The sequence below is a fragment of the Mesoplodon mirus genome (genome assembly GCF_964341445.2).
Source record: "Mesoplodon mirus genome assembly, chromosome: 11".
Classification (NCBI taxonomy): domain Eukaryota; kingdom Metazoa; phylum Chordata; class Mammalia; order Artiodactyla; family Ziphiidae; genus Mesoplodon; species Mesoplodon mirus.
The window spans coordinates 55,029,325-55,090,272 of record NC_138987.1 but is presented as its reverse complement, the minus strand read 5'-3'; the positions used below and the strand labels follow the sequence as shown (position 1 = coordinate 55,090,272).

The 60,948-nt window shown below is 41.0% G+C and overlaps 3 protein-coding genes and 1 pseudogene across 4 annotated transcripts; 2 read left to right on the top strand and 2 right to left on the bottom strand.

Moving 5' to 3' along the window:
* Positions 1–8,936: 8,936 nt before the first annotated feature.
* LOC309811939 (olfactory receptor 5V1-like) lies at positions 8,937–9,740 on the bottom strand (annotated as a pseudogene). Its single transcript has one exon. The product of its transcript is annotated as an olfactory receptor 5V1-like (transcript).
* Positions 9,741–14,420: 4,680 nt separating this feature from the next.
* On the top strand, positions 14,421–16,142 carry LALBA (lactalbumin alpha; the record flags this gene model as incomplete). Its single annotated transcript, XM_082635308.1, has 4 exons — positions 14,421–14,553; positions 14,889–15,047; positions 15,525–15,600; positions 16,082–16,142. The coding sequence occupies 4 exons, from the start codon at positions 14,421–14,423 to the stop codon at positions 16,140–16,142; spliced, it is 429 nt and encodes a 142-aa protein (XP_082491434.1).
* A 4,459-nt stretch (positions 16,143–20,601) lies between these two features.
* Positions 20,602–23,511, bottom strand: OR5BS1 (olfactory receptor family 5 subfamily BS member 1; the record flags this gene model as incomplete). The annotated part of the gene is given in 4 exon segments (XM_082635307.1): positions 20,602–20,670; positions 20,672–20,751; positions 22,720–23,403; positions 23,406–23,511. Coding segments are annotated over 4 exon segments (939 nt in total).
* Positions 23,512–58,998: 35,487 nt separating this feature from the next.
* Positions 58,999–59,916, top strand: LOC309811659 (olfactory receptor 8S1-like; the record flags this gene model as incomplete). The annotated part of the gene is made up of 1 exon (XM_082634647.1): positions 58,999–59,916. The coding sequence occupies one exon, from the start codon at positions 58,999–59,001 to the stop codon at positions 59,914–59,916; it is 918 nt and encodes a 305-aa protein (XP_082490773.1).
* Positions 59,917–60,948: the final 1,032 nt, after the last annotated feature.

The window sequence follows — 60,948 nt, the reverse complement described above, 5'->3', positions numbered from 1 at the left end:
TCTTTATCCATTCCTCTGCTGATGGACATTTAGGTTGCTTCCATGTCTTGGCTATTGTAACTCGTGTTGCTAGGAACATTGGGGTACATGTGTCTGTTCCATCCAGCAGGGGTGTGGGGACAGAAGGGAGAGGCTCAGCTGGAAAGGGAAGAAGGAAGTTTGGGGAGAACTCTCCAGAAAGAGGGCACAGGGAAGAATACAGCCTGCCCACCAAAATACCACCACTTTTACATGTTCCAAGTTCACGTCCACCATCCCTGTTTTCCACATGCCACCACTCACGCAGCCCTGCAGCTTGAAAACTGCAAGCACAAGACTCAAGCCAGGTTTTTCTGGGTCCAGAGTACTGCCTCTGGAGAAACAAAAGGCAGTCAGACCGCAGACAGCCTGTGAGGCTGTCTGGTCACTGGGCCACTCCAACAGGCTGGAAGTGCCCCCATCAGATGATGAAGGCAGACTTCTGTCTCCTCTGTGAGGCGAGACAATGTGGGTCGGAGAGTTAGAGGTGTCCGGTAATCAACCCCTCTCCTCTGGGCACCTCTTTGGGGTCTAGGCTGGAAATCGGGCCCCAGAGCCTCAGGTGGGCTCCGCCGGTGCTCTGGTGTCCTCTAGTGGCCATCCTCTAGAACGCCAACTCTCAGGCCTTCTGCCACCCTCTCCAGCACATCTCCCTCTCCCTTTCCTGCCACATCCCAGACCAGAAGAGCTCCTGCCAAGGTGTGTTGCTCCCTAGAGGTGCTGATGGGTTGGACCAGGTTCCTGAGGCCATGCCCTGGGGTGATCCCAGGCTGCTGGGCACTTTTCTTTTTTTTTAATATTTTTTTTATTTTTTGCTTTATAACAAATTTAATCAGTTATACATACGAATATGTTCCCATATCCCCTCCCTTTTGCGTCTCCCTCCCACCCTCCCTATCCCACCCCTCCAGGCGGTCACAAAGCACCGAGCTGATCTCCCTGTGCTATGCGGCTGCTTCCCACTAGCTATCTACCTTACGTTTGGTAGTGTATATATGTCCATGCCGCTCTTTCACTTTGTCACAGCTTACCCTTCCCCCTCCCCATATCCTCAAGTCCATTCTCTAGTAGGTCTGTGTCTTTATTCATGTCTTACCCCTATGTTCTTCATGACATTTTTTTTCTTAAATTCCATATATATGTGTCAGCATACAGTATTTGTCTTTCTCTTTCTGACTTACTTCACTCTGTATGACAGACTCTAGGTCCATCCACCTCATTACAAATAGCTCAATTTCATTTCTTTTTATGGCTGAGTAATATTCCATTGTATATATGTGCCACATCTTCTTTACCCATTCATCTGATGATGGACACTTAGGTTGTTTCCATCTCCGGGCTATTGTAAATAGGGCTGCTATGAACATTTTGGTACATGTCTCTTTTTGAATTATGGTTTTCTCAGGGTATATGCCCAGTAGTGGGATTGCTGGGTCATATGGTAGCTCTATTTGTAGTTTTTTAAGGAACCTCCATACCGTTCTCCATAGTGGCTGTACCAATTCACATTCCCACCAGCAGTGCAAGAGTGTTCCTTTTTTTCCACACCCTCTCCAGCATTTATTGTTTCTAGATTTTTTGATGATGGCCATTCTGACTGGTGTGAGATGATATCTCATGGTAGTTTTGATTTGCATTTCTCTAATGAGCAAAGATGTTGAGCATCCTTTCATGTGTTTGTTGGCAGTCTGTATATCTTCAGTGGAGAAATGTCTATTTAGGTCTTCTGCCCATTTTTGGATTGGGTTGTTTGTTTTTTTGTTATTGAGCTGCATGAGCTGCTTATAAATTTTGGAGATTAATCCTTTGTCAGTTGCTTCATTTACAAATATTTTCTCCCATTCTGAGGGTTGTCTTTTGGTCTTGTTTATGGTTTCCTTTGCTGTGCAAAAGCTTTGAAGTTTCATTAGGTCCCATGTGTTTATTTTTGTCTTTATTTCCATTTCTCTAGGAGGTGGGTCAAAAAGGATCTTGCTGTGATTTATGTCATAGAGTGTTCTGCCTATGTTTTCCTCTAAGAGTTTGATAGTTTCTGGCCTTACATTTAGGTCTTTAATCCATTTTGAGCCTATTTTTGTGTATGGTGTTAGGGAGTGATCTAATCTCATACCTTTACATGTCCCTATCCAGTTTTCCCAGCACCACTTATTGAAGAGACTGTCCTTTCTCCACTGTACATTCCTGCCTCCTTTATCAAAGATAAGGTGACCATATGTCCGTGGGTTTATCTCTGGGTTTTCTATCCTGTTCCATTGATCTATCTTTCTGTTTTTGTGCCAGTACCATACTGTCTTGATTACTGTAGCTTTGTAGTATAGTCTGAAGTCAGGGAGCCTGATTCCTCCAGCTCCATTTTTCGTTCTCAAGATTGCTTTGGCTATTCGGGGTCTTTTGTGTTTCCATACAAATTGTGAAATTTTTTGCTCTAGTTCGGTGAAAAATGCCAGTGGTAGTTTGATAGGGATTGCATTGAATCTGTAGATTGCTTTGGGTAGTAGAGTCATTTTCACAATGTTGATTCTTCCAATCCAAGAACATGGTACATCTCTCCATCTATTTGTATCATCTTTAATTTCTTTCATCAGTGTCTTATAATTTTCTGCATACAGGTCTTTTGTCTCCTTAGGTAGGTTTATTCCTAGATATTTTATTCTTTTTGTTGCAGTGGTAAATGGGAGTGTTTTCTTGATTTCACTTTCAGATTTTTCATCATTAGTATATAGGAATGCCAGAGATTTCTGTGCATTAATTTTGTATCCTGCAACTTTACCAAATTCATTGATTAGCTCTATTAGTTTTCTGGTAGCATCTTTAGGATTCTCTATGTATAGTATCATGTCATCTGCAAACAGTGACAGCTTTACTTCTTCTTTTCCCATTTGGATTCCTTTTATTTCCTTTTCTTCTCTGATTGCTGTGGCTAAAACTTCCAAAACTAGGTTGAATAAGAGTGGTGAGAGTGGGCAACCTTGTCTTGTTCCTGATCTTAGTGGAAATGGTTTCAGTTTTTCACCATTGAGGACGATGTTGGCTGTGGGTTTGTCATATATGGCCTTTATTATGTTGAGGAAAGTTCCCTCTATGCCTACTTTCTGCAGGGTTTTTATCATAAATGGGTGTTGAATTTTGTCGAAAGCTTTCTCTGCATCTATTGAGATGATCATATGGTTTTTCTCCTTCAATTTGTTAATGTGGTGTATCACGTTGATTGATTTGCGTATATTGAAGAACCCTTGCATTCCTGGAATAAACCCCACTTGATCATGGTGTATGATCCTTTTAATATGCTGTTAGATTCTGTTTGCTAGTATTTTGTTGAGGATTTTTGCATCTATGTTCATCAGTGATATTGGCCTGTAGTTTTCTTTCTTTGTGACATCCTTGTCTGGTTTTGGTATCAAGGTGATGGTGGCCTCGTAGAATGAGTTTGGGAGTGTTCCTCCCTCTGCTATATTTTGGAAGAGTTTGAGAAGGATAGGTGTTAGCTCTTCTCTAAATGCTTGATAGAATTCACCTGTGAAGCCATCTGGTCCTGGGCTTTTGTTTGTTGGAAGATTTTTTATCACAGTTTCAATTTCAGTGCTTGTGATTGGTCTGTTCATATTTTCTATTTCTTCCTGATTCAGTCTTGGCAGGTTGTGCATTTCTAAGAATCTGTCCATTTCTTCCAGGTTGTCCATTTTATTGGCATAGAGTTGCTTATAGTAATCTCTCATGATCTTTTGTATTTCTGCAGTGTCAGTTGTTACTTCTCCTTTTTCATTTCTAATTCTATTGATTTGAGTCTTCTCCCTTTTTTTCTTGATGAGTCTGGCTAATGGTTTATCAATTTTGTTTATCTTCTCAAAGAACCAGCTTTTAGTTTTATTGATCTTTGCTATCGTTTCCTTCATTTCTTTTTCATTTATTTCTGATCTGATTTTTATGATTTCTTTCCTTCTGCTAACTTTGGGATGTTTTTGTTCTTCTTTCTCTAATTGCTTTAGGTACAAGGTTAGGTTGTTTATTCGAGATGTTTCCTGTTTCTTAAGGTGGGATTGTATTGCTATAAACTTCCCTCTTAGAACTGCTTTTGCTGCATCCCATAGGTTTTGGGTCGTCGTGTCTCCATTGTCATTTGTTTCTAGGTATTTTTTAATTTCCCCTTTGATTTCTTCAGTGATCACTTTGTTATTAAGTAGTGTATTGTTTAGCCTCCATGTGTTTGTATTTTTTACAGTTCTTTTCCTGTAATTGATATCTAGTCTCATAGCATTGTGGTCGGAAAAGATACTTGATACAATTTCAATTTTCTTAAATTTACCAAGGCTTGATTTGTGACCCAAGATATGATCTATCCTGGAGAATGTTCCATGAGCACTTGAGAAAAATGTGTATTCTGTTGTTTTTGGATGGAATGTCCTATAAATATCAATTAAGTCCATCTTGTTTAATGTATCATTTAAAGCTTGTGTTTCCTTATTTATTTTCATTTTGGATGATCTGTCCATTGGTGAAAGTGGGGTGTTAAAGTCCCCTACTATGATTGTGTTACTGTCGATTACTCCTTTTATGGCTGTTAGTATTTGCCTTATGTATTGAGGTGCTCCTATGTTTGGTGCATAAATATTTACAATTGTTATATCTTCTTCTTGGATTGATCCCTTGATCATTATGTAGTGTCCTTCTTTGTCTCTTCTAGTAGTCTTTATTTTAAAGTCTATTTTGTCTGATATGAGAATTGCTACTCCAGCTTTCTTTTGGTTTCCATTTGCATGGAATATCTTTTTCCATCCCCTTACTTTCAGTCTGTATGTGTCTCTAGGTCTGAAGTGGGTCTCTTGTAGACAGCATATATATGGGTCTTGTTTTTGTATCCATTCAGCCAATCTGTGTCTTTTGGTGGGAGCATTTAGTCCATTTACATTTAAGGTAATTATCGATATGTATGTTCCTATTCCCATTTTCTTAATTGTTTTGGGTTCGTTATTGTAGGTCTTTTCCTTGTGTTGTGTTTCTTGCCTAGAGAAGTTCCTTTAGCATTTGTTGTAAAGCTGGTTTGGTGGTGCTGAACTCTCTCAGCTTTTGCTTGTCTGTAAAGGTTTTAATTTCTCCATCAAATCTGAATGAGATCCTTGCTGGGTAGAGTAATCTTGGTTGCAGGTTTTTCTCCTTCATCACTTTAATTATGTCCTGCCACTCCCTTCTGGCGTGTAGAGTTTCTGCTGAGAGATCAGCTGTTATCCTGATGGGGATTCCCTTGTGTGTTATTTGTTGTTTTTGCCTTGCTGCTTTTAATATGATTTCTTTGTGTTTAATTTTTGACAGTTTGATTAATATGTGTCTTGGCGTATTTCTCCTTGGATTTATTCTGTATGGGACTCTCTGTGCCTCCTGGACTTGATTAACTATTTCCTTTCCCATATTAGGGAAGTTTTCAACTATAATCTCTTCAAATATTTTCTCAGTCCCTTTCTTTTTCTCTTCTTCTTCTGGAACCCCTATAATTCGAATGTTGGTGCGTTTAATGTTGTCCCAGAGGTCTCTGAGACTGTCCTCTGTTTTTTTCATTCTTTTTCTTTATTTTGCTCTGCAGCAGTTATTTCCACTATTTTATCTTCCACCTCACTTATCCGTTCTTCTGCCTCAGTTATTCTGCTATTGATCCCATCTAGAGTATTTTTTTTTTTTTTTTCCGTACGCGGGCCTCTCACTGTTGTGGCCTCTCCCGTTGCGGAGCACAGGCTCCGGACGCGCAGGCTCAGCGGCCATGGCTCACGGGCCCAGCCGCTCCGCGGCATATGGGATCCTCCCAGACCGGGGCACGAACCCGTATCCCCTGCATCGGCAGGCGGACTCTCAACCACTGCGCCACCAGGGAGGCCTTAGAGTATTTTTTATTTCATTTATTGTGTTTTTAATCGATGCTTGATTCATCTTTAGTTCTTCTAGGTCCTTGTTAACTGTTTCTTGCATTTTGTCTATTCTATTTCCAAGATTTTGGATCTGAGAAATAGAATCTTGGATCATCTTTACCATCATTATTCTGAATTCTTTTTCAGGTAGACTGCCTATTACCTCTTCAGTTGTTATGTCTGGTGGGTTTTTATCTTGCTCCTTCTCCTGCTGTGTGTTTTTCTGTCTTCTCATTTTGCTTATGTTACTGTGTTTGGGGTCTCCTTTTTGCAGGCTGCAGGTTCGTAGTTCCCGTTGTTTTTGGTGTCTGTCCCCAGTGGGTGAGGTTGGTTCACTGGGTTGTGTAGGCTTCCTGGTGGAGGGGACTAGTGCCTGTGTTCTGGTGGATGAGGCTGGATCTTGTCTTTCTGGTGGGCTGGTCCACGTCTGGTGGTGTGTTTTGGGGTGTCTGTGGACTTTTTGTGATTTTAGGCAGCCTCTCTGCTAATGGGTGGCGTTGTGTTCCTGTCTTGCTAGTTGTTTGGCATAGGGTGTCCAGCACTGTAGCTTGCTGGTCGTTGAGTGAAGCTGGGTCTTGGTGTTGAGATGGACATCTCTGGGAGATTTTCGCCGTTTGATATTACGTGGAGCTGGGAGGTCTCTTGTGGACCAGTGTCCTGAAGTTGGCTCTCCCACCTCAGAGGCACAGCACTGACTCCTGGCTCCTCAGTTTGGGATGATTTGTTGTCCATTCATGTATTCCATAGATGCAGGGTACATCAAGTTGATTGTGGAGCTTTAATCCGCTGCTTCTGAGGCTGCTGGGAGAGGTTTCCCTTTCTCTTCTTTGTTCTCACAGCTCCTGGGTCTCAGCTTTGGATTTGGCCCCGCCTCTGCGTGTAGGTCGCCGGAGGGCGTCTGTTCTTCGCTCAGACAGGACAGGGTTAAAGGAGCAGCCTCTTCGGGGACTCTGGCTCACTCAGGCCGGGCGGGAGGGAGGGGCACGGAGTGCGGGGCGAGCCTGCAGCGGCAGAGGTCGGCGTGACGTTGCACCAGCCCGAGGCGCGCCGTGCGTTCTCCCAGGGAAGCCGCCCCTGGATCCTGGGACCCCGGCAGTGGCGGGATGCACAGGCTCCCGGAAGGGCGGTGTGGACAGTGCCCTGCGCTCGCACACAGGCTTCTTGGCGGCGGCAGCAGCAGCCCCAGCGTCCCACGCCCGTCACTGGGCTCCGCGCTTTCAGTCGTGACTCGCGCCCGTCTGTGGAGCCCCTTTAAGCAGCGCTCTTAATCCCCTCTCCTCGCGCACCAGGAAACCAAGAGGGAAGAAAAAGTCTCTTGCCTCTTCGGCAGCTCCAGAGTTTTCCCGGACTCCCTGCCGGCTAGCTGTGGCTCATTAGCCCCCTTCCGGCTGAGTTCCCGCCGCCAGCCCCAGTCCTCTCCCTGCGCTCTGACCGAAGCCCGAGCCTCAGCTTCCAGCGCCGCCGGGGCGAGCAGACAAGCCTCTCGGGCTGGTGAGTGCCGCTCGGCACCGATCCTCTGTGCGGGAATCTCTCCGCTTTGCCCTACCCAGGTATGTGGGGAGTTTCTTGCCTTTTGGGAGGTCTGGGGTCTTCTGCCAGCGTTCAGTAGGTGTTCTGTAGGAGTTGTTCCACGTGTAGCTGTATTTCTGGTGTATCCGTGGGGAGGACGGTGATCTCCGCGTCTTACTCTTCCGCCATCTTGGGGGCACTTTTCTTTTGTCCACATCTCTAGCCAGCTGCCTGCCACTGGCCGAATGAGAAATTTGCAATGAGGTGGGCCCATGTCTGGGATGCTCCTGAGGAGGCCCACCCATGGGAGGAGGGTCCTGTCTGTCCCGCCCTCCGATGGGTCCCAGGCTCCAGGCGGGAAGCTCTCAGCCAGTGTCTGAACACAGGACGCTGCGTCCTCATTCTTTGTAAACGCTTGGAGTTACCTCGATACCATTTTTAAAATGGATCTCCCAGTCGGTATATTTATGAGATAAAGAATTTCCCTCATTAAAATTTAGGAACAACATATTATTAGAACGAGCAGGAAGACACAGGATGCTCCCAAATGATCTATTACTTGGAGGATTTAAAAATTCTAATGAGAAAACACTCACTCTCTTCACCCTCTTGGGCATCAGCACAAGGCAAGAATTGGCTGCACTCTTTATCCCTCTGATTTCTCCAGAACCTTTCCTTCGAGGAGAAATCTCTGGACTCTGCGGGGACTGTGAGTGGTGACAGTCAGCTAACTCTGAAACTGAAAAGCTGGAGGAAACAAGACAGGCGAAGGAGATGAGAAGTGGTGACAGGGAACAGCAGGGGCGTCATGTTCAGTCTAAGGCTGGGAGTCTGGGTTAATCTCCAGTGAAGGTAAGGGCGGCCAGGAGCTGACCCCACTGGCCTTGTCACATGGGGTGGGGATGGGTGATAGCCAAACTGCCATGGCCACTTTCAGAGAAATAAAGAAGAGTGAGAGGGCACCCCCGGGAGCCAGTTTGAAAACGGTCACTGTTGTGAAATAATAAGATGCACTTTTCAGAAAAGTGAAGACTATTCTCTTGGTTCTCAAAGACTTGCAAATACTGTGTGTTCTACCGGAGGCATGCTGAAGCCCCCAGCCTTTGAGGGCAGAAATGGGAAGTAATCTGGGTTCAAAACAATCCAGCACTCACTCCTTGAGGGTGTTGAGGACGACCAGTGTCCACCCCTCGGGTGCTATGGGGCCTGAAATCCCCTTATCACCTGGGATGGGAGGAGCCACGCAGGTACCCCAATGGGCAGCAGGGGGCTTGGCTGGTGGGCTACAGACCATTATCAGATACATGATTTGCAAACATCCTGTGGCCTTTTAGATGGTGGATTATCCTTTTCTTTTCTCCAAGAGATCCTAAACCTCTGTAGGGCACTTCATTGCACTTAGAGGGAGAGGAGGAATGAAATCAGGCTGGCAGGTGTCCAAGGCCAGTGCAGCCCCTAGGGCTGGGGAGGGAGGCAGGAGGAAGGGCTGAGAGTTGGCATTAGAGCAGAGGGCCACTAGAGGGTGCCAGGGCACCAATGGAGTCCACCTGTGGCACTGAGGCTGGATCTCCAGGCTCGGAGGTGAGAGGAACAGGTGGAGAAGGCTTTCTGCTTTCCATAGCTTGAAGGTATTCACAGCACAGCGCTTAGAATGAAGGCATAGGATGCCACAATCCACAGGAAGGGGGCCAGTGTCAGGAAACCTGAGATGCTCGCTCCAGCTCCCTACATGACCCCCACATAACCATAGAATAGCCCTACAAGTGGAGTAAACTCACAGAAGTAATTGTCGATCTCCCTGCTGCCAGGGCAGAGAGGCAGAGGGGCTGCGAGGGCCAGAGTGAAGGCAGAGAACGAGAAGCCACTGAACTAGGCTCCAGGCAGTCATACAACCAGCTGCTCATCAGGGCAGGGTAGCGAAGGACGTGGCAGATGGCCAAATAGTATCATGGGACGTGGCAGACAGTAGCAGGCACTCAACTGCAGTCAGTGAGACAAAAGAGTAGAACTGGACCAGACGGTGCCCAGCGAGATGGTTTCCCACCCATCCAGGAAGCTCTGCAACAGCTGAGGCACGATGTTTGAGGTATAGCCAATCTCCAGCAGGGAGAAGTGGCAGAGGAAAAAGTACATGGGTGTGTGAAGAGTCCGACTGGAGGCCACAACCAGCACGATGAGGTTGTTGCCCCCGACTGTTACCACATAGACGACCAGAAAGAGGGTGAACGGGAGAAAGTCCAGGTGTTGCAGCTCCTCAAAGTCCTCTAGGATTAACCAGGTGGTCTGGTTCTTGCTGTCGCTACTGGGCTGCTTTCTCATCTAGATTTGTCCTCAAGAGAACAGAGGAAGGTAATATTAACGAAGACTGTATTATGACCACACATCATGTTTGGCTTATTAATTTATTCATCAAGCAAGAACTGGGTACAGGTTTTATTGTCTCCTGTTTATAGAAGTGAAACTGAGACGCAGTAAGTTTAAGTCGATTTTCAAGGTCATTATGGTGGAGTCATGATTTCAACCCAAGTTTGCTTGACTCCAAAGCTCCTCACTACTATCCTACAGTGCTTTTTTTTTTTTTTTTTTTTTTTTTTGCGGTATGTGGGCCTCTCACTGTTGTGGCCTCTCCCGTTGTGGAGCACAGGCTCCGGACGCGCAGGCTCAGCGGCCATGGCTCACGGGCCCAGCTGCTCCTCGGCATGTGGGATCTTCCCGGACCGGGGCACGAACCCGTGTCCCCTGCATCGGCAGGTGGACTCTCAACCACTGTGCCACCAGGGAAGCCCCTACAGTGCTTTTTGAAATCCTTTCTGAGTGATAGAAATGTCCATATCAGAGAGCAGTATAGGGCTCTTCCAACCAGCTATTTACCTGACAATCTTCGCTGAGCATCAGCAGGAGAACCATCCCTGGTAAACTCTTCTGGAAGGGTAGGAAGAGGGCCCAGGACTCCTTGGGAGGTGGTCCTGCTCTAGGTCTTGCACATTCCTGAAGCAGTCACTCATCTCAGACTATTTTCCCTTTCCAAGAAAATGAGACTTGGAAATCCTGACAAAAAATGTATGTCATCTACTCCATGAGAGATGCCATATAGAAAGATCTGAATTAACCTAGATCCCACTCTCCTGGGAAGCCATTCTTTTTCCTTGGACAAGTGCCCTGGTGACTGTTGGTAAAGCCATTTTCAAACTTTGCCCAGTCTCTAATCAGTCTGCTGGAAGCTGGGGATACTTTCTTTTTCTTGATTCTCCTGCCTTATGTTCCCTATACAGGCCAAAATGTTCAGCTTATCTCACCTAACTGTAGATTCTTTAGAAATTTCTACCCTGGTTTGTTTTCTCTCAGTTATTGCAGGAAGATAATACCAACACACAGGAAGATCTTGATAAGTACTTGTGGAATATATGAAAAAATAAATGAATTAGTTATAATAAATTTCCAATAGCAAATTGCCATGGAAAATTTCAGCATCTGAAATTAATGCTTGGGCTAGAGAAAGAGACATTTAAATGATTACCAAGGGAGAAGGAATCTCTGGTCCCTCCCCTAACTGAGGGAATATTGGAATATTGTTACTCAGAGCTTGAGATGGAACCATGATTAAAATTGTAGGTGGAAGTCAAAGAGATGAGTGTGTGTGTGTGTGTGTGTATGTGTTAAGCTGAAGAAACCAGAAAGCCCAACACAATATAGAGTTTTCTCATTTTTAAAGTTAAGAAAGATGACTTTCCACATTGGCAGATGGCAGCAAGAACACAGGGTTTTTGTGTTCTTTTCCTGGTCCTACCTGTTCTTCTGGACTTGAGCTTACACCATGCAGACACACATTGGTCACATGGGCGGTACAGACATAGAGCAAATAGAGTACTTTCATATGTTTTTGAACATATTTTGTCTTCTATGTACTAGTGACTTCTTAAAGAACTAGGGAGAGACTTGAAATGGGAGTGGAATAGGACTCCGGATTTAGCAGAGAGATGGAGCAAGGGAAGAAGCTAGTAAAACTAACCAAACCAACAAACCAGTCAACTGACCCAAAACGTTTCAAATCTGAGACTGGTTCTCCTGTCACTTAGCTGCCTTGTGAATAAGCCCTCTGTGTGCTGCAAACCTCAGTGTCTCAGCGTTTTGGTTGCTGCCCATCAGGCAAAACCAAGCTGGTTCAGTAACACTAGGACATCAGGAGTTCACAAGTGAATTCATCTAGAGAACTGACAAATTTGTCAAAGAGAGTTGGATTTTGGATCTTTTTTTTTTTTTTTCGGTACGCGGGCCTCTCACTGTTGTGGCCTCTCCCGTTGCGGAGCAAAGGCTCCGGACATGCAGGCTCAGCGACCACAGCTCACGGGCCCAGCCGCTCTGCGGCATGTGGGATCTTCCAGGTCTGGGGCACGAACCCGGGTCCCCTGCATCGGCAGGTGGACTCTCAACCACTGCGCCACCAGGCAAGCCCAGCTCACCTTATCTTTGATAAAAGAGGCAAGAATATACATGTGGAAAAGACAGTGTCTTCAATAAGTGGTGCTGGGAAACTGGACAGCTACATTTAGAAGAATGAAATTAGAACACTTTCTAAAACCATAGAGAAAAATAAACTCAAAATGTTTAAAGTCCTAAATGTAAGGCCAGACACTATCACACTCTCAGTGGAGAACATAGGCAGAACACTCTATGACATAAATCACAGCAAGATCCTTTTTGACCCACCTCCTAGAGAAATGGAAATAAAAATAAAAATAAACAAATGGGACCTAATGAAACTTAAAAGGTTTTGCACAGAAAAGGAAACCATAAACAAGATGAAAAGACAATCTTTAGAATGGGAGAAAATATTTGCAAATGAAGCAAGTGACAAGGGATTAATCTCCAAAATTTACAAGAAGCTCATGCAGCTCAATATCAAAAAAACAAACAACCCAATCCAAAAATGGGCAGAGGACCTAAATAGGCATTTCTCCAAAGAAGACATACAGATTGCCAACAAACACATGAAAGGGTGCTCAATGTCACTAATCACTAGATAAATGCAAATGAAAAGTGCAGTGAGGTATTACTTCACTCCAGTCAGAATGGCCATCATTAAAAAAATCTACAAACAATAAATGCTGGAGGGGGTGTGGAGAAAAGGGAACCCTCTTGCACTGTTGGTGGTAATGTAAATTGATACAGCCACCATAGAGAACAGTATAGTGTTTCCTAAAAAAACTAAAAATAGAACTACCATATGATCCAGCAATCCCACTACTGGGCATATACCCTGAGAAAACCATAATTCAAAAAGAGTCACGTACCACAATGTTCATTGCAGCACTATTTACAATAGCCAGGACATGGAAGCAATCTAAGTGTCCATAGACAGATAAATGGATAAAGAAGATGTGGCACACATATACAATGGAAAATTACTCAGCCATAAAAGGAAACTAAACTGAGTTATTTGTAGTGAGGTGGATGGACCTAGAGTCTGTCATACAGAGTGAAGTAAGTCAGAAAGAAAAAAACAAATACTGTGTGTTAACACATATATATGGAATCTAAAAAAAACACACAAAAAAACAGTTCTGATGAGCCTAGGGGAGGTACAGGAATAAAGACACATACATAGAGAATGAACTGAGGACACAGGGAGGGGGAAGGATAAGCTGGGACGAAGTGAGAGAGTAACATTGACATATATACATTACCAAATGTAGAATAGGTAGCTAGTGGGAAGCAATGTATCGCACAGGGAAATAAGCCAGTGCTTTGTGACCACCTAGAAGGGTGGATTAAGGAGGGTGGGAGGGAGACACAAGAGGGAAGGGATATGGGGATATGTGTATACCTATAACTGCTTCCATTTGTTATACAGCAGAAACTAACACAACAGTGTAAAGCAGTTATACTCTAATAAAGATGTTAAAAAAAAAAAGAAATCAGGTTTAGACATTGAGGTAGAGAGAATGACCCCCTGTGTGAAGGAAGCTAACAGCTATTGGCACCATGACGTGAAGCTTGATGCCAGCAAGTTGAAGGAATCATCAGAACTAGTATCCTAGACTCTACTGCTCAAGGACACTGATCCAAAAGCTCAGATCCAGAATCTTGTTTTATAGGCTCTAGATATATACTACTCCAGCCTTAAAGTGCTTGAAGTCCAATCTTCCCACTGGCTTGGGTCACTCTTTTTTTAACCTTCTGTGGCCAACTTTGAAGCTGTCTACAAGTTTATGTTTATGAACAAGTCTGTTACAAGTTATTACTTTTAGGTTTACAATGTGTTATCTGGCTATTTAGTGGTAGTGGTGGTTGGATGTGGGGAGGCTGATAATAGCTCATAGGGTAACTAAATACTGTCATACACACTTTTCAAGTTCTCCATTTTCGTGAAATAGGAAGTCTCTTGGTCCACGTTATATCTGATTCTCAGTCTATGTTGCCATATTCTATCTCTATTCCTGAGCCCTCAGCCACGAACTGGCATATCAAGGAATTCTTCCTTTGTTTCATGCCTGGGTCGACTGGGCAAGTGCCAGCTCTGATCCTGGAACCATGACAAGTGATGATATACACTCCTTTCCCAAATTCTGTATTTCTCTAAGGAGAAGGGGGAGTTGGCCATGGACCCTTTTTGTATTTTCTAATTGCTTCACTCATATTACCCCTGAGGCCTCCTTTGTTCCTGAAGTAGGTTGGGGACATCCTGCTTCCTAGAACCAACACTACAAGAAATAAAGGTATAAACAAAGCCAAATGGGAAACAGGATCATGCTTGTAACTCTCTCTGGACAGGTAAAAATACCTGGTATGATCTAGAGATTCTGGGAAGGAAAGGAATAATGGGGTGAAATTATGGAAGGCAGCTGGCAGGCTAAATGTTTCTTTGTTGGCATGACCAGTCTGTCTTTATCCTCTTCCTGGATGTAGGGCTTGATGCCATGACCCCTGAGGCTTTCTCCACAAATAAAAGGAGGTGAAGTTGTGTGGTGACCCCATTTCAGAATCTTGGGAGCAGCCAAAATGATGTCCTTTGTCTCTCTGCTCCTGGTGGGCATCCTGTTTCATGCCATCCAGGCCGAACAATTAACAAAATGTGAGTTGTTCCAGAGGCTGAAAGACCTGGATGGCTATGGAGGCATCACTTTGCCTGAATGTGAGTTCCCTGCTATCTTGCTTTGTTCCATACTTCATCTTCTTCTGTCTTCCCCACACTTCTCTTCCTCCTCTTTTTTTCCTGTACTTTTAATTCAATTATCTAATAATCCTCTTATCTGCTCATCTGTTTACTCTCTTATTACATTTATTCACCTATCTCTCCTTTCTCCCATTGTCTGATCTTTTTTTGGAACTCTTAATCTTATCAAGATACTCTGTGGTTGGCCATATTTGGAGATTGGCTGGAGAGCCTTTTTCTGTCTGGGAATACAGGTCCTCATTTATGCTATATGTGGACATCCCTGTGATATCTCTTTTTCATCTTTCTTTCAGGGGTCTGTACCATATTTCATACCAGTGGTTGTGACACACAAACCATAGTAAATAACAATGGCAGCAAAGAATATGGACTCTTCCAGATCAATAATAAAATTTGGTGCAGAGACAACCAGATCCCTCACTCAAGGGACATCTGTGGCATCTCCTGTGAAAGTGAGTGACCACTTTTACCATGTTCCTGTGTTTTTTTGGAGCCTACTCCTGGGATAATCTCCTTTTTTGGTGTCAAGCGCACCTCTAACTTCACTGCCTTGGATGCCACATCAACTGTGGGACTTCAATTGATAGTACTGAGTAAGAGGCTGTTAGAATTTTTCATTATCACCAAATCCCCAGACAGTCCCTTAAAGTTCACGGGTAGATGATCTGAGCTGTTTGGGGATCTTGAAGTCTAATACCCTGCATTTTCAGAGTAAGTCAGTCGATGAAGTTGATAATTCTTCTAGAGATGCCCCCAGAGAAGTGAAGGGAGTCCTTACCTAGGGGGAGGCATTACTGTACTGGATTTCTCATATAGAAAGGCAACAGGCATAAGCCTCTAGATCAGAGAATGACCAGGCAAGAGGGAAACTCATTACCTTTCTGGGTAATACTTAGCTCTCTCATTTTTCCCCCTGTAACTCCTGCCAGAGTTCCTGGATGATGACCTTACTGATGACATTATGTGTGTCAAGAAGATTCTGGATAATGTAGGAATTAACTACTGGTGAGTCCCCATTCTATTTTCTACTTTACCCTTCTCCTCCTTATTCTCACCCCTTTAGTCCCAGCACCATTTCCCTTTCTCTCTATTTCCTGGTCTTTTAAGCTAGAATGTAGTCTTCAAAACAAAACTCATCAAGCAGACTCAGGTTTTCAATTTTCAAGCCTCACTCACTCCACTCCTGTTTAGCAATTTTCCTAACAAGTGTTCCTTAATAGAGGGCTGAGACCCAGGATTTCCTTCACCTGGATTTGAATATTTAATTCTAAAGCAAGCCCTTTGTACCACTGCCCTACAATTTTCTTGGAGTTTAAAAAAATGGACCTTACTCCACTAGGTGGCTCAGTGTCCCTTGCCATCTGGCTAGGAAAGTGTAATTTTCACCCATACTCTTCCACCTCGTCCCTCCTGGGGATAAAGCTAGATGGAAGTCTGAACTAAGATCCAGCCAGTCAACTTGCCTTGTCTCTTTCTTCATGATCAGGTTGGCCCATAAAGCACTCTGTTCTGAGAAGCTGGATCAGTGGCGCTGTGAGAAGTGGTGAACGCGTGCTGTCTTTGCTGCTTCTGCCCTCTATATGTTCCTGGAACTCCTCTTCCCTATGGCTACCTCGTTTTGTTTCTTTGTACTCCCTTGAAGCTAATTTGTCTCTGAGCCCTGAGCCCTGTAGTGACATCATTGGACATGCAAGGACTATTCTCCAGGGATGAGTGACTGGTGCTCTGGACTTTTGACCCTTGCTCAGTGCCCCCAGTGGCACTTTCATTACAACAGTGGATTCTACCTCTATCCTGAATAAAGGGCCTGATTTTGAGTGGCTGACTGTATTTTCTTCCTGGAGGGAGAGGGAGGAAATAGGGTGAGTAGGTGGACATGGCCATGGGTCATAGCCACCTTCATCTCTGCTAAAGAGGAAATAGGCTGAACTTACAATAACTCAAAGGTACAGATTACTTTCTGTACCAATTCAATTCAATGAACATTTATTGATCACCGAGCATATTAAAAAGCTATGGAGGGGTACTACATTTGGCTAAAAGCATCTGTTGCCTCAAGAACTGCAGGAAAGATAAGATAAGCATTAATAAATAATTATAATACAAGAAAGAGTGTCATAAGTATCATGGGAGAGGTTAGAAATGTGCCCTGAGTATTCATAAGAGGAAAGATAATTTATATTTGGTGAAGGGCTGTGGGGAAAGGGCTCAAGGAAAGATTCATGACAGAAGTGACATTTAAGCTTGTTTGAAGTTGGGATTTTGACAGGTAGAGATGTAGGATGGGAAAAGAACAGCAAGGGCAGGGGCTCCAAGAATCTGAAATGGGTGACTTGAGGGGGGTTGAGGTATTTCTTTACCCCTGAGATAATGAAATACCTTTCACAAATTGCTGTGAGAGGAACTCTTTCTAAAAAACAATAGATGAGAACAGCTCAGCAATTGAAGAATCTGGACACCTGGGGCCTTTTTGTTGGGACCCTGCACTCCATTACCTCTTCTTGCTGCTTCGCTGGTCTTTAAGGAGGAATTTTGAAGAACTGTATTCTAATTTGATTATGAGAAATGTGAAAGAAGGAGAGTCAGGAGATTTGATTCCTAAAGTCTGTTTCTGTTTCTCATTGATGGTCCAAAGCTGGGTAAGTCATCTCTGTCTCTGGCGCTCAATTTCCTCATCTTTAAGTGACAGTTTTAGTCTAGTAATTTTTCTGAGATCTCTTCCTGCTTTGAGAATCCAGCATTCTAAGACTCCAATTTGAATTACCCTATTTCTGTATTAGCTAAGATATATCTTCTAATTCCCTCCTCCTACTTTCTATACCCACTGGGGCTTTAGGCATTCAGACCATATTTCTCTTGTCCCAGAGACCAGCAGTTCCCAAATGAATCCCCCATGGCCTGTTTAGGGACCTATAGGGCCAGGCAAGGGGTGGACAGGCCATCCCTCTCCTATACTTAATGAAAACAAACTCTCAGGAAATAACTTGGTATTCATCGTATGATTTTAGTTTGAATTTGAACACAATGTGACACATCTCCCAGGGGTATTGCATGCTATTCCCTCCCTAATTATGGGACAAAAGACTTTTCCCCAAGTCTACAGGGTTTTAGGAATAACCCCTGTGCATGGTGGTGTGTGGGAGGGCAGGATTGAAGGGCCACTCCTCCCACTGATCTCACACATTTACTTACTACTTTGCCTCAGTTACACCCTCAGGAAGGTATATGCTCTGGAAAATATAAGGGACCAGCTCCACCAAGTGGGCAGAGCAGAAATGCAACTAAAGCTGGGACTGTTTTGCTCAGCTTCATAGCCCTGGCCTTCATTCTATAGAGAAATATCCTGATCTTGGAAATTTCATCTGTGAATGTACCATATATGAGGCCATGATTTTCAGAGGGTTTTGCTGAAGGAAACTGACAATTGCAGAGAGGATCTTAGCCTGAGGCTCAAAGGATCAACAACAGGTAGAAGCTGGGGAGCTGGCATGGATGTGGTCTTGACTGATGCAGACCTCTCTGCCTTTGGTTAGAAGCAGGACAGAAAACTGCTGTTGTTCTCTTTCAGAGAACCCTCTTGGGAGCTGAATGGGAGGTGGGGTGGTAGCTGAGCATTTGTTCTGCTTTTTCCAACTCCTTCTCCTTCCTCTAGGCCTGGAAAAAGTCCTGAACCAGGCAGGGATTGGAAGTGGCACAGGCTAAGGTGGGTGGTGGAGAGACTCAGGGCAGGGACTGTCAGAGTGCACACGTTTCACCGAGCTCTGTGTGAGGAGGACCCTGGATGGTGTCCCCAAATATGGACTCTTTTTCTCTCTTTCTATCCTGATCTCTCCTTCATGCTACTTTTTCTGTCATCTATATTGTCATGAAGGCAGGAATTTTACTGGACAAAATTGTTTCTTTTCATATGTTCCTTTTCTCACCCCCTCCTTCTCTCTCATTCATTCTTTTTTTTCCACACTAATTGAGAGCATATTAAGTGACAGGACACACTAGACACTGGGGATACAGAATCTGTTAGGGGTTTTGCTCTCAAGACTTACACTTTAGAGGAGGATACTCCCTCCTATTTCCTAGAATCATGCAACAGAAAGGACTCTTCAGACAGATCCATCGTTCATTCCTGCATTCACTCCTTAATCAACAAATAGTTATTGAAGATTTATTATTTGCTATGTTCTATTTAGGTGTTACTTGTTGAGAACAAAGACAGCAGGAGACACACTTATTTTATTTCATTTCTTTCTAAGTTACTCTGGAGTTGTAGATTTTGCCAGAGATTTTTTGGTATGGGAACAAAGGAGGAAGGGATTTCCCAGAATTAAGTGGGATATTTACTAGTGGTCAGATAGGTTGATTTACACTTTGTGCACAGACAAAAGTAAAAGAGTGCAGGAGAGGTAAAAGGGGAGGAGTAGAAAGGACAAGAAATGAGAGGAAAAAGCAATAGCTGTGGAAATGGCTGGTGAAGCTGTGAAGATTTTCTTCACTTTTTTTCCCCAGTTTTATAGAGAGATAATTGACATACATTTCTGTACAATTTCAAGGTATATAGCATGATGGTTTGATGGTTCTCTCTATATATACATATATATATGAGTATTGCAATAGGTTCAGTTACTATCCATTGTCTCAAAATTCCTAATTAGGAAAATCCTGAAAGTTCCCTCTGATGGAGAAAATTTTCACACATTGAGGTATGGGGAAGTAATTTTGGCTTATGCATTGTTCAGCCTGAACTTTGTGTGAACTAGAACAGCGTGTTAAACACACACAGCACATCTGCTTTAACCATTAAGGTAAAGAATGTCTGCTTTGAAGATAAGGATAAAACTCCTTGCTTATGACATCCATATTAACACTCCCTCGAAGATAAGGTTCTCTTCCCAGACACCAGGGTACCGCTGTCTCACTCTGTATATACTAAACCTGTCTCTTTTGGAAACTTGAAGGCATATACCCCTGTCATGTTTGATGTATGTTCTTTGTTCTGATAAGGTATGTGACTATGCTAAAAACCATGCTTCAACGGAGCAGTTTCTCAGAGTTATCTGAGAGGCTGTCTCTTGGGCTATAGTCCTCAGTTTGGCTCAAAGAAAACTCTTTTCTATTCCTAAAAAAAAAAAAATCCATCATCTCATAAAGATACAATGTAAAGAAAAGAAAGAAGAAGAAGAAGAAAAGAAAGAACTTTTCTCCTGGTGATGAGAACTCTAAGGATTTACTCCCTTAACAGATTTCCTATGTATCATACAGCAGTGTTAACTATAGTCATCATGTTGTACATCACATTCCTAGTACTTACACTGGAAATTTGTACCTTTTGGTCACCTTCCTCCAATCCCCCTTCCTCCCACCCTCCACCCCTGATCTCTCGCATGTCTGATCTCTTTTTCTATTAGTTTGGTTTTTCCCTAGGTTCCGCATATAAGTAAGATCATATTGTATTTGTCTTTCTTTGTCTGACTTGTTTCACTCAGCATAATACCTTCAAGGTCCATTCATGTTGTCAAAAATGGTAGAATTTCCTCATTTTTATGGTTGAATAATATTCCATTGCTTTACCCATAACTTCTTTATTCATTTATTCATTGATGTATGCTTAGCTTCTTTCCATGTCTTGACTATTGTAAATAATGCTGCTATGAACATGGGGGTGCAGATTATCTTTTTGAGTTACTGTTTTCATTTCCTTTGGATATATTCCCAGGAGTTGAATTGCTGGATCATATGGTGGTTCTATTTTTAGTTTCTTGAAGATCCTCCATACTGTTTTTGAGAGGATTTTCTTGTGTAGTGACTGGGTTCCCTGTGGATGGGTGCCATCAGTTCTGTGGAGGTTTGCCCATCTCGTTTGACTGGGGGAGGGCATTGGAGTCAGAGGAACTAAGGCTTCTGTTTTGGACAAGAATTCATGCTAAGATAGCTTAGTGGTGATAGCTCTTTCTGTCTCCTCTTCCTTCCCATAACTTTTCCTCCTATTATAAGGAGTCAGTAGAGCCTGACTTAGAAGGTAAGCCTGGGATTCCTGCCCAGTAACCTCCCCAGAGCTTCCTTCCCCTCCTGGTTCTTCAGAACTGTAGATAAGGTGCCTTAGCAGCAGGGTCACCACACTGTACTGCACTGACAGCACTTGCTCCAGGGCTGAGTCGGAAGCTGGAAAGGAATTGAACAAAGGAGTAAACTGAGCTCAGGACAGTGGTCACAATGCTGTTGGCAGCCACAGTCCATCCCATCCCAGACTCTGCAAAAAGTGTCCTCAGAGCTAAACCAACCACTAATGGTAGAAACATCTAGAAATGACTGAATTATCAGTGAGAAGTCCGTCAGTTCTGCCTTCAAATGCCTCCATACATGAGTGATGTTACACGAAACATTACAGGAGCTGCCCCGAGGAAAAAGGAGGTTCTGCAGTATATCAAGTGCTACAGGTCAGAACTGAAAACAATTTCATACATTTCTGTAGCACTTCATACTTTTTAAAGTGTCTTTCCTTAATAGTTATGATGATAATATGAGGATTTTTTTCTCTTCTTTTCCCTATATATACAACTATATGTTCCCACCTTGTGATGATTGTTCCTTATAAAACTGTAGGCTAGTCCAATAATGCTGTCATTCTCCCTAACATTTATGGCTCTGGGAATTACCCCAGAATCACAGCACATTATTTTTTATAATGCTTAGTGGAATAAACATTTGTCCTTTTAGATGCATTTTTCTTTGGCTTGGAAAAGAAACCAAGCTTTGTAAATAAAGTGAGAGATACAAATGTGTGTAGCACAAGATGTGAATCCAAAATAATAAGCGTAACTTTTTGGATGCATCTTGTTGCGTGTCACTGGGGGTATTTCCCAAAGAAGCATTACAGTTGGTTGTTGTTGTTGCGATTGTGCTATTATCATCGGAACATTCTTTGTGGGTTCTGGTGTGCTTGGTTAAAAAGATATTCATTTTACTGTCATTTTTTAGCTTTTAATTTATCCCTCCTAACATTTCTGTGAAGTAGGTGGGAGAAATCTTATCATCCCCTTATGGAAAAGAGGAAACTGAGACAAGGAGAGCTGAAGAGATTTGTCCACAGGCTCAGGTGAGCTCTCCTGGACAATTCCTTATCCTTTCCCACCCCTGACTTCACTTCAAGTAACAAGCAGGTGAAAAAAGTATAGAGCAATTTGTGCAAATCCATCTCCAGTTCACTAGTAGAGAACACAGACCATTAGTTATTGTTTCCTGGTAATCAAGGACTCATCAACTAGAGCTGTTTATGTTTGAGAGAAACATGGTAGAAAAGAGCATGAGGGCTTCCCTGGTGGCGCAGTGGTTGAGAGTCCGCCTGCCGATGCAGGGGACACGGGTTTGTGCCCCGGTCCAGGAAGATCCCACATGCCGCGGAGCGGCTAGGCCCGTGAGCCATGGCCGCTGAGCCTGTGCGTCCAGAGCCTGTGCTCCGCAATGGGAGAGGCCACAACAGTGAGAGGCCCTCATACTGCCAAAAAAAAAAAAAAAAAAAAGAAAAGAGCATGAGGTTTCAAGTCAGTGAGACTTGGTTTACATTATGGCTCCATTCTTAGCTTGTTCTGGGAACTTTGAGAAAGTACCTGGTTACTCCTGAAACTCAGGTTAATATCTGAAAGTGAGGTTAATAATATTTATCTTGTGGTGTGACACATACTAAAATTGAGCTTGATTGTGTAAAGATGTTGTTGTATAGTAGGTGCCTAATAAATATTTACAGCACAAATAAGCTTTGGAGACATCATCTTCCAGTAGGAAAGAGAAATGGCATCTGTTTCAAGGATGATGTGTTTTATTTTTTTGTCTAACCCTGAATAAAAGTCTACCAAAGGCTCTCTGATTTCCTTCTGAGGACCGCCAAATCATAGGTTAATGAAAGTATGAAAATCTTTACTCCTTGTACAAGCTCATTTTTTAGAGTTAGACAATTGGGCCCTCAGAAAGAAAATGGATTTAAAAAAAAAATAATTCACACATCTAGTCCACAGCAGAGCCAGAACTAGAACCCAGGCCTTCTGAATTCCAGTACAATTCTTTCCTGCTACCTTGCACTGCTCTGTTCTACAGACCAAGGTTACTTTAGAGTGAAAAATACCCTACATTTACTTTCCAGAGGTGTAGCAATGACATACCTGAAAACTCCTGAACCATAAACGATGGTGACCACAAGAAAATGAGATGAGCAGGTAGAGAAGATCTTGCTCTGACCCGTGGCAGAGTTGATCCCCACAGCTGTCATGATACGGGTGTAGGATCCCAGCAATAGGACAAGGGTACCAAGGCCCAGGACCACCATGGTGGTCAGGATGGAGGCAATGTTAACGTAGGGCTCAGAACAGGCCAACACGAACATTGGGGGAAGCTCGCAGGCAAAACTGCGAATGAGGTTGGGGCCACAGAAGTGATGCTGAGCAAGGAGGATGGTGTTAACAAGGCCCATCCCCATTCCTATGGCCCAGGTTGCTCCCATGAGGCCAGTACACACCTTCTTCATAGCCACCACATACAGCACTGGGTGGCACATGGCCTGGAACTGGTCACAGGCCATGACTGAAAGAAGGCAAGCTTCAGTGGCCCCGGAAAATACGACCAAGGAGATCTGGGTGAAACACTCAAGGAGGATTATAGCCTTCCACTTGGAAAGAAGGTTCTCTAGCAGCTTAGGAACTATGATTGAGGAATAGAAAGCATCCAGGAAGGAGATGTGACTGAGGAAGAAGTACATGGGGGTGCAGAGATGGCAACCAGTCCTGATCACCAGCAGCATCAGCAGGTTTCCTGTGAGGGAACCCTGTAAATCACCAGTAATATTACAAATAGTACTACCTGGATCTGAGGGTTGTTGAGTAGTCCTAGGAGAACAAACGCAGTGACTGTGGTTATGTTGCCAACTTCCATGGAACATTTGAGTTTCCCTTCAGAGGGACAAGAACAGAAAAGAATGCTCAAATGTGTTATGAGTTCCAGAGCATGGCTGGGGATGAGGCATTATGAATAAAGCTGTAGGGATGACCCAGGACAGATCATGTAGCAGAGGCAACCTTGTCATGTCAGACCTCATCAACCCTTCCCAACTCAGGGCAATAATCTATTGCCTAAGGTGGAGAAGTGGGAAGGAAGAGTGTAGAGAATCAAACCTGGAAATGAAGGAGAAGAGAAAAGAGATTATTCAGACTGGAGAAGGAAAGGAAGGGAGTTGGAAATAGACTCCAGAGCACTGAGAAGTTCTCTTCTTCAGTTCCAAAAGGAACTGAGTTCAAACCACAGGAAGGCTTACTGGCATAGTGAGTAAGCAATAAACATTTTGGCTGACCATCTGGCTGATAGACCACGATGCATGTTTGAATGATTGGTAGAGGTATTGTGACACCTGATGATGGCACAAGACCTTTCTCTGTCACTGTAAGTTCATGAATAAGTCACTTGGGTTTCTCATTAAAAAACAAACAAACAAACAACAATCTGGGAAAGCTAGATGGTTTATAAAGTTCTTTTCAGCTTAGAAATTCTAAAGGTTGGGGGACAATCTTCCTTGGGTATCTCTGGTACTAAATGGAAATCTTCTCTCCTTCTGTGTCAACCCAAGCAGAAGTGGCACATGAGTAGTCTGGCTTCATGGAAGCCAGGCAGGAGCATGTCCTCAAATTGGAGGGGAGAGCTGTGCACATCAGTTACTCCAAGGGCTTCCCATTCCAGGATTTCTGTGAATTTATAATGTCCACTTGTTTGCACTGTATTCTCAGGACTTAACATGAGAGTCCATGAAGACTGTGCTGAAGGTGCTATGGAAGATGGTGGAGTAGAAGGATGTGCGTTCACTCCTTCTTATGAGAGCACTGGAATCACAGCTAACTGCTGAACAATCATCGACAGGAAGACACTGGAACTCACCATAAAAGATACCCCACATTCAAAAACAAAGGAGAAGCCACAGTGAGATGGTAGGAGGGGCACAATCACAATAAAATCAAATCCCATAACTGCTTGATGGGTGACTCACAAACTGGAGAACACTTATACCACAGAAGTCCACCCACTGGAGTGAAGGTTCTGAGCCCCATGTCAGGCTTCCCAACCTGGGGGTCTGGCAATAGGAGGAGGAATTCCTAGAGAATCAGACTTTGAAGGCCAATGAGAATTGATTGCAGGACTTTGACAGGACTGGGGGAAACAGAGACTTCACTCTTGGAGGGCACACACAAACTAGTGTGTGCATCAAGACCCAGGGGAAGGAGCAGTGACCCCATAGGAGACTGAACCAGACCTACCTGCTAGAGTTGGAGAGTCTCCTGCAGAGGTGGTGGGTGGCTGTGGCTCACCATGAGGACAAGGACACTGGCAACAGAAGTAATCCTTGGCGTGAGCCCTCCCAGAGTCCGCAATTAGCCCCACCATAGAGTGGGGTAGGCTCCAGTGGTGGGCTGCCTCAGGCCAAACAACCAACGGGGAGGGAACCCAGTCCCACCCATCAGCAGACAAGTGGATTAAAGTTTTACTGAGCTTTGCCTAGCAGAGCAACAGCCAGCTCTACCCACCACCAGTCCCTCCCATTAGGAAGCTTGCACAAGCTTCTTAGATAGCCTCATCCACCAGAGGGCAGACAGCAGAAGCAAGAGGAACTACAGTCTTGCAGCCTGTGGGAAAAAAAACACATTCACAGAAAGATAGACAAAATGAAAATGTAGAGGACTATATACCAGATGAGGGAAGAAGATAAAACTCCAGAAAAACAGCTAAATGAAGTGGAGATAGGCAACTTTGCAGAAAAAGAATTCAGAATAATGACAGTGAAGATGATCCAGGACCTCGGAAAAAGAATGGAGGTCAAGATCGAGAAGATGCCAGAAATGTTTAACAAAGACCTAGAAGAATTAAAGAACAAACAAACACCTAGAAAAATTAAAGAATAAACAGAGAGGAACAATATAATAACTGAAATGGAAACTACACTAGAAGGAATCAATAGCAGAATAACCGAGGCAGAAGAAAGGATAAGTGACCTGGAAGACAGAATGGTGGAATTCACTGTCATGGAACAGAATAAAGATAAAAGAATTAAAAGAAATGAAGACAGCTTAAGAGACCTCTGGGACAACATTAAACACAACAACATTTTCATTATAGGGGTCCCAGAAGGAGAAGAGAGAGAGAAAGGACCTGAGAAAGTATTTGAAGAGATTATAGTCGAAAAATTCCCTAACATGGGAAAGGAAATAGCCACCCAAGTCCAAGAAGCTCAGAGAGTCCCAAGAAAGATAAATCCAAGGAGAAACACACTGATACACACAGTAATCAAATTGACAAAAATAAAAGACAAAGAAAAATTATTGAAAGCAGCAAGGGAAAAATGACAAATAACATACAAGGGAACTCCCATAAGGTTAACAGCTGATTTCTCAGCAGAAGCTCTAGAAGCCAGAAGGGAGTGGCACAATATACTTAAAGTGATGAAAGGGAAGAACGTACAACCAAGGTTACTCTACCTGGCAAGGATCTCATTCAGATTCTATGGAGAAATCAAAAGCTTGACAGACAAGCAAAAGCTAAGAGAATTCAACACCAACAAACCAGCTTTACAACAAATGCTAAAGGAACGTCTCTAAGTGGGAAACGTTTTCTTCTCTCATAAGAGAAGAAAAGGACCTACTATAACAAACCCATAACAATTAAGAAAATGGTAATAGGAACATACATATTGATAATTACCTTAAACGTGAATGAATTAAATGCTCCAACCGCTGAATGGATACAAAAACAAGACCCATATATATGCTGTCTACAAGAGACCCATTTCAGACCTAGGGACACACACAGACTGAAAGTGAGGGTATGGAAAAAGATATTCCATGCAAATGGAGATCAAAAGAAAGCTGGAGTAGCAATACTCATATCAGATAAAATAGACTTTAAAATAAAGAATGTTACAAGAGACAAGGAAGGACACTACATAATGATCAAGGGATTGATCCAAGAAGAGGATATAACAATTATAAATATATATGCACCCAATATAGGAGCACCTCGATACATAAGGCAACTGCTAACTGATATAAAAGAGGAAATCGACAGTAACACAATAATTGTGGGAGACTTTAACACCTCATTTACACCAATGATCAGAATATCCAGACAGAAAATTAATAAGGAAACACAAGTTTTAAAAGACACAACAGACCCTATAGATTTAATTGATATTTATAGGACATTCCATCCAAAACCAGCAGATTACACTTTCTTCTCAAGTGCACACGGAACATTCTCCAGGAGAGGTCACATCTTGGGTCACAAATCAAGCTACAGTAAATTTAAGAATATTGAAATCATATCAAGCATCCTTTCTGACCACAACTCTATGAGATTAGAAATCAATTACAGGGAAAAAATGTAAAAAACACAAACACATGGAGGCTAAACAATACGTTACTAAATAACCAAGAGATCACTGAAGAAATAAAGAGGAAATCAAAAAATACCTAGAGACAAATGACAATGAAAACAACACGATCCAAAACCTATGGGATGTAGCCAAAGCAGTTCTAAGAGGGAAGTTTATAGCAATACAAGCCTACTCAAGAAACAAGAAAATCTCAGATAAACAATCTAACATTACACCTAAAGGAACTAGAGAAAGAAGAACAAAGAGAACCCAAAGTTAGTAGAAGGAAAGAAATCATAAAGATCACAGCAGAGGGCTTCCCTGGTGGCGCAGTGGTTGAGAGTCCGCCTGCCGATGCAGGGGACACGGGTTCGTGCCCCGATCCCGGAAGATCCCACATGCCGCGGAGCGGCTGGGCCCGCGAGCCATGGCCGCGGAGCCTGTGTGTCCGGAGCCTGTGCTCCGCAACGGGAGAGGCCACAGCAGTGAGAGGCCCGCGTACAGCAAAAAAAAAAAAAAAAAAAAAAAAAAAAAAAAAAAAAAAAAAAAAAAGATCACAGCAGAAATAAATGCAATAGAAACAAAAAAACAATAGCAAAGATCAATAAAACTAAAAGTTGGTTCTTTGAGAAGGTAAACAAAGTTGATAAACCTTTAGCCAGACTCATCAAGTAAAAGAGGGAGAGGACTCAAAACAATAAAAATAGAAATGAAAAAGGAGAAGTTACAACGGACACGACAGAAATACAAAGCAGCCTAAGAGACTACTACAAGCGAAACTATGCCAATGAAATGGACAACCTGGAAAGATGGACAAATTCTTAGAAAGGTATAAGCTTCAAAGACTGAACAAGGAAGAAATAGAAAATATGATCAGACCAACTGAACAAGGAAAAAATAGAAAATATGATCAGACCAATCACCAGTAATGAAATTGAAACTGTGATTAAAAATCTTCCAACAAGCAAAAGTCCAGGATCAGATGGCTTCACAGGTGAATTCTACTGAATATTTAGAGAAGAGCTAGTGCCTACCCTTCTCAAAGTCTTCCAGAAAATTGCAGAGGAGGAACACTCCTAAACTCAATCTATGAGGCCACCATCACTGTGATACCAAAACCAGACAGAGATACTACAAAAAAAGAAAATTACTGTATATTACTATATTATTGATGCATATAGATGCAAAAATCCTCAACAAAATACTAGCAAACAGAATCCAACAACACATTAAAAGGATCATACACCATGATCAAGTGGGATTTAACACAGTGATGCAAGGGTTCTCCAATATATGCAAATCAATCAATGTGATACACCATATTAACAAATTGAAGAAAAAAACCATATGATCATCTCAATAGATGCAGAAAAAGCTTTTGACAAAATTCAACACCGATTTATGATAAAAACTCTCCAGACAGTTTAGAGGGAACCTACCTCAACATAATAAAGGGCATATATGACAAAACCACAGCAAACTTCACTCTCAATGGTGAAAAACTGAAAGCATTTCCTCTAAGATCAGGAAGAAGACAAGAATGTCCACTCTCGCCACTATTATTCAACATTGTTTTGGGAGTCCTAGCCATGGCGATCAGACAAGAAAAAGAGATAAAAGGAAAGAAATTGGAAAAGAAGAAAAACTGTTACTGTTTGCAGATGACATGATACTATACATAGAGAATCCTAAAGATGCTACCAGAAAACTACGAGAGCTAATCAATGAATTTGGTAAAGTAGCATGATATAAAATTAATGCACAGAAATCTCTTGCATTCCTATACACTAATGTTGAAAAATCTGAAAGAGAAATTAAGGAAACATTCCCATTTACCACTGCAATAAAAAGAATAAAATATCTAGGAATAAACCTACCTAGGGAGACAAAAGACCTGTATGCAGAAAACTATGACACTGATGAAAGAAATTAAAGATGATACAAACAGATGGAGAGATATACCATGTTCTTGACTTGGAAGAATCAACACTGTGAAAATGACTCTACTACCCAAAGCAATCTATAGATTCAATGCAATCTCTATCAAACTACCACTGGCATTTTCCACAGAACTAGAACAAAAAATTTCACAATTTGTATGGAAACACAAAAGACCCCGAATAGCCAAAGCAGTCTTGAGAAAGAAAAATGGAGCTGGGAGAATCAGACTCCCTGACTTCAGACTATACTACAAAGCTACAGTAATCAAGACAGTATGGTACTGGCACAAAAACAGAAGTATAGACCAATGGAACAGGAGAGAAAGCCCAGAGATAAACCCACACACATATGGTCATCTTATCTTTGATAAAGGAGGCAAGAATATACGATGGAGAAAAGACAGCCTCTTCAATTAGTGGTGCTGGGAAAACTGGACAGCTACATGTAAAAGAATGAAATTAGAACACTCCCTAACATCATACACAAAAATAAACTTAAAATGGATTAAAGACCTAAATGTAAAGCCAGACACTATCAAACTCTCAGTGGAAAACATAGGCAGAACACTCTATGACATAAATCACAGCAAGATCCTTTTTGACCCACCTCCTAGAGAAATGAAAATAAAAACAAAAATAAACAAATGGGACCTAATGAAGCTTAAAAGCTTTTACTCAGCAAAGGAAACCATAAACAAGAAGAAAAGACAACCCTCAGAATGGGAGAAAATATTTGCAAACGAATCAACGGACAAAGGATTAATCTCCAAAATATATAAACAGCCCATGCAGCTCAATATTAAAAAAACAAACATCCCAATCCAAAAATGGGCAGAAGACCTAAATGGACATTTCTCCAAAGAAGACATACAGATGGCCAAGAAGCACATGAAAAGCTGCTTAGCATCACTAATTATTAGAGAAATTAGAGAAATGTAAATCAAAACTACAATGAGGTATCACCTCACAGCAATTAGAATGGGCATCATTAGAAAATGTACAAACAAGAAATGCTGGAGAGGGTGTGGAGAAATGGGAACACTCTTGCACTGTTGGTGGGAATGTAAATTGATACAGCCACTATGGAGAACAGTATGGAGGTTCCTTAAAAAACTAAAAATAGAATTACCATATGACCCAGCAATCCCACTACTGGGCATATACCCAGAGAAAACCATAATTCAAGAAGACACATGCACCCCAATGTTCATTGCAGCACTATTTACAATAGCCAGGTCATGGAAGCAACCTAAATGCCCATCAACAGAGGAATGGATAAAGAAGATGTGGTACATATATACAATGGAATATTACTCAGCCATAAAAAGGAACGAAATTGGGTCATTTGTAGAGACGTGGATGGATCTAGAGACAGTCATACAGAGTGAAGTAAGTCAGAAAGAGGAAAACAAATATCGTATATTAACACATATATGTGCAACCTAGAAAAATGGTACAGATGAACCAGTTTGCAGGACAGGAATAAAGATGCAGGTGTAGAGAATGGACTTGAGGACACGGGGAGGGGGAATTGTAAGCTGCGATGAAGCGAGAGAGTAACATTGACATATACAGGCAGCTAGTGGGAAGAAGCTGCATCGCACAGGGAGATCAGCTCAGTGCTTTGTGACCACCTAGAGGGGTGGGATAGGGAGGGTGGGAGGGAGAGGCAAGGGGAGGGGCTATGGGGATATATGTATACATATAGCAGATTCACTTTGTTGTACAGCAGAAACTAACACAACACTGTAAAGCAATTATACTCCAATAAAGATGTTAAAGAAAAAAAATACTGCACTGTATACTGAAAAAGAAGAAGATGAAGAGAGTAGCTTCATATTCATGGGTCGATGTCCTTCTCTGCCTGGATAAGTGAAAAACTGAGCCAGAGAGGGGAGTAGAGACAGATGGCAGGGCACAGGAAGTGAAGTAGGGTTAGAGTGACAACAGAGGAGAGGCCTGCAACCCAAGAGCTGGTGTTCTAAAAATGTGTGAGTATCTGGTGCATCACATGGACACTCAGAAGGTATCTGGGTTTGGACAGGTATACCTCACAGACACAGGATAAATTCACACCCAGTAGAGTAAACATTCTTACCCTAATCTCTTTTTCTTCCCCAACAGTGGAGAATCTACAGCTTAGAAGTGGGAGCAGAAAAAGATGTCCGAGAGACAGACAAGGCCACTTGTCTCTATTTCGAGTGCTTTGAGTGGGACAAGGAACAGAAGAGTGGAAAACCCTCTGGTCCACTGCACCTTCCCCAAAGCACAGGTCAAGCCTATGCTTGGGAAAAGGGAACAGGTACAATGTGCGTTGAGTCTGAGATTAAAATATTTGTGTGCACAGACTTTTTTTTTTTTTTTCGGTACGCGGGCCTCTCATTGTTGTGGCCTCTCCCGTTGCGGAGCACAGGTTCCGGATGCGCAGGCCCAGCGGCCATGGCTCACGGGCCCAGCCGCTCCGCGGCATATGGGATCCTCCCAGACCAGGGCACGAACCCGTATCCCCTGCATCGGCAGGCGGACTCTCAACCACTGCGCCACCAGGGAGGCCCCCCAAGGCTCTTTTTTGTCGCACCATTGGGTCTTTCATGAACTGAGAAAGTCAGTGCATACTTCCGTAATTCAGCACACACCGTTGAGCTCCATGCACACTCCTCACACCTGGTGTGCACACTCCTGTGGAAAGAGGGTTGTGAGAACCGGAAATGAACCTGAGGCTGTTTGGGCAGGGATTTCTGAGGTCCAGCTCTTTGAAGTAGGAGATACAGAGTATGCCGACTGTGGGTGGGTGTATCAGCTAGACTCTGCAGGACCCTCACCGTGTGAAGAGTGATGGGTGGGAAGGAAGCTAAACAAGCCCTAAAACGGAAGTCCAGGCCTGGACCACAGTTGCCTGTGTCTAAAGGTGGTACTGTTATGGACCTGGGTTCTTAGACTATTTAGTCAATATAAATTGATAATAGGCCAGACAAGAAATTCAGGCATGGCTTTATTGGGACTCGTGCTGCAGCACAAGGGAGTGAAACCAAGTAACAGGTGCCCTTGCTCGCTCACTGAGGGCGAGCTGGTCCCTTAAATGGGGTGAGGGTAGGGGCAGATCCGTGGGTCAGGCCAGCGGGTGGCTTAGGTGGCCTGCCCACTCCCTTGGTGGTGCTGTGTGCAGGGATCATGGGTAGTACCCTGTGTTTGCTCCTGACGCCTCAGAAGTAGCAGTTGGGTTTTGGTCTTTCTGTTTTGCCCCAGCTGCACGTGCCTGCAGTTATTTTCAGCCCCTTATAGTTTCTTTGTACTCTGTTGCTGGAGGAGACTTTGTCCAGGTCCGAGCACTGCGGCAAAGGGTCCCAGGCCCCAGGTCCCAGCCTGTCTCAGTACTGTTTAAAGGTAATTTGTCTTTTGTCTCAGGCTGTTTAAAATTTTTTCTTTTTGCCTTTGGTTTTCAGTGGTTTAATATAAATGCCTAGATTTGTTTTCTTTTCTATTTATCTTGCTCGAGGTTTGTAGTGGTTATGAAACTACTCTCTCTTATCTCTAAACCCACCCTTATGCTTTGTGATGTGCAGAATATGGAAAGTATTTTCTTCTTTGACATCCAACTCCTCTTAGGTTGTGGCACTAAAGGGAGACTACTTGCTGTTTCTGTTCGCATCACCCCAGCAATAGCTGGGGTTCCACTTTCAGCTTTTTCTCAGCACTCCTGGAACTAGCGCCCTCATGCCCTCTCAGCCATAGCAGGAACAAGGAAGCTCCCCTTCCCAGCTTCATAAGACCCCTTCTCTGAGCTCCTGAGATGGCAGCACAGATGGGCAGCACCCTGTTTAAGGATCTGAGTCCCAGCTCATGGAGAATCTCTTGCAGGCTTTCAGTTGCTGATGATCCAACCTCTTCTCTTTGTTCCCTTAGCCCCAACTCTGTGATTACTATCTCTGTATTACCATAATGTTCCCTTTTCGCTTTTCCAATTTTTCAACTTCTGTTTAGCTACATTTTCATATTAAATTATATTGCTCTGTCCCATTCTGTCTGTCCTTTCTGTGACTCTAAAGATACGTATGTTAGATCTTACCATTTCCCATAAGACTTTGATGATTTTATGCTGTATTTCTCATTTTTTGGGTCTCTGTCTTTCAGTCAGGATATTTTCTGTTGACCCACATTCTAGTTTTTTTCATCTTCTCTTCTTCTGTTTCTAATCTGCTTAATTTTGGTTATTATATTTTTCAGTTCTAGAGTTTACTTTTGGTTCTATTTTATAGAATCCAGTTCTCTAGAGACATTCTCCATTTTGCCACATATTTTCTTGAACACATTAATCAAACTCATTTAAAAGTGCACGTCTGAGTAGATAACAAGTATTGTCAAGGATGTGGAGAAAAAGGAACCCTTGTGCCCTGTTATTGGAAATGTAAATTAGTACAGCCATTATAGAAAACAGTAGGGAGAGCCCTCAAAAAATGAAAAATAGGACTGACATATGATTCAGCATCCTACTTCTGGCTATATATCCAAAGGAGGTGAAATCAGTATCTTGAAGAGATATCTGCATTACTGTGTTCATTGCAGCGTTATTCACAATAGCCAAGACATGGAAACAACCTAAGTGTATGCCAGTGAATGAATGGATAAAGAAAATGAGGTATAGCTATACAATGGAATATTATTCAGCCATAGAAAGAAGGAAATCCTACCATTTGTGACAAAATGGATGGACCTAGAGGGCAGTGTGGTAAGTGAAATAAGTCAGAAAGAAAGACAAATACTGTATGATCTCACTTATATGTAGAATCTCAAAAAGCTGAACTCTTAGAAACGGAGAGTAGATTGGTGGTTTCCAGCGGTTGGGGGAAATGAGAAGATGTTGGTCAAAGGGTACAAACTTCCAATTATAAGAAGAATAAGTTCTGGGGATCTAATGTACAGCATGATGACTAGTTAATCTAGTACAGTTAATACACTGTATTACATTCTTTAAATTTTCTGAGAGTAGATCTTAAATGTCCTCAACACACACACACAAAATGGTAATTACATGAGGCGATGGATGTGTTAACCTTATTGTGGTAATTATTTCACAATATACATGTATATCAAATCATCCTGCTGTGTGCTTTAAACTCACACAATGTTGTTTGTCAATTATATAAAGCTAGAAAAAAGGCAAATGTTTATTGAACAAATAGATGAATGAATATGAAAATGAAATAAAGTAAAATGCATGTCTGATAACTCTAATATCTGAGATCTCCAGTTGATCTGTTCTATGGTCTTTTATTTTCCTTTTTTGGTCATTTGGTCCCGTCTTAAGGAATACCTGACATTTTTAGAAATGAAATTGAGACTCTGGCTGATGTCATCTCAGTCCAGAAAAGGATGACTTTTGCTTTGTGCAGGCATTTAGAGTCAAATCATCTTAATCCAATCTGACACTGAGCCGTTTCAAAATTGTTTCCAAATTGTTGTAAGACTGTTCTATTTCTTGTTCAGTATTACTCCTATGGTATAGTGCTTCTGTGACCTTCCATGGCTCTAGCTAAAGGGGTAATTACCACTTACCTCTTCTTGGTGGACCCTTAGCTCCAATTTCAAACTACAGTTGTATCTGCTTGGCTTCTCAGCCTCATAGACTCTACTTTCTGTTCAGCTTTTTACCCTTTTATCATGTGCTACATATGGCATTTACGTATCTCATGGGGAAAATTGATGCAGAATGTTGGGCTCACCTTAAAAGATTTTGCTTCTTTTGGGGATCTTGACCCAACAAATCCTGCCTGCCTTGGTAGCCCTGAATTTTAAGTTTTGTGTCCATATACCCATGAACTGCCAAAAGCTCAGCTAAGGTTCTCAGCCTCTTAGCTATCGGTTTCTGCTAGGCTTCTCAGTCTCTTGGCCATGTACCACTTACACACAGACAAAGGCCTTGAGGAGACAATTAATACAGAATATGAAGCTCATCTCAGTACTCTTCTCTTCCCTCTGAGGTCTTGTTCTCTGACTCTTGACAGCCTTGTTAGACTTTCCAATACTTTCAAACAAATACTTTTTGCACTTCATTTATCTTTTTCTAGTTCTCAAAAGGAATGTTGATAGATAAAGCTGATTCTACATGATCAGGAGTGAGGTGTCTACATTCTTTATAACTCAGAAAACATGAGATTTCTAGAATGATGGCCTAACTTTGTAGGTAAAGCTTTGAATTCCCCAAAAATCGTAGTTTGGGCTGTATCAAATATTTCTCTGTCATTCGGCTCTTGGTTGCCTTTCTCTGGATGTTCCACTTTCATCTCTGTGATAACTTGGTAGTGAGGTGATTTAAAGAGAAATTCCTTTCGTTTTTCAAATGATTGTTGGGGGAGGGAGAAAGAAAGGGGGTGAAATCTGGCTTGACAAGAGCTGGCAAACCACTGCCTGTCCACCTCTGCACCTTTCTCTTATGCCCAGAAAAATTACATGCATTGATAGTGCTCCTGATATTCCTCTTCCAGGTTTCTAAATCTTTCAGCAAAGTCCTTTAGGAATACTGGGATCTGCACCATTCCCTATTCAGAGATGACATTTGAGTGATTGCTTCTATTAATTTCTCTCATAAATATTCAACTCTCTGAGTATATATAGTTGAGGCTTGTTCAGCAAAAGACAGACAATGTCCTAAGGCACTTGTTACAGTTGCTGCCAAAATACGTTTGTTGTACAGTGGCTACTTGGATTCTGTATCTTTTCTTGCATAATTGGGATACTTTAAATATTTTCTCTTAATGGGGCGACAACACATTCCCAACTTTCCAATTTCTGCCTTGAAAAACTGTTACCAAACACAGGTTTGTGTGCCTGATGCACAGTGAGGCCAAACAAACCAAAACGTCAGAGTTTGGAGCAGAGAAAAGTTTACTGCAGGGCCATGCAGGGAGAATGGGTGACTCATGCCCCCCCCCAAACTCCTGAACTCCCCAAAGCGTTTCAGCAAAGCATTTAAAAAAATTTTATAATGAAACAGATTAAGTTGGAAATTACAGATTATATGAGCACTATTCTTTCTATGTCTTTTCTAGGTCTCCATATGTATATTTTCCTCTAAATATATATACTTTACTTTTTGAAAATAGTATTTTACCTGAAAGGTGAGGAAAGTCTGAATTCATGTTTAATTCACAAAATTGCCTCAACTCAACAAATGTTTGGACTTAAGAAAATTACAGTTAGGTCTCCAGGCATCCTTTTTTTTTTAACATCTTTATTGGAGTATAATTGCCTTACATTGTTGTGTTAGTTTCTGCTGTATTACAAAGTGAATCAGCTATACGTATACATATATCCCCATATCCCCTCCCTCTTGCGTCTGCCTCCCGCCCTCCCTATCCTTCTAGGTGGTCACAAAGCACTGAGCTGAGCTGATCTCCCTGTGCTATGTGGCTGCTTCCCAGTAGCTATCTGTTTTACATTTGGTAGTGTATATATGTCCATGCCACTCTCTCACTTCGTCTCAGCTTACCCTTCCCCTCCCCGTGTCCTCAAGTCCATTCTCTACATCTGCGTCTTTATTCCTGTCGTGCCCGTAGGTTCTTCAGAACCATTTTATTTTTTTAGATTCCATATATATGTGTTAGCATACGGTATTTGTTTTTCTCTTTCTGAATTACTTCACTCTGTATGACAGACTCGAGGTCCATCCACCTCACTACAAATATCTCAATTTCGTTTCTTTTTATGGCTGAGTAATATTCCATTGTATATATGTGCCACATCTTTTTTATCCATTCATCGATGATGGACACTTAGGTTGCTTCCATGTGCTGGCTATTGTAAATAGAGCTGCAATGAACATTTTGGTACATGACTCTTTTTGAATTATGGTTTTCTAAGGGTATATGCCCAGCAGTGGGATTGCTGGGTCGTATGGTAGTTCTATTTAGTTTTTTAAGGAACCTCCATGCTGTTCTCCATAGTGGCTGTATCAATTTACATTCCCACCAACAGTGCAAGAGTGTTCCCTTTTCTCCACACCCTCTCCAGCATTTATTGTTTCTAGATTTTTTGCTGATGGCCATTCTGACCGGTGTGAGATGATATCTCATTGTAGTTTTGATTTGCATTTCTCTAATGATTAATGATGTTGAGCATTCTTTCATGTGTTTGTTGGCAATCTGCATATCTTCTTTGGAGAAATGTCTATTTAGGTCTTCTGACCATTTTTGGATTGGGTTGTTTGTTTTTTTGTTATTGAGCTGCATGAGCTGCTTGTAAATTTTGGAGATTAATCCTTTGTCAGTTGCTTCATTTGCAAATACTTTCTCCCTTTCTGAGGGTTGTCTTTTGTCTTGTTTATGGTTTCCTTTGCTGTGCAAAAGCTTTGAAGTTTCATTAGGTCCCATTTGTTTATGTTTGTTTTTATTTTCATTTCTCTAGGAGGTGGGTCAAAAAGGATCTTGCTGTGATTTATGTCATAGAGTGTTCTGCCTATGTTTTCCTCTAGGAGTTTGATAGTTTCTGGCCTTACGTTTAGGTCTTTAATCCATTTTGAGCTTATTTTTGTGTATGGTGTTAGGGAGTGATCTAATCTCATACTTTTACATGTCCTTGTCCAGTTTTCCCAGCACCATTTGTTGAAGAGGCTGTGTTTTCTCCACTGTATATTCTTGCCTCCTTTATCAAAGATAAGGTGACCATATGTGCGTGGGTTTATCTCTGGGCTTTCTATCCTGTTCCATTGGTCTATATTTCTGTTTTTGTGCCAGTACCATACTGTCTTGATTACTGTAGCTTTGTAGTATAGTCTGAAGCCAGGGAGCCTGATTCCTCCAGCTCCGTTTTTTGTTCTCAAGATTGCTTTGGCTATTTGGGGTCTTTTGTGTTTCCATACAAATTGTGAAATGTTTTGTTCTAGTTCTGTGAAATATGCAAGTGGTAGTTTGATAGGGATTGCATTGAATCTGTAGATTGCTTTGGGTAGTAGAGTCATTTTCACAATGTTGTTTCTTCCAATCCAAGAACATGGTATATCTCTCCATCTATTTGTATCATCTTTAATTTCTTTCATCAGTGTCTTATAATTTTCTGCATACAGGTCTTTTGTCTCCTTAGGTAGGTTTATTCCTAGATATTTTATTCTTTTTGTTGAAATGGTAAATGGGAGTGTTTTCTTAATTTCTCTTTCACATTTTTCATCATTAGTGTATAGGAATGCAAGAGATTTCTGTGCATTAATTTTGTATCCTGCTACTTTACCAAATTCATTGATTAGCTCTCGTAGTTTTCTGGTAGCATCCTTAGGATTCTCTATGTAGAGTATCATGTCATCTGCAAACAGTGACAGTTTTACTTCTTCTTTTCCAATTTAGATTCCTTTTATTTCTTTTTTTTTCTCTGATTGCTGTGGCTAAAACTTCCAAAACTATGTTGAATAAGAGTGGTGAGAGTGGGCAACCTTGTCTTGTTCCTGATCTTAGTGGAAATGGTTTCAGTTTTTCACCATTGAGGACGATGTTGGCTGTGGGTTTGTCATATATGGCCTTTATTATGTTGAGGAAAGTTCTCTCTATGCCTACTTTGCAGGGTTTTTATCATAAATGGGTGTTAAATTTTGTCGAAAGCTTTCTCTGCATCTACTGAGATGATCATATGGTTTTTCTCTTTCAATTTGTTAATATGGTGTATCACATTGATTGATTTGTGTATATTTAAGAACCCTTGCATTCCTGGGATAAACCCCACTTGATCATGGCGTATGATCCTTTTAATGTGTTGTTGGATTCTGTTTGCTACTATTTTGTTGAGGATTTTTGCATCTATGTTCATCAGTGATATTGGCCTGTAGTTTTCTTTCTTTGTGACATCTTTGTCTGGTTTTGGTATCAGGGTGATGGTGTCCTCGTAGACTGAGTTTGGGAGTGTTCCTCCCTCTGCTATGTTTTGGAAGAGTTTGAGAAGGATAGGTGTTAGCTCTTCTGTTAATGTTTGATAGAATTCGCCTGTGAAGCCATCTGGTCCTGGGCTTTTGTTTGTTGGAAGATTTTAAATCACAGTTTCAATTTCAGTGCTTGTGATTGGTCTGTTCATATTTTCTATTTCTTCCTGGTTCAGTCTTGGAAGGTTATACCTTCTAAAAATTTGTCCATTTCTTCCAGGTTGTCCATTTTATTGGCATAGAGTTGCTTGTAGTAATCTCTCATGATCCTTTGTATTTCTGCAGTGTCAGTTGTTCCTTCTCCTTTTTCATTTCTAATTCTATTGATTTGAGTCTTCTGCCTTTTTTCTTGATGAGTCTGGCTAATGGTTTATCAATTTTGTTTATCTTCTCAAAGAACCAGCTTTTAGTTTTTTTTTTTTGTGGTACGCGTGCTTCTCACTGTTGTGGCCTCTCCCTTTGCAGAGCACAGGCTCTGGACGAACAGGCTCAGCGGCCATGGCTCACAGGCCCAGCCGCTCCATGGCATGTGGGATCTTCCCGGACCTGGGCACGAACCCATGTCTCCTGCATTGGCAGGCGGACTCTCAACCACTGCGCCACCAGGGAAGCCCTCAGCTTTTAGTTTTATTGATCTTTGCTATCGTTTCCTTCATTTCTTTTTCATTTATTTCTGATCTGATCTTTATGATTTCTTTCCTTCTGCTAACTTTGGGGTGTTTTTGTTCTTCTTTCTCTAATTGCTTTAGGTACAAGGTTAGGTTGTTTTTTTGAGATGTTTCCTGTTTCTTAAGGTAGGATTGTATTGCTATCAACTTCCCTCTTAGAACTGCTTTTGCTGCATCCCATAGGTTTTGGGTCGTCGTGTCTCCATTGCCACTTGTTTCTAGGTATTTTTTGATTTCCTCTTTGATTTCTTTAGTGATCAGTTGGTTATTAAGTAGTGTACTGTTTAGCCTCCATGTGTTTGTGTTTTTTACAGATCTTTTCCTGTAATTGATATCTAGTCTCATGGTGTAGTGGTCGGAAAAGATACTTGATATGATTTCAGTTTTCTTAAATTTACAAAGGCTTGATTTGTGACCCAGGATATGCTCTATCCTGGAGAGTGTTCCATGAGCACTTGAGAAAAATGTGTATTCTGTTGTTTTTGGATGGAATGTCCTGTAAATATTAATTAAGTCCGTCTTGTTTAATGTATCATTTAAAGCTTGTGTTTCCTTATTTATTTTCATTTTGGATGATCTGTCCATTGGTGAAAGTGGGATGTTAAAGTCCCCTACTATGATTGTGTTACTGTCGATTTCCCCTTTTATGGCTGTTAGTATTTGCCTTATGTATTGACGTGCTCCTGCGTTGGGTGCCTAAAAATTTACAATTGTTATATCTTCTTCTCGGATCAATCCCTTGATCATTATGTAGTGTCCTTCTTTTTCTCTCGTGATAGTCTTTATTTTAAAGTCTATTTTGTCTGATATGAGAATTTCTACTCCAGCTTTCTTTTGATTTCCATTTGCATGGAATATCTTTTTCCATCCCCTCACTTTCAGTCTGTATGTGTCCCTAGGTCTGAAGTGGGTCTCTTGTAGACACCATATATATGGGTCTTGTTTTTGTATCCATTCAGCCAGTCTGTGTCTTTTGGTGGGAGTATTTAATCCATTTACATTTAAGGTAATTATCAATATGTATGTTCCTATTCCCATTTTCTTAATTGTTTTGGGTTCGTTATTGTAGGTCTTTTCCTTGTGTTGTGTTTCTTGCCTAGAGAAGTTCCTTTAGCATTTGTTGTAAAGCTGGTTTGGTGGCGCTGAACTCTCTCAGCTTTTGCTTGTCTGTAAAGGTTTTAATTTCTCCATCAAATCTGAATGAGATCCTTGCTGAGTAGAGTAATGTTTGTTGTAGGTTTTTCTCCTTCATCGCTTTAAATATGTCCTGCTACTCCCTTCTGGCTTGCAGAGTTTCCGCTGAAAGATCAGCTGTTAACCTTATGGGGATTCCCTTGTGTGTTATTTGTTGTTTTTCCCTTGCTGCTTTTAATATGTGTTCTTTATATTTAATTTTTGATAGTTTGATTAATATGTGTCTTGGCATGTTTCTCCTTGTATTTATCCTGTATGGGACTCTCTGTGCTTCCTGGAATTGATTAACTATTTCCTTTCCCATATTAGGGAAGTTTTCAACTATAATCTCTTCAAATATTTTCTCAGTCCCTTTTTTTTTCTCTTCTTCTTCTGGGACCGCCATAATTCAAATGTTGGTGCATTTAATGTTGTCCCAGAGGTCTCTGAGACTTTCCTCAGTTATTTTCGTTCTTTTTTCTTTCTTCTGCTCTGCAGTAGTTATTTCCATTATTTTATCTTCCAGGTCAGTTATCCGTTCTTCTGCCTCAGTTATTCTGCTATTGATCCCTTCTAGAGTATTTTAAATTTCATTTATTGTGTTGTTCATTGTTGCTTGTTTCATCTTTAGTTCTTCTAGGTCCTTGTTAAATGTTTCTTGCATTTTCTCTATTGTATTTCCAAGATTTTGGATCATCTTTGCTATCATTATTCTGAATTCTTTTTCAGGTAGACTGCCTATTTCCTCTTCATTTGTTAGGTCTGGTGAGTTTTTACCTTGCTCCTTCATCTGCTGTGTGTTTTTCTGTCTTCTCATTTTGCTTCTCTTACTGTGTTTGGGGTCTCCTTTTTGCAGGCTGCAGGTTCATAGTTACCGTTGTTTTTGGTGTCTGTCCCCAGTGGGTGAGGTTGGTTCACTGGGTTGTGTAGGCTTCCTGGTGGAGGGGACTAGTGCCTGTGTTCTGGTGGATGAGGCTGGATCTTGTCTTTCTGGTGGGCTGGTCCACGTCTGGTGGTGTGTTTTGGGGTGTCTGTGGACTTTTTGTGATTTTAGGCAGCCTCTCTGCTAATGGGTGGCGTTGTGTTCCTGTCTTGCTAGTTGTTTGGCATAGGGTGTCCAGCACTGTAGCTTGCTGGTCGTTGAGTGAAGCTGGGTCTTGGTGTTGAGATGGACATCTCTGGGAGATTTTCACCGTTTGATATTACGTGGAGCTGGGAGGTCTCTTGTGGACCAGTGTCCTGAAGTTGGCTCTCCCACCTCAGAGGCACAGCACTGACTCCTGGCTGCAGCACCAAGAACCTTTCATCCACACGGCTCAGAATAAAAGGGAGAAAAAATAGAAAGAAAGAAAGAAAGATAAAATAAAATAAAGATAAACTAAAATAAAGTTATGAAAATAAAAAATAAATAATAATTATTAAGAAAAAAAATTTTTTAAGTAAAAAAAGAACCAAAAACAAAATGGACATACAGAACCCTAGGACAAATGGTGAAAGCAAAGCTATACAGACAAAATATCACACAGAAGCATACACATACACACTCACAAAAACAGGAAAAGGGGAAAAAATAATAAATCTTGCTCTCAAAGTCCACGTCCTCAATTTGGGATGATTCATTGTCTATTCAGGTGTTCCACAGAGGCAGAGTACATCAAGTTGATTGTGGAGATTTAATCCGCTGCTCCTGAGGCTGCTGGGAGAGATTTCCCTTTCTCTTCTTTGTTCGCACAGTTCCCGGGGTTCAGCTTTGGATTTGGCTCCGCCTCTGCGTGTAGGTCGCTGGAGGGCGTCTGTTCTTCGCTCAGACAGGACGGGGTTAAAGGAGCCGCTGATTCAGGGGTTCTGGCTCACTCAGGCCGGGGGGAGGGAGGGGTACGGAGTGCGGGGCGAGCCTGCGGCGGCAGAGGCCGGCGTGACGTTACACCGGCCTGAGGCATGCCGTGTGTTCTCCTGGGGAAGTTGTCCCTGGATCCTGGGACCCTGGTAGTGGCGGGCTGCACAGGCTCCCGAGAGGGGAGGTGTGGATAGTGACCTGTGCCCGCACACAGGCTTCTTGGTGGCAGCAGCAGCAGCCTTAGCGTCTCGTGCCCGTCTCTGGGGTCCGCGCTTTTAGCCGCGGCTCGCACCCGTCTCTGGAGCTCCTTTAAGCAACGCTCTGAATCCCCTCTCCTCTCGCACCAGGAAACAGAGGGAAGAAAAAGTCTCTTGCCTCTTGGGCAGGTCCAGAATTTTTCCCGGACTCCCACCCGGCTAGCCGTGGTGCACTAACCCCTTCAGGCTGTGTTCACGCTGCCAACCCCAGTCCTCTCCCTGCGCTCTGACAGAAGCCCGAGCCTCAGCTCCCAGCCCCCGCCCGCCCTGGCAGGTGAGCAGACAAGCCTCTCGGGCTGCTGAGTGCTGGTCAGCACCGATCCTCTGTGCGGGAATCTCTCCGCTTTGCGCTCTGCACCCCTGTTGCTGTGCTCTCCTCCGCGGCCCCGAAGCTCCCCACCTCCGCCACCCGCAGTCTCCGCCCGCGAAGGGACTTCCTAGTGTGTGGAAACGTTTCCTCCTTCACGGCTCCCTACCACTGGTGCAGGTCCCGTCCCTATTCTTTTGTCTCTGTTTATTCTTTTTTCTTTTGCCCTACCCAGGTATGTGGGGAGTTTCTTGCCTTTTGGGAGGTCTGAGGTCTTCTGCCAGCGTTCAATAGGTGTTCTGTAGGAGTTGTTCCACGTGTAGATGTATTTCTGATGTATCTGTGTGGAGGAAGGTGATCTCCGTGTCTTACTCTTCCCCCTCTCCCCCCACAAGCTCAGTATAATCCTTTTTATATATTGTTGAATTTGGTTTGGTGATATTTTGTTGAGGATTTTTGCGTATGTATTCATTAGTAATATTGGCTTGTAATTTTCTTTTTATATAGTGTCTTTGTCTACTTTTGGTATCAGAGTTATGGTGGCCTCATAGAATGAAATTGGAAGTGTTCCTTCCTCTTTAATTTTTTGGAATAGTTTGAAAAGTATAGGTATTAACTCTTCTTTATATGTTAGGTACAGTCCCCCTGTGAAGTCATCTGGGCTTGGTCTTTCGTTTGTTGGAATTTTTTGATTAGTGATTCAATTTCAGTACTAGTGATTGTTCTGTTCACATTATCTATTAATTCAGTCTTGGAAGATTGTATGTTTCTAGTAGTTTGGCCATTTCTTCTAGGTTGTTCAATTTGTTGGCATATAGTTGTTCATAGTTTCTCTTATGATTGTTTGTGTCTCTGTGATATCAGTTGTTATTTCTGCTCTTTCATGTTTTATTTTGTTTATTTTGATTCTTTCTCTTTATTTCTTAATGAGCCTGGGTAAAGACTTATTAATTTTGTTTATCTTTTCAAAAAACTAGCTCTTGGTTTCATTGATCTTTTCTGTTGATTTGGGGGTCTCTATTTTATTTATTGCCTCTCTAATCTTTATTATTTCCCTCCTTCTTCTGACTTTGGGCTTTGTTATTCTTTTCTAATTCCTTGAGATGGTAAATTAGGTTGTTCATTTGAGAGTTTTCTTGTTTCTTGAGGTAGGCCTGTGTCACTATAAACTTCCCTTTTAAAACTGCTTTTGCGACATCCGACAGATTTGGGAAAGTTGTGTTCTTATTTTCGTTTGTCTCAAAGTATTTTACGATATTTTATTTGATTTCTTCATTGACCAATAGTTTTTTTTTTTTACTAGTATGTTGTTTAGTCTCCACATGTTTGTGTTTTTCCCATTTTTCTTCCTGTATTTGACTGTATTATAGTATTATACCTTGTGGTCGGAAAAGATGCTTGATATAATTTCTATCCTCTTAAATTTGTTGAGACTTGTTTTGTGGCCTAGCATGTGCTCTCTCCTGGAGAACATTCAATGTGTAATTGAAGAGACTGTGTATTCTGCTGTTTTTGGATGTAATGTTGTATAGATATATTAAGTGCACCTGGTGTACTGTGTCATTTAATTCCAGTGTTTCCTTATTGATTTTCTGTCTGAATGATATGTCCATTGATGTAAGTGGGGTGTTAAGTCTCCTAATATTATTATATTAATGTTAATTTCTCCCTTTATGTCTGTTAATATTTGCTTTATATATTTAGGTGCTCTGATATTAGGTGCATATATGTTTATGAGTGTTATATCCTCTTTTTGGATTGACCTGTTTATTATTATGTAATGCCTTCTTTGTATTCAATTATAGACTGTTTTAAAGTCCAATTTGTCTGATATAAGTATTGCTACCCCAGTTTTCTTGTTTCCATTTGCATGAAATATCTTTTTCCATCCCCTCACTTTCAGTCTGTGTCTTTAGCTCTAAAGTGAGTCTCTTGTAAGAAGTATATAGATGGATCTTTTTTTTTTATCCAATTAGCCACCCAGTGTCTTTCAATTGGAGTATTTTAGCCACGCTTTGTCTTTCAATTGGAGTATTTAGTCCATTCACGTTTAAAGTGATTATTAATTGATACGTACTTCTTAAAATTTTGTTACTTGTTTTCTGTTTGTTTTTGTCATTCTACTCTGTTCCTATTTTCTTCTTTTAATTTTTTCCCTTATGGTTTGATGATTTTCTTTAGTGATATGCTTATACTCCTTTCTCTCTGGTTTTTGTGTAACTGTTGTAGGTTTTTGATTTGTGTTTACCATGGGGTTCATATATGTTGACCTATAACTATATGTGCTTGTTTTAAACAGATTGTCATTTAAGTTCAAACACATTCTAACAGCTCTACATTTTTTACTCCCCCATCACATTTTGTGTTTTTGATGTCATATTTTATATCTTCATATCTACCCCTCAACTATGTATTGTAGCTATAGCTGATTTTACAATTTTTGTCTTTGAACCTTTGTACTAGCTTATTTAAGTGGTTGATCCACAGCCTTTACTGTATAGTTGCATTTACCTGTGGAATTTTTCCCTTCCTATAATTTCTTATTTCTTTTTGTAACCTTTTATTTTTCACTTAAAGAAGACCCTTTAACACTTCTTGTAAGGTCCATTTAGAATTGATGAACTCTTCAAGTTTTTTCATGTCTAAGAAGCTCTTCATCTCTCCTTCAATTTTGAATGTTAACCTTGTGGTGGAGTATCCTAGGTTCCAGGTTTTTACCTTTCAACACTTTAAATATATCATGCCACTCCCTTCTGTTCTTCAAAGTTTCTGGAAAAAATCAGCTGATAGCCTTATGAGTATTCCCTTGTATGTGATTCTTTCTTTTTCTCCTCCTGCCTTTAGAATTCTCTCTTTATCTTTTAACTTTTGCCATTTTAATTATGATATGTCTTGGTGTGGGTCTGTTTGGGTTCATCTTGTTTGAGACCCTGTGTAATTCCTGTACCTGGATATTTGTTTCCTTCTTCAGGTTCAGTCATAATTTCATCAAATACATTTTCTACCTTTTTATCTCTTCTCCTTTGGGACTCCTATAACTCGAATGTTAGTATACTTGATGTTGTCCCAGAGGTCCCTTCAACTATTCTCATTTTTTAAAATTTGTTTTTCTTTTTGCTTTTCTGATCCAGTGATTTTCATTATTCCATCTTTCAGATTGCTATGTGTTCTTCTGTATCACCTAATGTGCTAATTCCCACTAGTGTATTTTTTATTTCAGGTATTGAATTCTTCAGCTCTAACTGGGTCTTTTTTTATGTTTTCCAGTTCTTTATTAAAATTCTCACTGTGTTTACCTGTTCTTTTTCCCAGTTCAGTTAGCATTTTTTTTTTTACTATTGCTCTGAACTGTTTATCAGGTAAATTATTTATCTGTTTCATTAGGTTTTTTTCTGGAGTTTTTTCTTGTTCATTTGAAACATATTCCTCTTTTTTATCATTTTGTTTAACTTTCTCTGTCTCTATGAAGTTAGGTGAAACAGTTACTTATCCTGGTCTTGAGGGTGTGTCCTTGTGTTAGACCATCCTTATGCAGTCTGCATGTGCCCGGTAGCTTTGGTGGGAGTGCTGGATCTGAAATGAGCACATTTCATATCTTCCCATGGGTGGCTGACAGCCACCTGCTTAGTGGGAGGTAGGGCTTGAGTTGGAGGGACCAGAGCCAGGTGCAAGATAGGGCTTCTCCTGTGCTCAGTGACTGTCACTGCCCTATCAGGGGTAAAGGCAGGGCCCAAGGGGCTGGAGCAGATACTCTGAGGTAGTTGGGTTTCTCCTGGGTGTAATGGCAGTCTCTACCTATGTTTGGGGCATGGCCAGTGCCTGAGAGCTTGGGGCTGAGTTACTTCTGTGCTGGTTTCACTATCCACCCCCTGCCCCAGTGTGCACACCTTAGTTAGAGGCTGGATAGGAGCTGGAAGGGGTGATGCCACAACACTGAGCTGGGCCTGCCCTCTCCCAAGTATGCACAGGGACATGTGTTCCTGTGATGGTGGTCTCCAACATGGAGCTAGCTTCACTCCTTCCATATTGTGTGCAAGGATGCACGAGCTGGTGATGGTTGCCTTTGTGTGCAAGGATGCACGAGCTGGTGATGGTTGCCTCTGTCCTGGTCAGACGCAGGGCCATGGTCTGTGTACACAATCTTGTTGGCAATAGCAGGCTCCCCTTTAGTGGGGAGTAGTGCCGGAGCAAGAGTGGCTGGAGTAGTAGCCCAGTGTGGGCTGGGGTGCATGCTGGGTGGTATTTGCAAGCTGGCCAGAGCCCCAGGCAGTTTTCAATTTGCTGCTTCCATGCTGTGACCAGAAATAAACACTCTTTAAAGAGTGACATTTGTTGTCAAAACTGTGACTTGAAAAATAAACTTCCAATAATCAGAACTTGTCATTTTGGAATTTTACCACAAGGAGGCAGTGGTGTCCTAGCCATTAGGTCTGAACCAGCTGGCATATTTACTGTTATGCCGCCCCAGATTTATAACCTTGAGTTTTGCATATTTCATTTATATATATAAAAAAGTAAATCTCTGTTACAATGGTTACTCAAACACTATTTTAAAAATATGATATTTGGAATCAATGTTAAAAAGCAGTAATTTAAATGATTAAAAAGGCAGTATTTTTCTCTTATTCTAGCATCATATGTTATCTCAATAGTGCAGAAAGGCACTCGATAAAATTCAGCACTTGTTCATTATAAAGGTTTTTGCAAACTGGGAATAGTAGGGATCTTTCTTAATGTGATAGAGTAATTACAAAGCCTACAGTAAACTTTTGCTTAAACAATACATTTTAGAAATTTGTCTTCAATTAAGATAAGACAAGGATGGCCACTATCACTTATACAATTTAATATCATATTGAAATTCCAAAGATAAGGAAATGAAAGAAATTAAAATTTAAGAATTGGAAAGACAACAAAAGGTTAGTTATTTGAAGATGATATGCTTTTCTACATAGAAAATACTATAGAATCTACAGATAAACCAGAACATACCCAGATTCATCACATGTGCTCTAATCTTCTGAAAAATAAATAGAATGTGATAACCTATACAGTAGAACACTATCTAGCAATTAAATGAATGAACTATTTCTACATATCAACCTGGATAAATTTCTAAAACATGCTGACAAAATAAAAACTAATTTCAAAATGTTTCATATAGTGGGAGACATTTATGTAGAGTTTAAAAAACGCAGACACGTGTAATAAAAAAATATAAAAGCATGCATGAAGAAGTGTATTAGTTTCCTATTGCTGTTGTGAAAAATTACCACAAATTTAACAAGTTAAAGCAATGCCTATTTATTATCTCAAGGTTCTGTAGCTCAGAAGTCCAAGTACAGCATGCTCAACTGGGTCCTCTGCTTAGAGTCTCAGCAGGTGGAAATCAAGGTGTCAGCAGGGCTTCATTCCTTTCTGGAGATTCCGATGATGAATCCACTTCCAGGCTCAGATTGATGGCTGAATTCAGTTTCTTGACATTGTAGGACTAAGGTCCCTGTTTCTTTGCTGGCTCTCAGCTGGGGGCTAGGCTCTTCTTCTAGAGGCTGGTTGCATTACTTCTCATGCTTTCTATGTATCCCTCCCCAAGAGATGATGAGCCAGGTCTTCTCATGCTTCCACTCCTCTTTGACTTCCATTTCTACCTCAACTTTCTCATGCCAGTGAGAGAAAGTTCTCTGCTTTTAAGGGCTCGTATTATTAGATTGGGCTCACCTGGATAATCCAAGATAATCTCCTTATTTTAAAGTCTGTACAAAGTCTCTTTTGCCATGTAAGGTAACATATTCATAGGTTCCAGAGATTAGAGAATGAACATCTTTGGGGGGCCATCCTGTCTACCACAGGAGGCTACATTCTGACTTTAGGATGGTGGCTATCTATGGGTAGGGAGGAAGAGATTGGGAAATGGTATAAAAAGAAGACTTCAAATCTACAGCGTCCTATTTTTGAAAAATAATCTGAAGTAAATATGGTAAAAGTTAAGATTTGTTAAGTATGCATGGTGTGTAGTGGATGTTATTTATGTTTTTCTAGTCATTATGTATATTTGAAATGTTACATAATAAAAACACTTTTTAAAATAAATGAAAACAAAAAACATTAAAAATACTGAAAATGGTGTTTTATGCATCTCGGTGTTTTAGAACAAATGCATTCTTGTGTCAGAGATCATAAATAAACCATAGAGAAGCTTTAGAAGAGTGGTTGGTGCAGAAATGGTTGCCAGGTAATATAGTTATTACTTCAGTACATTTGGGTGTGAGGAAATGCAAGAATTAGGTCAGATGTTGTAAGGGTATATGGGACTAGGAAAGTAGTTTTAGAAAATAATATATACTATGAAAACACACACAAATAGAGAAGATAGTTTGAATGTGCTAACTGCTAAATGTAAAAGACAAATGGAGAGGAAAAATTGAATACCAACTAGAAAAATAGCAAGTTTGAGGGAGCTTGGTCCCAGAGAAAGCAGAATGGAAAAATATCTAAAGCATAGGTGGAGGCATTTGTCTTGGATTGAGAAGGACATCTCCTCTACTGTATTAGCTCAGTACATATTTTTCATAGCAAAATGTCATAGTCTGAGTGGTGGAGATTGAGAGGGAGGAAGCTCTCCTGTGTCTTTTCTTGTAAGGACACTAATCCCATGATGAGGGTCCCACCCTAATGACCTCATCTAAACCTAATTATCTCCTGAAGGCCACATCTCCAAATACCATCGCACTGGGGCTTAGGACTGCACCATGTGAATTTTGTGGGACACCATTCAGACCATAGCATCTATCAAATTGAAGGAGGGAGTAAAAATAGTTCTATACAGAAGTATGTAGTCACAGATAGGAAGATAGGTAAACATGTTCTTATATATTGGATACCAAAAAATGCATTCAATGAAGTATCCAAGCTCTCAATCTATAACAAAAAAGGAAAGACAAATAGAAAGGTAAGGGTATCAGTGAGAATTCTAGCATACTACAGTAAAGACATTCAAAATTAGGAAGGAAAGAAACATGCCATTTGGGAGGAGACACCATGGCTTGCCTATTTTATTATTTTGCTTTTTTACTTACTAACATCTCTCATTTTATTTAGATACCCAATAGTAGGGGGTACTTTGTTATTGTCTAAACCATTCATGAAATTCCACTCTCCTTTCCCAGATAATCAGCTTCCCAGTCTTCCTTGCAGCTAAGGGTATTCATGTGACACAGTATTAGCCAATGAGTCTGAGGGGCACCCTCTAGAGGAATAATCTTTGCACTCCTCTCTAACTTGAGGACACAGGGAGGGGGAAGGGTAAGCTGGGACGAAGTGAGAGAGTGGCATGGACATATGTGCACTACCAAACGTAAAATAGATAGTTAGTGGGAAGCAGCCGCATAGCACAGGGAGATCAGCTCGGTGCTTTGTGACCACCTAGAAGGGTGGGATAGGGAGGGTGGGAGGGAGATGCAAGAAGGAGGAGATATGGGGATATATGTATATGTATAGCTGATTCACTTTGGTATAAAGCAGAAACTAACACACTGTTGTAAAGCAATTATACTCTAATAAAGATGTTAAAAAAAAACTTACACAGTTAAAAAAAAAAAAAGAATGTGATGCTAGGAGCTACATAACCTGTAGTGAGACTATGAGGGAAAGGGAAAAATATCATAGTTACATTGAAGCAATAACTTTACTTATCATGGAAATGCTGAATAAAACCCCAAATCTCATTACTGCCCCCATTCCCAGACTTCTCAAGTAAAAATAAACATTCTTATGGATTAGACTATGGCTATTTAAGTTTTCTCTTATTTTCATCCAAATGCATCCTAACTGATATGCAATGCTAAGATAGAGGAAGAAACCAATCTTGGAAAAAAAATAAACTAAGAAGCTTCAAATTCTTTGCATATACTTCTTTTGATAGAAATATGTAATAAGAACATCCATTGCTTTTAAAAAAGTAGGGAGCAAAGAAAGAATGATAAAAATTGAGATTAGAGAAAAAGCAGACAGAAAAGTAAAGTATTATAAAATATGTAAATTAGCAATAGCAAATAATAATAATAGAATAGGAATGGACTAAAATTATCAGGGACTTCCACTTCGGGTAACTACTAACTAGATCACTTGGACCAACACACATTTAAAAAATTTTTAAAAAGCTGAAAAGCATATTTTTAAGATCTGCTCTAAAGATATTTGAAAGCTAAGAAGGCAATGAGTAATTATGGAGCTGTCATCCCAAAGAAGAAGAAAAGCCAGAGAAGCAAGCTTTGCATTTAGGGTTCTCTTTTTCCTGTAAGGGCATCTTGAAGAGGTGATTGAAAATATGAAAAGTTATTTTGACAGTTTCCTAAAGTTAGTGGGGAAAATGGAATTCAGGGACCACCAGGGTGGGTTGGAACCTTAAAGGGCAATACCCTGAAGTAAAGGTGGATTGGAAGCAGAGCAGCTTTGTGGGGGTTGGAGCCCAGCTTCATTTCAGTCCCCAAGTTACATGAGGGTCATCCAGTATTGCTGATGCCCATGGTTGTCTGACAGAAGCAAGTAAAAATTTTCTCTGGAGGAAGAGAATATAATTCAGAGCCTTAAGTTATCTCCATAATTTTTCATAATAATATCCTATTCTCAATAGAAAAAATTTAACAAGAATATGGGGAGACAGAAACTAGAGGCAGTGGAAACAGATACAGATGCTTAACTTAAAAATAAATATTTATAGAGATTAAAGAAAAGATTGAGAATTTTGGCATAATATTTTTGGAAACTATAAATAATCTGAGTGAAAATCTTGAAAAAGTAGAACTCAATGGCTGAATAAGATCTTAATGGATAAGTTTAAAGGAACTTAGTGTTGAGGAGTATACTAATAACTTATAGGATAGGCAAGAAGAAAATATATACAGTAAGGCACAAAAAGAATAAAGAAAAGAGTATGAGATACATAATGCATAGATGCAGAAGGATAACATACATTTACATGGAGTTCTAAAGAAGAGGGAGAATTAGGCAATACCTAAGAAAATAGGGCAATATGTAAGACAACGAATGAAAATATTCCAAACTGAAAAATTATATCAACTATAAATGCTAGGAATTCTATAAATATACCCCAAGTATGATAAATTAAAAGAAAGTCACACTTTGTCCCATCATAATAAAATTACTGAAAGTCAAAACAGAAAATATTAAGAGTGGCAAGAGGGAAAGGAAAGACAAATTAGCTCCAAAGAAGTACAAGTAGACCAACAACTGACTTCTCAAGAGAAATATTAGACTAACAAGAAGACAGAAGACAATGAGGTAGTATATTAAAAGTACTGGATAAAAAAAAAACAACAGCCCTCCCCCATTAGGATTCTGTGCCCAGTAAAACATCCTTTAAGAATGAAGGTGAAATAAATACATCATTAGAAGAGTTGCACTAAAGGGAAAATTAAAAGGAGTTCTTCAAGGAGAAGGAAAATGCCCGCAGATGGAAGTTCTTATTTTCTTCTGGCTTATCTTCTGAGTCACCTCTTCAGCTTTGTCTAATTTGTGTTAAACTTATCCATTGAAATCTATTTTCAGGTATTGAACTTTCAATTCTAGATATAGAAAAAATTGAGCAAAAAAAAAAAAGTCAAACATGTAGGTAAATTTAAATGACCGTTGATCATATAATAGTGATAGAGGCGGTGGCGGTGTCGACGTGGGGTCAGCAGGCCGCTCTGAGGCGGGAGTGCGAGCGGGGGCGTCAGCGTCGGGCCCAGCGGCTGGAGGCCAGACTCACCACACACACCGCTCTCTTTTGAAAGGGTAAGAAAAAGAAGAGGAAGAGAGAGCAACTACAGGAATCTACATCAGAGACTGAACCCCCCGCCAGGTGGAAGAGGTTAACTGTCTGCTGCCCACAAGCACGGAGACCCCAGACCGGTTGGGACCTAAAGTTTGATGGTCTTGACTCCTGATTACCTCACCACCAGCCTATCAGAAGAATGTCCATGAGCGGATCACATACCCCCAAACCCCGCTCCCTCACCCTGTCTTTAAAAACTTTTGCCTGAAAGCCTTCGGGGAATTTGTGTCTTTTAAGCACTAGCTGTCCTGGCCTCCTTGCTTGATGCTCTTCAGTGAACGCTGCACTTTCCTTCACCAGAACCCAGTGTCAGTAGATTGGCTTTACAGCGCGTGGACAAGCGGACCCAAGTTTGGTTCGGTAACATCTTCAGGTGAGAGCAGTTGACATGCCACGGTTTGGAACCATTAGCCTGGAGCAGAATCACCTGAAGGGCTTGTTAAGTCCCAGCGTAATGGGCCTCACGTGCAGAGCCTTTCAAAATAAATAGGTTGGGGGCGGAGCATTTGCGCTTCTAACAAGTTCCGGGGGGGGAGGGCGGTGCTGCCGGTGCCAGGACCACGCTTAGAGAAGAGCGGAGCAAGAGAGGTTAGTGCTTATAAAGATTTCTATATTATCCAACTTCAGCTACTAGCAACCTAGGACCAGTCTTGCTTATGTATATCCCTACCCCGTCCTCCTCAGCAAATTGTTTTGAAATGAATATCAGAAATTGTTATTTTGTTTGTAAATATATCAGTACTTATCTCTAAAATATAAGAATGTTATTTTCTTCATTGTTTTATGTTAATCTATAGAAATGCGATTGATTTTTGTGTGCTTATCTTGTATTGTGTGACCTCACAGAGCTCGCTTACTTGTTCTTGTTTTTTGCTTTTGGTGATTATTTGGGTTGGTCTACATAGATAATCATGGACACCTGCAAAGAGATTTATTTTTTCCTTTGCTATCTTTGTGCCTTTTATGTCTTTTCTTGCCCATTGTAGTAGCTGGAACTTCCTGTAGTGAGGAGAATGAGAGTAGTGAGAGCACGTCCTTGCCTTGTTTCCAGTTTTAGAGGGAAAGTTTGTGTCTTTTGCTATTGAGTAGGATGTTGGTTTTAGAGGTTTTTTTTTTTTTTTTTGTAAATTTTCTTTACCAAGTTGAGGTAATTCCTCTGTAACTTTCTGAGAGTTTTTATCATGTTGGATTTTCTCAAATAATTTTCTTTAGCATGTTGGAATCGTGGATTTAATTTGATTTTCAAATGTTAAATCAACTTTGCATAGTGGTTTTTTGCAGAGGGGTCGGTTTTTTTTTTTTTTGTACTGTCTTTGGTGTCAGGATAATACTGGTCTCATAAAATGAGTTGGGAAAACTGCAAAGGAACCTTCAAATTTGGCCATGGAATGGTAATTAGTGACCAGAGAGCAATGTAAATGATTAGAACAAAACTTTCACTAAGCTTTGGAATTAACATGAGGTTGAATGTTGTCAATGTCAATATTATGAACATTATTTTTGTTAAAATGAGTCTAAGCTGCGACTGAGAGATTTTAGTAAATATAAGTGAGTTTGTGTTGAAGAGAAGCAGCCAGTAAAGATGGAGACTGTTGAGTAACCCAGATTAAAGACAAGCACCTGGGAGTGCTAAGTGGAAAAGAACCAGATTTGTAGGTAGAAAGATGTTTGTGGTTTTTTTTATTGGTGGTGTGGGTTTGGCTCACGCTGGCTCAGGAGGGCCCACTGTTAAAATTTCAGGAAGTTTGCAAGACAGTTGACTTCACGTTGGTAGCTTAAAATTAACCAGAGTAGGAGTATTTACACTATGGAAATTAGAAAATAGTACAAATCAGGATTTGAACTTCCCGTCACTGCCAGAGCCTGTTTTAAATATTTCCCAACATATCTCTGATTAGAAGACTCAGCTGATGGAAACACTATCAAATTAGATAAAACATTTAACATGAAGTTTACAATTGTAATTGTCTCTATATGGTGGTAAACAAGTCTGTAAAATTTCACCTTTAAAAGCAACAAACTGATGTGTATGTACCAAACACATGCCAACTAAGTACTGGGAGGCTTGGGGAACTGGTATAAATTTTAGTAACATTTAGATATGTGGTTTAGGATTTGATTTCTTTGTGAAAGCATCATAAGGAAACAGAGCTATATGTATATTTTTAAATGCAAAAACTGTGTTAGATGATGCAAAGATTGGCTATATGATTGATGCCAGTACTGCAAGTCAAGAGCCTAGATAAAATTGTTTAATACAAGGTAGGAAGGGAAAACAAATGTTGTATTTCTAAATAAAAATATTTTATGTAATGTTATTTAAGATAGTTGTATATAATTGTGCTAACAATTATCAGTAGATTTTTATTTTGTAAGTTCCTCAGTGTTCATATATTCAAACTGATGCACAGACTTTTAAAAAAAATATTTAGATTTGGAAAATTAAGTATCGCATTATTTTCAAGTTTCCTTTATAATTAGGAATGCATGCTGTATTGTACAAAAAGGATCATGAATAAATTGTATTTTTAAACCTAAAAAAATAGTGATAATGTCATGTATAATAGTTATGTCTTTAATGTGTATCATGATAAAACACCTGACAACATTAGAAAAATTATCTAAAGGTAAGCTATGAGTCACTTAGCTTCAATGGTAATTCCCAGAGGGATCATCCTGTAACTGTTTTTAGCTAATAAGTCCAAAGTATACTTCAGGCTGAGCTTTCCAGAAATCAGGAAGGACCTAGATGCCGCCTGGGCTTTCAGGTTACATCTTGCCATCCCATTGGCCACCTTAACACACAGGCCCTTCTGGTAGACCTGAGCCTCCTTTGTTAGGATGCTGCTCGTAGCAGTATATCAGTGGTAATAGAGATATGTAAAGAAATGATTGTGCAGTTATGCTAGGGGAAGTATGAAAGAGGTTGCTTTATTCCTTGTTAAGAATTTGAAGTTCTCAGTTTTCCTTTTCTTTCTCATTTTATGGAGTCATAAAGGATAGGACCAAAATGCTACCAAAGTTCAGAAGAGTTTTCTGAAGTCTTTATTTGCAGGAGCTTTTAAGGACTGAGCTTATACATTTGTCTTTATGCACAAAATGTCTAATAGAAAAATCAATGTCAGTTTACACAATGGGATGCATTGTGGTGCATTTTCTATCTTGTGAATTTCTCCTGCACTCAGGCATGCCCACCAGCTTAGAAAACCAGGATGTATTCTGCACCAGGAACAGAGAAACTTGGTAATGTTTTCCTTCTGTTTTCTGATGTTGTTTTCCTGTTCTTGTGCTCCCCGTTTCCCCTCAGTTCCCGCCACTTCTTACCCTTCCCTCATCAGGCCCCTCCTTTCTCCTGCAGTTCTATCATCTTACCTTTGTTCCCCTGGGCTGAGGTAGTGCCCTCCTCAAGTCTCTCTGACATGGTATTCACTTCTGTTACCTAGACTGTTGGTCTGTTCCTCAAAATTACTTCTTGTCCTCCTTTTGGGAAAATTAAACACTTGGGTTAGAGGTGAAGAAAAGAGAATCTAATGATTCTTCAGCACCTCAGTTTTCTTCAGCACCACACTTCAGTTAGTAAGTTAAGTCCTCACAACATTCCAAGCTAATTATTTTTAGCTTTCATTTCACATATGGGACAATTAAGACAAGAGTTTCCCTATATCTTACTATACTCCTTGTTTCTGATGCTGACAGCCCACATTATACCAGAAACCTGGAAGCTTGGGGAGGCTAATACCTGAGAACCGTCTATAAGAGGGGGGAGGAGATCAGGAAAATGATAGACTTTGGGCACCTCATGACTCAAAAATAACCCTCTCCAAGCCCTCCAAACATATAGGGTCCAGAAACTAATTGTACCTTTAATTATAGGTATTCCCTATAATTATATACTCATAGGCACGTGGAAGTTGAGGGCACGAGACACTGCATTGGGGCAAACCTCTCCTGTTGGCAGAATTTTTCTCCTGTGCCCTTCCCACAACTGGTTTCATGCAAGCTCAGGATGTCTAAATCCGTTACTGGTTCCTAATCAGATCTGTTCTCTACTAGTAGTAAAGCTCTAGACTATTCTCTTTCTGAGTTTCCTCCATTCACTTACTCATTCACTCATTTGTGCATTTATTTTAATTGTTAAGTAACATTTTTGAGCAACTCCTTGGGCCAGTCATCATGCTAGGTACTTTTGTATGTCCCATTCTAAAATGGACTCCGCTCAGGCCGTCTTTCTTTGGAAGTGATCTAGTCGGCCAACTCCACCTAATTAGGATAACAACTGAAAACTTATAGTGGCAGCATTCTCAGAGCTGTTTCCATTCTCAATTTGGAATCTGAAGCATCGATTCTGAATAAACGAAGTATCAAGGACAGTGAAATTGCAGCATCAGGCAAAAAAAAATAAGTGATTTTATTTATTTCTTTGACTGCTTCAGGTAACTCTAACACAGTACACCTCTACCTGTGAGGAAGTATGGTTCCTGATGGTGTACAGTTTCTAGGTTTGTCCTTCATGAAAATGCCCTGTGCAAGATTTTCACTCTTTGGCTTTTATTTATAGGAGAATAAGTTTCCCCAAAGTTTAAGGAATTTCTAGTGCTAGTTAGTAGGGCTCCATTTAGAGATGAGTAAAATGGAGGGGACCTTTCTTTTTGCTGCCCTCCAAAATTACAGTGGGTGCTTCTCTGTATTTCATGACCTGATTTTCCTGTGTCTTCTGCCAATGATGTGATATTCCCAGGATGAATCCAGGTTGCTGTAGCTAGAGCTACAGTAGTGAGTAAAAGAAAAAAAAGTAATAATAATAGGAAATTATTATAATCCCCACATGAGAGGAAGAATTGAGGTTTTTAGAAATAATATACACAACTTACCCTTTTATTTTCCTCCTTTAGAAATCAAGGAAGAGGTCTATATCCAACAGGAATTTTCAAACTCCATCTTAACTCTGAATTCTCACACCGACATTCAAATTTAGTCATATTCTGGATCACTGGATTTGAAAAAGTTTTTGTTTAATTCTGTGCTAGATATCGCTCAACTAGGTGAGAAATACAGGTAATGTGAACTTGATTTCTAAGATAGCTCTAATTCTGGGTGTCGTTTGGATATACATGGGAGAGAAATCCTATTGGGTGGCGGGTCTTGCAGTGTGAGCACAAAAGATAGAGCAGGTCAGGAAGGGTCGAGATGGTGGAGTCAGTAGTGTTGAAGCGTTATCCTGAATCTTTGGATGTAATTTGGATTGTCAGTTTAGAGCAGAGAAAAAGAAGGCCAAACTTTAGAAAGTTAGTGGGTAGTCTATACTTACAAATGGCATGAAGGCACAGACAAGAGCTGAATCTGAATAGATTACCCAAGCTGGGCATGGAGATTATGAGCAGAGTATGTTCTCATACTGGTCAGCAGTTTCTTGTGATCAATTATATAACATATAGGATATCTCTGTTCTACTTTCTCTGTAATTAATTCCCTTTCTCCTGACTCTGCAAATCTCCAGCCACTACCCCTCTTCACTTTCCATTAATGACCCTATTTAAATATTTAGTGAAAAAATAAAAGCCATTAGATGAGAACTGCTTCCTTCCTAACACCAAATCTATGGACTTCATGCATGTTTGATGAAGTAAACCCTCTCCTGCCTTTGGCCATGCTCTGCTTCTGCTCTGAGACCCAACTGCTCTCAGAGACACCATTTCTGAAGTTTCCTCTTATTCCTCCTACAATTTCTCCCTCTCTACTAGTTTATTGTCAACAGTTTACAAACATCCTCCAGTCACTTTAATAATAAAACAACAAAAATAAACTCTAAGACATCAAAGAAAGAACAGTAAAGGTGGAGAGGGAGTTGATCTAGTGTTGGGATCCCACAGAAAAATTACAGGTTTTCGTAAATCTAGAGACTTAGGGAAGTTTATCATTTCAGAACGTACATTTTTTTTAACATCTTTATTGGAGTATAGTTGCTGAACGTACATTTTTGAGTAGGCATGAAACTTTGTGAATGGAGCGGGTTAAAACACTTGGATATTTGTTAGGCATCAGAAGAGACTTCACCTGATTTTTTTCTTGCATTCCAAAGAAAGTACTGAAGGCAATGAGAAACCACAGTGTTGTCTCTGAGTTCATCCTCCTCGGGCTGTCTGCTGACCCCCAAATCCAGGCTCTGCTCTTTGTGCTGTTCTTTGTTATTTATATCCTGACCCTTATGGGGAACCTGATGATGCTGCTGGTGATAAGGGTGGATTCCCAGCTCCACAACCCCCTGTACTTTTTCCTGGGACAATTGTCCTTCCTGGATCTCTGCCACTCTTCTGTCACTGTGCCCAAGCTGTTGGAGAACCTCCTGTCTGAGAAGAAAACCATCTCAGTAGAGGGCTGCACGGCTCAGGTCTTCTTTGTGTTTGCCACTGGAGGCACTGAATCCTGCCTACTTGCTGTCATGGCCTATGACCGCTATGTTGCCATCAGTTCTCCTCTGCTGTATGGCCAGATGATGAACAGAAAGCTGGGTATGGGGCTAGTGTGGGGCTCACGGGGCTTGGCTTTTATGGATGCTCTCATCAATGTCCTTGTAGCTCTCAATGTAGACTTCTGTGAGGCTCAAACCATTCACCACTTCAGCTGTGAGCTGCCCTCTCTCTACCCTTTGTCTTGTTCCGATGCATCTGCAAGGTTTACTGCCTTGCTCTGCTCCAGCCTCCTGCATTTCTTTGGAAGTTTCCTCTTGATATTTTTCTCCTATGTTTGCATGTTTTTCACCATCCTGAGCATCAGCTCAACTAAAGGCAGAAGCAAGGCCTTCTCCACCTGTTCCTCCCACCTCACTGCAGTGAGCTTCTTTTATGGCTCAGGTTTACTCCACTATCTCATGCCAAATTCAGGATCCACTCAAGAGTTAATCTTCTCCCTGCAGTATAGTGTGATCACTCCCATGCTGAATCCTCTCATCTACAGCCTGAAGAACAAGGAGGTGAAAGCAGCTGTGAGAAAAATGTTGAGAAAATGTTTCTAGTGTTTCAAATCATAGATTAAAAAATCAGAATGATGAGGAAATTGGGTAGAATTGCAATAAATAATGCCTGCATATTAAGGAGAATTCTCTGATATAAGGATCTGCACGATGCCATACCTCTTTTCTTGAAAATACTTAAGAAAAGTTGAAGTTATTTTCTGGAATGATACCAGTTCAGTCCTAATCAGAGGAAGGTGGATAGATAAACATTTTATCTAGCAATTTTTCTTGCAAAAATATTTAATTTATTACACACAATATGGTAGACATTGTTATTGCCTGCTTAGGCTATCTTTACCATTCTTCCAGTAACTAAACTCCATGTGTTCAATGTGGTCCCAGAGAGGCTGTTAACCACAGTGTCCCCAAATCCTCCCCCTCCCCTTCTCATTATTCACTCATTCTTCCTGGCATAGTGGCTGGTACAGGAGTGAGCACATGGTCAATGCTGGACCATTCACTCTCTTAGGATATTTGAAATTGTTTATTTGACCTACATGTGTCCACTAGAGACTACAAATAAAACATTTGTTTATCATTCTTCAAACCATTTACATAGTGACCCACCATCTCCAGCTGTGAGGGGGCCCCATAACAAGAGAAGATTCCCTGGCTTGTACACACTGCTGGACAAACAGCTCTGCCACTGAGCTCTAGTGGTGCTGCAGAAAAGGCAGGATGTGAGCAAATGTGAGCCAACAACAGAGCCAAGCACTGTACAGGGCCTTTGATAAACACCAGGAAGAAACCAAAGGGCTTTTCAGCAAAGGCCCTTTAGATCTTGAAACACAATTAGAGCACTAGTGAGAAGCAGACTTAGGTGAGGTATATGGATTAAAATTATCATGGTCAAAAGTTAATTATTACTTCTTTATGAAATTACCTTTTAGTTTTTACTTACTTACAAACTGTCAACTGTCATCCTCTGCTTCACTTTGCGCTCCGCAGGAGTAGAGAATATAAGCTCAAAGAGAGCAACGACATTTTCTGGCATCTTCACTACTTTTTCAAGAATATTAAAGTAGTTTCAAA